The 72089-nt window shown below is 41.3% G+C and overlaps 3 protein-coding genes across 10 annotated transcripts; 1 reads left to right on the forward strand and 2 right to left on the reverse strand.

Annotated features, from left to right (window-relative positions):
* Positions 1-25047: 25047 nt before the first annotated feature.
* Positions 25048-35674, reverse strand: LOC136944085 (uncharacterized). 7 transcript variants are annotated; one of them, XR_010876740.1, is made up of 19 exons: positions 35319-35674; positions 31243-31344; positions 30428-30633; positions 30134-30224; positions 29932-30040; positions 29766-29855; positions 29271-29664; positions 28990-29085; positions 28758-28841; positions 28112-28290; positions 27875-27968; positions 27417-27761; positions 27198-27315; positions 27031-27122; positions 26816-26933; positions 26554-26655; positions 25897-26473; positions 25472-25614; positions 25048-25339 (listed from the first exon to the last, which is right to left on the reverse strand). XR_010876740.1 is itself a non-coding variant. In XM_067237668.1 (16 exons), the coding sequence occupies exons 7-16, from the start codon at positions 29301-29303 to the stop codon at positions 26316-26318; spliced, it is 1323 nt and encodes a 440-aa protein (XP_067093769.1). In that variant the 5' UTR covers positions 29304-29664; positions 29766-29855; positions 29932-30040; positions 30134-30224; positions 30428-30633; positions 31243-31344; positions 35319-35674; the 3' UTR covers positions 25638-26315. The 7 variants fall into 7 exon arrangements, 1 of the variants encoding a protein (XP_067093769.1); XR_010876736.1 differs by lacking the exon at positions 28990-29085 and having other exon boundaries at positions 35365-35674; XR_010876737.1 differs by lacking the exon at positions 28990-29085 and having other exon boundaries at positions 30428-30447.
* Positions 35675-36456: 782 nt separating this feature from the next.
* On the forward strand, positions 36457-38643 carry kiaa1143 (KIAA1143 ortholog). Of its 2 annotated transcripts, none has more exons than XM_067237671.1 (3): positions 36457-36660; positions 37338-37479; positions 37843-38643. In XM_067237671.1, exons 1-3 carry the CDS (start codon positions 36553-36555, stop codon positions 38034-38036), a joined length of 444 nt encoding a protein of 147 aa, XP_067093772.1. In that variant the 5' UTR covers positions 36457-36552; the 3' UTR covers positions 38037-38643. The 2 variants fall into 2 exon arrangements, with proteins under 2 accessions (XP_067093772.1, XP_067093773.1); XM_067237672.1 differs by having other exon boundaries at positions 36477-36703.
* Positions 38644-58452: 19809 nt separating this feature from the next.
* Positions 58453-59889, reverse strand: LOC136944359 (general transcription factor II-I repeat domain-containing protein 2B-like). Its single transcript, XM_067238106.1, has 2 exons — positions 59085-59889; positions 58453-58880 (listed from the first exon to the last, which is right to left on the reverse strand). The coding sequence occupies exons 1-2, from the start codon at positions 59887-59889 to the stop codon at positions 58453-58455; spliced, it is 1233 nt and encodes a 410-aa protein (XP_067094207.1).
* Positions 59890-72089: the final 12200 nt, after the last annotated feature.

Here is a 72089-nt window from a genome sequence, read left to right on the forward strand (position 1 = left end):
CCTATATAATCCCTTGGATAGTAATATTTCTATCCCTGTAATCTCGACCAATGTCAGCAGTCAACTAAGCATGGTTAGTGTCTGTATTAAATTGATGAATTACTGTGCAGGAAAAACAGCACTCTGAAGCTACAGATGTAGAGCAGGTTGGTGATGAATCAGCATCAGGGGTTCAGGTGAGAAGTTGAATTTGTCCATTTTGGTAAAGATTGCATTAAATTGCTGTTTTTAAGGGATGTTTAGACAATGTTACCCATGAATGTTATCATTCACACTTATACTTGTAGGTAGTAAAAAGGTGCTATAAATTGGGATGCCCAATTTATAGCACCATTTATAGGGGGGGGGGGGGGGGGGGGGGCGTTCAGTGTCCATACCAAAGCTGAGACCAAACCTACGCCTATGTTTTGGAGTTTAGTTACACTAAGTGTAATCCCATTAAAACCCCAAATTATATGTGTTGTCAAGATTTCAAAACAGTTTGAGAAAGTGAGATTGTGTAAAAAAAAACACAGGGAACACCATAAAACTAGGTCATACAATACCCCCAAAAGGTCAGGCACTACAGTTAGGTCACTGAATAAAAACACAGGGACCACAACAAAACAGCTGTACATGCAAAACGTATATCAAGAATACATTGATAAAGAAGTACTTTGTTCAAACTGTCAAGGATAGGGGCATTTCTGAGTGCCTCTAGCAAGGCATTCCACAGCCGTGGAGCACTACAGCAGAAGGCTTTGTCACCCTGACAGTATAGGTCCAAGAGTATGAGAATATTGTTGACTACAGTATCAGCTGACCTGAGTTCATTACTAACTCTCACTCTGTGTCCAGCCCTGAAGCCAGTTTGAAATGGCTTGAATGGCAATTTGTGTAAGGACAGGTAGTCTTGAAGCTGGGAGGAAACGACACATTCAAATACTTTAGCCAAGAAAGCAGAAGTTAGAAATAGGCCTGTAGTCAGTCAGTTAGATTGATTACTATACTAATCCACAGTGGGGAAATTAAGGGGCCTGTAGGGGGTTTAATATTGTCCAAACAACCAAAACAAATTCCCCTAAAGTTTAAAGGAAGAGGGAAAACTGAACAGTGTATTAACGTTCACCAAATAATGCCAATACCAATATAATTACAGTTATTTGACTCTATGGGTTAAATCAGAGCAAGAATGGTCAAAGTAAGGTTAAAATTAAGTAGATATTTAATAACATTGCAAATGAATGAAATCAATTACAAGGCGTTTGCCTTGTAATTGATTGGCCGAATCCCAGAATATTGGGATTCGGCCTTAGTCTTGCTTAATGCAGACAACGGCTTTTGGTTCCAAGTAGACCAACCATCTTGTCTTTGCCATCTCACATTGTAATCCACTTCAATTTCTTAGGAGTGTAGTCAGTCTCTTCATCCAGGCTATGGTTCCTTTGAACGCGTAGAAAGCCATCAATTATTGGTCCTTCCTGTCTTTTTGCTGGATTCGAGCTTGGCAACCATTGAGAACCAGTAACCCTGATAAGGTGAGTGAGATGCCCACCCACCAAAGTGCTGTATGGGTTTCTCCAAAGAGAAGTTTACCTTGGAAAGTCTGAATAAAACACATACACAGTGTAAGTTTTGTTCAAGTGGCCGTCCTCTGCATTTAGTACACTGTGTGTTACTTACAGAAGAAATGAAGTTGGAGGCAGTAGTAGCAACAGTGGCCCTGGCTGAGGAAAAGGAGTGTTTAAGGGCCTTGGAGAAGAAGGTCCACATCACTGTGTTGCATATGAACAGAAAACCTCCACACAGCAGGTGTAGTGGGATATGAAGCTGGAACACAGAGCTGCATTGTTATTCACTCATGGTCATAAGTACATTTAGCAGACACTCTTATCCAGAGCGACTTACAGTAAGTACAGGGACATTCTCCCTGTGGCAAGTAGGGTGAAGTGCCTTGCCCAAGAACACAATGTCATTTTGCATGGCCAGGAATCGAACCAACAACCTTCTGATTAATAGCCCGACTCTCTAACCGCTCAGCCATCTGACCCCCAAGATATAAGAGTATAAGATACTTGAGGTAAAACATACAGATGTTTTACACATAATTCTCTCACACCCAGTTTCGTTTTTTGGTTTTGGATTCTCAATTGAAAAATCAAAACAAGAATCGTTTTTAGTTCTTTCAATTGAATAAGGAATGAATGATACCCTGATTCGGGTACCGGGCCGTGTACTTCACAGACAATGAATTTTCCTTTTAAAATGAGAAAAAAAAACGACCTGTTGGAAATAGGAGAAAAAAATTTAAACAAAAAAACTTTCTTTGATACGCGTGTAAATGGAAATCGGACATTAAAATACGGGTTTGGAAATCCTTCAAAATTTTGTGAAGATTTTTTGCCCACAGCAGTCACTTTTTGGGGAGAGTTTGTGGCGTAATCCCATTTGTCAGGAGGGAAAGGTATGGAGGTAGATCTCCGGGCAAGATGGTGCTTTGAGGAGTAACTCTACATTCGGTCCCTCAAAAATCTTTTTTGAAGTCATGTGTTACCTGGCACCAGCCAAACTACAAACTATGAAAATAATTGAGGACTGGAAAAAAGCAGCGTCCAGAAGATATCGCTACTAATAACAAAATGACTAAATGTAAATGTAAATACTAGAAGTTGTTAACAAACTAGCTTACAGGCTTGATATCCCCCCCAAAAAGAATTCAGACCTCTCCCAGAAATTGGGAGAGGTCTGCACCCTGATTGCCGTGATGAGAGAAGAGGTAACCGTTAGAATTGTATTCTATTTATCACTTTATGGCACGTTTTCTTTAAATTCAATGATCCAATAAATTTTAGAAAAATTACCACATGGAGAGGCCAATTCCTCTGGTATTATGTACACCACAAATAAAAAGTACACTCATATTAGATTTCTCATTTTTTAAGGCTCAAAATTGCGGACATTTTGCATATGCTCCCAAAATGTTATCTGTATGAACTCAAAATATATTTGGGAGTGTAGCAGACTACTCAATGGACAGGTTCAAGTGGACACTGCACCTTTAAGGACGGTGAGGTCTGGGCTACGTTGTGGATAGCTCACTACGTTTTCTGCAAAATGTTTTGTCTTTTTTTACACCCGTGGGCCAACTCTGGCAGACTCGCTCCCTTCTCGTTTTTCAACATGGGGGGGGGGGGGGGGGGGGGGAAATGTCACATTTGCAGGTCGCACATTTGCAAGTAGTTGTAAAAAGTACTTGCATGGCCTCACAAAATGGTTGCAGTCTAGAGCCTTGGCTTAGAGGTCCTTTTCAATGGAAAGCATACACAGAGCATAGACAGAAATGGTTTACAAGGCTGCTGTGCAAGCTTTTATTTGTTTGTTCCTCCCCTTTGTTGGGCGAATTATGTTTTCCCACCCTCCCATGTTATGGAAATAATCTAATATTATAGCACTATAGTGTACTATAGTGTTAGGACCCTAAAGCAGAGGGACATTTTGTGAACACTATAAAATTGCAAGTTATTGTGCCGCCAATATCATCCAAGACAAGTGTGTGTACATTGACATCTTTCTTATGTTTCATACAGCTAGAACAGCCTGGGGTCAAAATGATCCTGAAGAACACCGATGCAACAAAATGTGTAGAGGACACTAAAAACATATCATGTAAATTGTGTTTACACAGTTGTCCACAAAAAATATTAATTATAATCATGTATTCAGTGGCCCAAGGATAACAAGACGGCTAGGGAAAACCAGAGACTGGGACCATTTGCCTGAGGGTTAATTATGGTTCAACTCTGATTGCACTGAAAGATTGTATTAATGATAAGAAGGGCCATGGGACATCTGTTCACTGAGTTTATAATGGGAAAGGATGTGACTGATGTTCATACTGATTATTTACATTTTGTCATTTAGCAGATGCTCTTATCCAGAGCGACTTACAGTAAGTACAGGGACATTCCCCCGAGGAAAGTTGGGTGAAGTGCCTTGCCCAGGGATACAACGTTATTTTGCACGGCCGGGAATCGAACTGGCAACCTTCTGATTGGTAGCCCAATTCCCTAACCGCTCAGCCATCTGCCCCCTCTAGATTATTGCCTAGAATGACCAGAGGTTAAGAGCCTAGGCCTAAGACTGTATAGTTTTTTATTTGAGAGTTTTGGCTAGCTAACCTTGCTGAAAAAGTGCTAGTCCAGGGGCCAGTTACACAAAACACCTTAAGTTAAGATTTTCCTTAAAGTCAGAGTTAAGGTTTCCTTAAAATATAATCAGTTGCAAAAAACACCCTTAAGTCTTGTCCTTAAGGTTTCCTTAAATGTTCCCTTAAGTATTTCAGGTTTTGTCCTTATCTTGGTCTCATACTTAAGGAATCCCTTAAAGTTTGTTAAACCATTGCACGAAAGACATTAGCAACCAAAGTAAGGAAGAAACTTAAGGTACCTCTGACTTAATCTTAACCGCAACATACATGGCCGAGTTTATGGAGATAAATGAACCTATCCCACACTGTTAGGCTTCTGTGCTGCAGTCGAAACATGAAGGCTATTTTACGTGTCGGCCACCGCTGTAATTAGCTAGACTAGCGGTAAATTCAGAGTGACTGTTGATATCATTTGTATCTACACAGTTAGAACAACACTGCTTAAACGGTTTGAAGAAGTAGAAGAAGTTAGAAGAAGTAGAAGAAGTAGAGCTAACTTAAAGGTCCCATGACATGCTGTTTGATGCTTTTATATAGGCGTTAGTGGTCCACTAATACTGTATCTGAAGTCTTTTTCCCGAAATTACAGCCACTACGAGCAGTCCCACAATGAGCTTTCCTCAGGACGTGCCGTTTCTGTGTCTGTAGCTTTAAATGCTAATGAGGAGAGACCATGCGCTAATGTTTACGGTGGATGTATCGCAATGGCTCGTAGCCCCGTTGCTGTAAGATGCCTCGAATTTGCCCATTCTCATCTGATATTATTAGAAAATGCAAGTGGCAGCTCGAATCTAAGATGGATTCGAGAGACCGCAGATAGAGTGCGGCTAGTTTGGTTAAACGTTTTAGATCAACACTTGTATTATTGTTTTTGTTGATTTTATGTAAAGCACTTTGAGCTGCAATTCTTGTATGAAAAGTGCTATATAAATAAAGTCTTTCTTACTGATCATCCTGGTTTGCAGAGATGCACACTCAGTCATTTCAATGAGGGGAAAGGCGAATATCACGCACACAATAACACCAACAGCAGAATGGTTATCAAAATAACAAAGCAATGTACAACTCACGTTACAGTGTGTGTATTCACACACATACTTGATGCTATCTACCTTTACACTAGCGACAGTAATTGAGATGTTAGCTGCAGAGCTAATGTTACAGCCACATTCTAAGGGTAGCAAGCTAGGTAGCCATTTAATTTTTAGGGATGGACTGAATCCAGATTTTTGGGGTTCGGCCGAATACCGAATCCACTGGTTAAGATTCGTCGGAATCCGAATACCGAATCCTACTCCCATCCTCAGTCCATTAACACAGTAAACACATTAAAGGAGTAAACAACGTCCACAGCATTGTTTTTTTTTTTAATGTAAAAATCCAAAATATTAGCCTTTTAGATTTCTTGAATTTCTTTTGGATGTTTCACACGTAAATGTTTTAACAGCGGAGATGTGTATTGTTTCGGATCCTTGCCACCACGAAACAAATCGGCATTGCAAACTGAACATGTAGCTCGACTTGAATTGCCTTCTTTTGACTGAAAGTACTGCCAAACAACACGTTTTCTGCTCACAAGTTCCATTTTCACTTTCTCTCAGTCTACTGCATTGAACGGTCCACCTACGTAAACACCTTCGAGTAATCTACGGTGGCGTCTTATGTCGACCAGCGTAGGGCGCGTAGTTCTCGGTTCGGGTTCGGTGGAAAAAAATTCAAAGGTTCGGCCGAAACCAAATCCTGTATTCGGTGCATCCCTATTAATTTCAGACGGTCAGCAAGGCCAACTTTGTATTAGCCCAAGTTGAGGAAACAGTCGTGGCTGAAATGTTTGGCGCAGACATACAAAACTTTGGGAAGTTGTGTCAGCACATTTCCTAGGGGAACTCATATTAATGTTAAATAACTTCCTAAAGTGACATTTTCATGTCATGGAACCTACGTTACTGTGTAGCAACTAGACCTACACGTAAAGTTGATCTCAACAGTTTTATTGGACAGATTTCCTATCGCTCAACACATTTATTTTAAAATTTTTATTTACCTCACGCATCTGGGACAGCCAAAGGGCCGGGTGTGGCCTGCGGGCCGTAAAATTCCCAGGTCTGTTCTAGACCATGGGGGGCCAAGCTGGGGCCAGTTGTACTGTTAGAAAGGCCAGTTACATTAAACATTATGGCGTGGTATATATGGCACGCGAAATAGAAGTGTTAGCCAGTGCGTATATACACAAAATCCCTATATTGCATGCAGTTTATACGCTAAATCTATATTAGATCTATTAGTCTATATTACTCGCAGAACTCTTATCATTTAACGTCATCATCCAAACCCAGATTTTACGAAGTTCACTAATCGATATTGACGTGTGTGGTAAATATTGAGATGATAGTTGTCTCGAGTTATACAGAGTTAAAACAGAATACATTTATAAAAAATGATAATAATTTATCCCCATAATTGCCCACTCAGGATATCTGCCAGCCCGCCCTTCCATAGCTGGCAAGAACCAGGCCTGTATACAGCCTATATATGTATTTTGCCTGTGTGTGTTATATTTTTTCTTATTTTTATTTACAAGAATGCTGCTTGGTGTTGGTGGCAAATAATAATTGCTGTTTGTTATTTGGACGCATCTGCAACGCGACTTTCGGAGCTGATCGCATCCACAATGGTGCAGTTTCAGATGCGTCCCAGACACGGTCACGTCCAAGCCGTAGGTAAATACAAAATAAAAGTCTGAAAATTGGGGGCCTGTTCCATAAAGCAAGTTTTTTTAACCAAATAAACAGGAAAGTAACTGACATGCCTGGCTTCAATTTGCTTTTTGGAACATGCACCCTGTTACTTCAAAGTAAAAACACAGTGTGCATTCAAACACTGTGTGCATTAAAGCACCGTGTGCAGACTCCTGATCGTAATTCACTTCACTACATTGGTGAAAGGAGGCCAGAAGTCAAAGGACTTTACATTATGGATGACAAGACAAGACACAACAAATAGCCCACACAAATTGGTATCTTGCAAACTCGCCAATACAGCAGCCTCGCAGCTTCTCTTCTGAAATGTTGTGAAGACAACTAATCTGGTCATGCCGCAGCCGTAACACGTCCGGTGTAAATTGAGGTCTGGTTGAACTTGCCGCAGACACGTCTGGTTCGAATAGGGGGTTACGCACTGGCTGCAAAGCGCCACGATCAGGAGCGCCGCGGCCATGACCGATCGTTTTGGCAGTTGGTAACATTTTTGGCCTTGCAACTTTTGACATAAATCTGAAGGCTGGGTAGGCAATGTTGTTGAGAAGCACTTTTGGTCCTATTTGCCAAAATAAACTTCCCATCTTGATAGCAACCAATACATATAAAGGTTTGACGGTAATATGAAATCAATCAGACATATGTGGGCGTCACAAGACTGTAACTAACGCTTAATACACTTAATAATCATTAAGCCGGGCCCTGATATGATTGGACGAGCTACCTGTCTGTCTACCTACCTACCTGCGTGCACTCATACCCCCTTTCCACCAAAGTGAACAGGGAGCTAGTTCGGAGCGGGTGCTAGAGCCGTTTTGGAGCTGGTTCAATTTGCGAGCCTTCTAAGAACCGGTTTGCTTTTCCACGGGCTAGAGAGCCACTACAGAGCCACGTCATTACGTCACTGTATACGTCTCATCTTTCCCAGCAACGCTAGCGCGGCAGCACCAAACACAATGTTGGAGACTTGCTGGTGTTTTGGAGACTCTGACGTGAAAGCACGGATCGTTTTGCACTACTGTCCTCAACGAGCAGCGGGTGCGATCTTGAGCTCCTCCGCGTCTCAAAGCATAGGCGGTCAGTCTCACAATAGCCTTGAGCAGCAGTCCCAGCTGCAGACAGCAGCAGACCCACACACTCTGCATCCAGACTGCAAATTAATCACGCATGCGCTAAGCCACTGTTGTTCCTGCCCTGGCTTACAGAGCAAAATAAATACTGTACAGAAATATATATAAACATGGGCGGCGCTAGGGAGGGGCTAGCAGGTGCTTCAGCACCCCCAAGAAAGACAAAAGCACCCCGATAGCACCCCCTAAAATATTGCTAATTTAGTAATAGTATTCAGGCCCGGAGTGGCCATCGGGAGAATTCCTGGTCTGCCCGCTCTGCCGCTCATAAATTGTGCCAGCAGATCGCCTGCTTTGTCTTTGTTTTTTCACACACCAAATAAAACGATTTAAGTTTGATACTGTGTGACTGATAAGTAAGCTAATAGGCTACACTAGGTTTTAATCTAAATAAACGCATGATCAGACCGTGCATTAAAAAGTGCAGTTTTCAGTTGTCGCGCATGCTCTCTTTCTCAAACACAGGTGCGTGTACCAAGACAACCCTAAACCATCATTTACTGTTGTGGAGGGAGTTTGCAAGATTAAGATGTCAAAATAATAAAATGGATGTGGAAAAAGATGCCAGGAGGAACTGAAAAAGACAGGTAAAAAAAGAAAGGTCTGTCACTTCAGAAATCTAGGTTCCTGCAAGGGTGGGAAAAATGTTTTCTCAAAAGCCCCAAATCTTTCAGGTAAAAATGTGGGTTGTAATTTCGAGAAAATATAACAATGAGTCCAACGTAATGTTTATATTACATAAAGCTCATAAACCTATTTTGCACTTAAATATATGCAAAATATCTCGCTTGCGTGCTCGCATTGATGTGAAGTTCCAATTTCAGATCACATCAAAACCTTGACTAGGTCCTAAATTTGGGTTAAGCCCCGAATGTTTAACGTATGCCTCGGCCCCTGGTGGGGATGGGCTGGTTTTGGCCATTACACTCGCGGGCTGAAAATGGGTCCCACTCTGGCCCTGATAGTATTTATATAATATATATAATATATATATAATTGCGCAGCTCCCCCTGTCAATGATCTAGCACCCCCTCAGCACCTGCATGAAAAATTTTCTGGCGCCGCCACTGTATATAAATATAGCTGCAAGCAGCAATGGGGTGGCCAAGCAGGTCAGATGACCCAGAAGAAACTTTTGACATCCTCAGAAGAGGGTTCCGTGTTTGGTGTGAATCCATCAAAGATTTGCTGAGATAGGACACAATTTTCTGTTTGGCGGCTCTGCTGCCGATTTCGATTGGCTGTACCGGACAAAAGGTTTCGAAAATCTAAAATCATTTTGATAGTTTGTGTGAGGATTGCATTGACTATATACAGCTTGACTACAGGTAGCTAGCGACTGCGGTGTACCTGGCTTCCTTTGCAGTGGCTTATAGTCTTACTAAACAGAGATTCAGAGACATGACAAGCTCGTCGGCTTTGGCTGGATTTGAACCTCTGACGTTGCCAGGACACCAACTTATCTTAGTGAGCTATTCTCAATGCTGGAAATCACAGAGTTCAGTTACTGGGTAAAAATATAAGCAGTTTTTCCTGTGGCACGCAGTTGTCAGATTTGTCCCAAGTTTAAACAGCTGTAATTCAGTCCTATTTTGACATGTCAATGGGATTGTGGTCTGAAGATTATCTGTGCCAAATTTGGGGAATATTTGATATTCACCAAAAACGTTTTATTCATTCATTCAAAATGGCGGTCGCATCAATTCAACTGGTATCACAATTTAACATGTGTCAGACACATTACATTTACATTACATTTAGTCATTTAGCAGACGCTCTTATCCAGAGCGACTTACAGTAAGTACAGGGACATTCCCCCGAGGCAAGTAGGGTGAAGTGCCTTGCCCAAGGACACAACATCAGTTGGCATGACCAGGAATCGAACTGGCAACCTTCGGATTACTAGCCCGATTCCCTCACCGCTCAGCCACCTGACTCCGTGATCACCCCCTAGCGGTTAGATGACACAACCTTTTATGGACCTCTTTGGAACAGGGTCCCAAGCACCTGTTTTGGCGGCTTCATCTCCGACTTTGATCAGCTTTACAGCTTTTTTTTTTTTTTTTTTTTTTTGTGTGAATCCATCAAAGATTTGCTGAGTTACGACCCAACTTCCTGTTTGCTGGCTTAACGGCACATTTTGATTGGCCGTACCGGGCAAACGGTTTTGAAAATCCCAAAAACATAAGATGGCTTTTGTGAGGCTTGGTCTGAAGATGATCTCTGCCAAATTTGGTGAATATTGGAAAACATTTGTAGGAGGAGTAAAGGAAAAACTTTTTTCAGTCATTAAAAATGGCGGCCGCATCAATTCGGCTGTTATCACAAGTTATCATGTGTCACTCACGGGATGTCCCAAGATATCATGAGACAAAGGAATCACTTAATAAAGGCAAACAAAAAAACATGTAATGGGCTTTGTGAGGCTTGGTCTGAAGATAATATATGTTGAATTTGTTGAAGATTGGACAACATTTGTTGGAGGAGTGGAGAAAACATGTTTTGGGTTAGCGTGTAAGTGGCTTCGCCGCTTCGCGGCTTGGCCACCAATAAAACTAGAGAGGGTACAATTTCTGGGGAAATTGTAGGGTGTGCTTGCATGCGTCGGTTGCAGGTGGGTCCGTCCTCTAAGTTTTTCCCTTCTAGTGATATTTTCAAGCATTTAGCCTACTCATATTGCATATTGCATATTTCATTAAGAACACCCTTTGAAACAGCTGCGAACCCCCTTGAAACAAGCTACTGTAACAACGTTGTCACTGGCAGTGTGGAATCGCGATTCAAACAGTACCGTCTGTTAACTGAAAATATGCCCCCCAAAACTTAAATAAGTTTGACATTAATGTAGGGGGAAATGGCTAATTCAAAATAAGTTTGCTAGAGGCAAGCTAGCTGCTGTTGCTCCACATTTCACTGATTGTTTGAAAGCACCGGAAATGAGAAAGTTTCTTTTGACATAAAGTTTAGCTGTGGCTTTGAAGACAGTACGACACACTGCCAGTGGGCGAGCATAGTCTGACTGAGGCTAATGTCAAAACAAGCCGCGGTGTCACTCAAATTCCAAGTTTTACACAAATCACAAAAATATGCTGACCCGTGGTATCTTCACAATCGCCAAATCTTTAAAACACTGCCCTCCTTCTGATTTTTGATGTAGAATTGACCCTGGTACGAAATTAAGAAAATACTCATCAGAGATCGACAACAGCTGACGCAATCGTCAACGGAGGCTGACGGGGCTCTCACGTAGCAAACCAAAGTTTTTACAGCAACCTACATTAAAATCTCACAACCTGGCTGTCTTCACAATAGTCATATCGTCATAACATTGCCCTCCTTCTGTTTTTTGGTGTAGAATTGACCGAACTATAAAATTACGAAAATACTAAACTACTATGACGCTTGCATGGCTGCCGCCTAGGCAGTCTCACGGGCGACGCGCACTCGCTCAAATTACAAAGACTTTCACGACCTAAATAAAAAATCAGAGATGGCAGTTCCACTCGAAATTGCTTTCTCAACAAAACCCAATGGTTGGTAATTTTGGTGGTTGGCATTTTTCACTCATAATCCAAGCTCCAATTTGCGTGCTAGAACGTCTCTATCACGTTTATCCATGCGTTGTTGCTAACGTGTGCTGACGTAGTGACGTAGGCTAGCATTGGTACCCTTCGTTGACAGAAGACACTTTTTGCCACAAAACCGTTGTAACCTCCTAAACTGTGCAACAGAGTGTAAATAAAAATACAAGCAACTCAATCGCTACCGAGACAAAACTTTTGACACCTAGGTTGTCTATGTACTCCAAATATTGACTGAGGCTTAGGGGGGCAAAAATAAATAATAATAAATATATATATGAGAGAACAAAGGTTGTGCTCTCGCCGAAGGCTTGAGCACACCCAACTAACAATAACAATAGGTTTCCTCCTTACGGAACAAACGATTGTAATAACGCTGTCAACGGCAGTATTTCAGATGGAATCGCAATTCAAACAGTACCATCTGCCAACTGAAAATATGCCCCCAAAAACGTAAATAAGCTTGACATCTATTTAGGGAGAATTGGCTAATTCAAAAGAGGTTTGCTACGAGCAAGCTAGTTGCGGTGGCTAGCCAAACTTCACTGAGTGAGGGGACTGTTTGAAAGCGCCGGAAATGAGAATGTTTCTTTTGACATAAAGTTTAGGCTGTGGCACTGAAGCCAGCGACGCACCACACAAGCTTGAGTTTAATACATTATTTAATGTTGCATTACTTACTGTACATGCAAGTCTTGATGTTGTTGACAGAAGGCACTTTTTGCCACAAAAACTTAAGTTCAGCCTAAACTGTGCAACGGAACGTAAATCCCAATAGAAGCAACGCAATCGAGACCAAGACGAACATTTTGACACCGCCGTTTTTCTATGTAGTCCAAATATTGACTGATCCTTAGGGGTGGGAAAACAATAATAACTAGAGTGGGTACAATTTCTGGCGAAATTGTAGGGTGTTCTTGCTTGCGTCGGTTACAACTGATATTTCTGTACATTTTATATAAAAATGCATAGGGCCTACTTATTATTTATAAAGATTACATAGATTTAAAAGCATATCTTTTGGCTGCTCATTTACAACTCAAAATACGAGTGAAGTGTAGAATGAAATATGATGTCTTCTCATTTCCCCTGCAAGAGGCAGCCTCATAGCTGAATCAAAACGAATACATTTGGCAGACCGGTGTAAAAATTGACCTAATCTCTATGACTTAAACGTCATTTTAAGTTTTTCCCTTCTCGTGATATTTTCAGGCATGTAGCCTACTCATTGCATTCATTCATTAATAAAGAACCCCCCTTTGAAGATTATTCTACGACGTTACCCGGCAGTAGAAGATGGAATCGCGATTCAAACAGTACCATCTGCTAACTGAAAATATGCCCCCCAAAACGTAAATAAGCTTGACATTTATTTAGTGGAAAATCGCTCATTCATAAAAAGCTCACTGGTAGCGATCATTGTCAGTAACAACGCAAAATGCGATATAGCCCTGTGTGGAGAAGCTGCCCCGGTAAATTGTACTACTACGGTACAGTACTAGACTACTGCTGTGTTCGTCTTGGTAGCGATTGCGTTGGTTGAATTGGATTTAACGTTCCGTTGTACGGTTTAAGCTGAAATTAATTATTTTCATGAACAGATTGACAACGTTTAGGCTGTGGCAATGAAGTTCAGGTTAGTAGTTAGATAGACTTTTGATTTAAGTAAGGGGAGTGCCGAACATGTTCTGTCGCCGTTTGACTTCCTAAACAGCTGTGTAGTGTAGATGTTTTTGTAGTGTGTCTCGCGTAAGCTACAGCGTTGCAGTGAGCTACACTGGTTTGAAACCACAGGTAATGGTAATTTCACCAACAAATCGTTTTCTAATGTCAGAATAAATCCTACAACGAAAATGTATATGTGAGGAATGTTTATTTTAACGATTGAAAACAGATAACGCTACATCATAGACCACTGTAGTATGTGTTGCCCGGGCAACACAGGCTAATGTCATGATGCTAATACTTCAGTGAAATAGTAGACTACTGTTTCCAAAAGTAGATGTACTTCCTTAATAATATCAGCTTATATTGTACATTACACATCACAATTGTGTGTCATATCACAAAGTAAAATGAGTAAATAGTTATCACCCTGGCCTCTTTTCTTGTGGCGTTTCTGCAGCTGCCTTGCAGTAAAGCTATAGTTAGCCTAGCTATCCCCCAAGTTAACAGATGCGAAACGAATGTTCTGCCAAAGGTAGTCACGTGTGTTTTCGTGACGTTAGTGACGCAGTGACGTTAGTAACGTCAGTGACTGTGGCTAGCAAATTAGCCACTGTTAGCTTCACTTTTTGCCACAAAAACTTAACTTAAGCCTAAACCATGCAACGGAACGTAAATTCCAATAGAAGCAACTCAATCGCTACCAAGACGAAACTTTTGACACCTACGTTGTCTATGTAGGCCAAATATTGACTGAGTTTTAGGGGGGCAAAAAAAAAAAAAAATAATATATATGTGAGAGAACAAAGGTTGTGCCCTTGCCGAAGGCAAAGCACACCCAATAAAATCTAAAGCCTATGTCCGCCTTGTCAAAATACCTTTAACATAGTATGGTTGCCAGAAAGATAAACTGATGGAAATGAAAATCAAAACCACATCTGCACAACAAAAGTAAAATGAACTTTCTTTTCAGATGGCAGGTTCTACCAAAAAGAGCTGCACCTCCTGCAAAGGCCACATCAGGGTGGCATGCTAAAAGTGTCCCATGTGTGGAGCAGTCCAGCCCATGAAAAGTAAATTGGAGTCACAGAAGAAACGCTATGATACCCAGTGGGCAGCAACGACTCTTAAGGGAAATAACATCCCCAAAGTCTTTAACTCTGCCAATTTAATGGTAGGATAACAAAAATCTTCAGTCCCTGTCTCTTCACCAAGAACAAAGTGAATGGCATGAGTGACTAATACATTTTGTCCTTTCATTGTTTCAGGTACACAAATTAGATAAGCTTGGGTTCGTCCCCTTGCTTTTCCTGGGACGCAAGTCCAAAATGTCCTGTGGCTGGTCTGAGGTGGTGTGTCCTCAGGAATTTATGGATATGAAAGGGACAGCCATCAAAACCATAAAGGACATTTTTGACAGTGCTTTGACAAGTAGGTGACAGACCCAGTGTTGATATATGTGTGCAGACATATTGTAGACAGATGTGTTGAGCATAGTCATGTAAACATATCGACATGTAGACAGATGTGTTAGGCATACTTCGGGTTGGCAATATAATAATTGTAATTTCCCCTCATAACTTTATCAGGTTCAGGATAAGATAGATTGTAGTGAGTCCCTAAAGCCATAACATTATGACCACCTGTCTAATATTGTGTATGACCCCCTTTTTCTCCTCCTTGTCAGAACAGCCCTGACCCTTCGACTCCACTAGACCTCTGAATATGTGCTACATTTACATTTATTCATTTAGCAGACGCTTTTATCCAAAGCGACTTCCAAGAGAGAGCTTTACAAAGTGCATAGGTCACTGATAATAACAACAAGATAGCCACAAAAACAATGCGGGTAGCCAAAACATGAAGCACATATTGTGAACAACCAAAAATAAGTGCCAAAGGGAATAACCATAAGAGCATGCTGTTAAACAAGTTACAATTAAGCAACATGAATCGCTATAAGTGCAAGTGTACCTGTTGAAAAGCAAGCACTAGCAAGCCACTAACCAACAAGAGCAACAAGTCTCTAAGCAAGAGTCATTGTGATTTTTGAGGAAACTAACATTGGGTCCAGCAAACTATTCCTAAGTACCGTTGTACTCCCGGAACAAGTGTGTGTGGTATCTGGCACCAAGACATTAGCAGCAGATCCTTTAAGTTCTGTAAGTTGCGAGGTGGGGCGTCCATGGATCGGACATGTTTGTCCAGAACATCCCACAGATGCTCGATTGTATTGAGATCTGTGTAATTTGAAGACATAAAACCTTTTGACAACAAAAAACTTTAACTTTCATGCCTAATAGGCTATATCCCACCCATTGACAGGTGTCATGATAGTGAGATAATCTGTGTTTTTCACTTCACCTGTCAGTGGTCATAATGTCATGGCTGATCAGTGTACACGTACTAGGATTTTGTTCTTAGGAAGTGGACACTTAAAACAACAATGTACATAACTCATAATTATCATATACTCATTTGCATTTATATGTATTTTTCTTCAGTTTTCTACAGAAACAATGATATTGCAGAAGCTGGGGACATCTGCCCCCCCACTCCTGCAGAAGCTGGGGACATCTGCCCCCCCACTCCTGCAGAAGCTGAGGAAATCAGCCCCCCCACTCCTGCAGAAGCTGGGGACATCTGCCCCCCCACTCCTGCAGAAGCTGAGGACATCAGCCCCCGCACTCCTGCAGAAGCTGGGGACATCTGCCCCCCCACTCCTGCAGAAGCTGAGGAAATCAGCCCCCCCACTCCTGCAGAAGCTGGGGACATCTGCCCCCCCACTCCTGCAGAAGCTGAGGACATCAGCCCCCGCACTCCTGCAGAAGCTGGGGACATCTGCCCCCCCACTCCTGCAGAAGCTGAGGACATCTGCCCCCCCACTCCTGCAGAAGCTGGGGACATCTGCCCCCCCACTCCTGCAGAAGCTGAGGACATCTTCCCCCTCACTCCTGCAGAAGCTGGGGACATCTGCCCCTCCACTACTGCAGAAGCTGAGGACATCTGCCCCCCCAGTCCTGCAGAAGCTGGGGACATCTGCCCCCCCACTCCTGTATGTGTAAGAGATGCTGCTCTCCAGAGAAATACAGAAAAAGATATATGAAACTGTACAAGATAGAATCAGAATCAGAAGGGGTTTTAATCGCCATGAAAGTTTGCACAGACAAGGAATTTACTTTGGCAGGCAAGGAATTTACCCATAGATACACATATTTCAAATATATTGGTCTCACTCACTTCAGTATAATATAATATCTACAGTTTGTACAGTGACCACGTTCATTGCATGAGACATGTATAAATGCTAGTCACTGCATAGTTTAGTTTAAGATTTGTCAAATCTGTCTATTTATGACACAACAGCTGATTGCGAAGCTTGCTGCTGATTAGGTGGACTAATTCCACTAGACACACCATTGTAATACAGGAAGTACTGTTGTTGTAATGGATGCTTTACGGATGGATGATTTTGGCTTTATACTTCCTCTTTAGGGGCCCACTGTTCCGGCTCATTCTAAAGATGCAATCCAGGGAAGGAAGAGAAGCCGGCTTATAAAAAGTGGTTCAACCATCCCCCCCAAAAAGAAAGTTGACCATGCACCATGCTTTTCAATAAGCAGACATGTTCTTGGTTATACTGATGTCTGTCTCCCAGAGATACCAGAAGGCATTATTTGAAGTAGATTTGTACTCTTATTGGAACCTAATAAGACACCACCTCCCACAGTGGACAGACTGACATTGTTTAGATTTCAGAGTTACTGTTAGACAAGAGGCCATGTTTAGGGATAGGGAGTAATTAAAGACACGTTACTCTATAATCATCACCAAAATGTACATTATTCAGCCTATTGTGTCATAATACTAAATACAACACCACCAAAGATAAGTCTTTATTTTATTTTGTTAACCTTTTGTTGCAGTTTGCCGTGTACATGCAAAGAATAAGGTGTTTCCAAGAAGTAGTAGGCAAGAGGAAAAATGAGGTAAAATGTTTTGGGATTTCTTAAATACTTAAAACATAAATGGATGTTCATACATTTACCAGATCAAAACCTTTCTTCCATGTGATTTGTTTATGTTAAATGCTTAGGACAGGGAAGAAGTCCTCGTGCGGTTGCAACCTTGTTATGGTTGGTAAGTAATTTCTGTAAAGTAATTAAACTGTCTAAATAGCTGTGTGTGTCTGTGTGTATCTGTATACTGTATTTTATCTGTACAGTGTGCCGGCATTTCTGAGTAGGGGGCATTAACCCCCTGCAGTAATTCACAGTTATTCAAATGTTTTTATATGTTTTACAGCGGCGAACAATGGGATGACACCTGGGAGCCTTCAGCCAATTTTCCAAAAGTGATTAATAAAGATAACATTTGCCTTTTTAATGTGCGTGCGTGGTTTGGTTTTGTGATGACAGCATTTCAGTAATTAGACAATCATGTTCATTAAAAGTATGTAAACAATGAAGTACAGCTGTAACCATTAAACAGTGTTTATAATTGATAGAACATGTATTTACATTAATGGAAGATGAAACATTTAGGAAGAAACAAAGGCAGTGATCAGCACATAAGGGCGGCCGGGGGCCCAGTCCAAGTTCTCACCAATGATGGACAGGAGAGTGATATGTTCTGAATGTTTTTAGTCCAGACTATCTTTTTGCCTGACATGCAATTGTTACAATGTGTCGCTGTCAATGCTGTCGTTTTGAAGGTTATGGGTCTGTCTGATATGACGAGGATCTCTGACCACACAGTCCATTCGTAACATAGTGGACGTCTTTCTGTGTCCCCAACCCAGTCTCCCATACTTCTGCGTATCTATGACACGGGTTTACACATCTATTTTGCGTGCCATATATACGCCAAATATATAGGCTGTAGCCTATATACAGGCCCGGTTCTTGCCAGCTCTGGAAGGGCAGACTGGCAGATATCTTGAATTATACAGATTTCTTTAGAAAAATTTGGATTTTTAAAATCCATTTAAAATATAAATTGCCGTAAATTACAATATAAAAACACAAATATTACAAAAAATACAAATGTACAAGATACCATTATTGTAATGCAGTGCAAAAAGCAGTGTGTTTTAAGCAAGAAGTCATTAGAGTCAGTGTGGTCCCTTGGCCTTGTTGAAGAGGCCAACAGCAGAAGGGAAGAAACTGTTTTTGTGGTGTGAGGTATTGGTCCTGATGGACCGCAGCCTTCTGCCGGAGGGGAGTGACTGAAACAGGGAGTGTCCAGGGTGGGAGGAGTCGGCCACAATCTTCCTTGCTCGCCTCAGGGTCCTCGAGGTGTGCAGGTCCTCGAGGGTAGGCAGATTGCAGCCAATCACCTTCTCAGCAGTGCGGATGATACGCTGCAGTCTGCTCTTGTCCTTGGCAGTGGCAGCAGCGTACCAGACGGTGATGGAGGAGGGGAGGATGGACTCAATGATGGCTGAGTAGAAGTGCACCATCATTGTCTTTGGCAGGTTGAACTTCTTCAGCTGCCGAAGGAAGTACATCCTCTGTTGTGCTTTCTTGATGAGGGAGCTGATGTTCAGTTCCCACTTGAGGTCCTATATAACCCTAGTTATTCACTGTACCAAGCCAGGACTATGTGCCATGAAAGGAACCCTAAGCCTAATTACCCTAATTAGGGTTACTAAATATAGGGCTTTAAGGTGACCACTGGCAAGGGTTCAAAGGTCAATATATCAGATAAGGGTTTACAGGAATGTGTCAAACTTACATAAATGAACCTGCAAGCTAAGACCTTTCAAAAAATTGGTCCAAAAAAAGTATTTTTAAAATCGAAATCTGCCATTGCAGTGAGGTATCTTTCCAAGTATAGATTCCAAGACCATTCATAATCTAAATAGACTACATCAGTGGTCAAAGTCAAATTATGTTTCGGTGGCATATAGTCCTGGTTTAGCACAAACAATATCAGGGTACAATCCACTTGTGCATTTGTTTATCCCCAAACTTTAAAGATGATTATTTGCTCTGCATAAGACATGGTCTAAACAGACCGTGCTAGGGTTAGGGGTTAGTTGTCCTTGGTGGTACATGTTCGTGGCTTGCCCTGATGAATATTTTGGACTAGTAAATACTTTCTTTCATATGGCCTTACCTCTAAGCCAGATATAGTCTCAACAGCGCCACCTTGAAATGTTCATTTTCCAAATCTAAAATGTGTCTTGTACTCCAATGTATGCTGCTATCGCTGAAAATTTGCATGTTGCTCCATTGAGACATTCCATGCAGAGTGTGACAAAAACATTCAACACTTGAATATAATATAAAATAAAAAGTATGAAAAAAAGACATGCCAAAGTTTACCTTTGTAGAGCTGATTATATATAATGCTTATTGATCTATAATATATGTACACTTTACATTTCAGATCAATCTGATATAAAATTGGAGATGATATTGGTGTAAAACACAAATTACTAAAAGAACTACAAACGTATTCCATTAAACACTAAATCGAGATGTTGAACGACGCCATATTTGTAGTTCAACTACATGTTTCAAAGTTTACATGTTTAGGGTTTGAAAACAGAACATCTTTTTTTTTTTTTTTTTTTCATTTATCAGACGCTCTTATCCAGAGCGACTTACAGTAAGTACAGGGACATTCCCCCCGAGGCAAGTAGGGTGAAATGCCTTGCCCAAAGACACAACGTCATTTTGCACAGCCGGGAATCGAACCGGTAACCTTCAGATTACGAGTCAGACTACCTAACCGCTCAGCCACCTGACTCCCATCATCCCACATCTTAACGATTTATCACATACAAAGTATGTATGAATAGATTATAACATAATGGAGGTGTTGAGGAGGTAATCAATATTAGCATTAAATGCCCTAGTTGGCAATGGAGTAGTATTCTAAATGAGATGATGCATCGAGGGATTAGCCTACCCATGAGACTTTAGGTATATTCGACTTCATGCAGCGCCGGCGGCACCGACAGCCGGCATGGCTGACTTGAAGCAGTGAATGTCATTGGCTGGTCCGCGCTGCCGGCGCTGCATGTAGTCGAACACACCTTTTGTGTAGGTTAGGCCTACTTATATCATGGTGTATGGCAAGATTAGTTGGTAGCTATATTTAGCCAATTTGGTTTGTCATCATGTGTAATTTCGCATAATTAAAGACATGTTATTAGAAACTATCCGATTACTTCGTTTTACGATTGTTTGGAATCTCGTTTGTTTTATTAGCTATCATTAGCTTTCAGCTAAATCAAGGTTCCGTTGCGTAGCGATAAGCTACACAAATATTAGGTGACATTTCGCTACGCTCATTCGTAACATAGTGTACGTCTTTCTGTGTCCCTCAATTTCGTACACAATGTTACGAAAAACCGAACCACAAGGTGGCGCTTCACCCGAAATGTCACCTAATATTTGTGTAGCTTATCGCTACGCCTATTCGTAATAGTGTACGTCTTTCTGTGTCCCTCTATTTCGTATACTATGTTACGAAAGATCGAACCACAAGGTGGCGCTTCACCCGAAATGTCACCTAATATTTGTGTAGCTTATAGCTACGCTCATTCGTAACATAGTGTACGTCTTTCTGTGTCCCTCAATTTCGTACACAATGTTACGAAAAACCGAACCACAAGGTGGCGCTTCACCCGAAATGTCACCTAATATTTGTGTAGCTTATCGCTACGCAACGGAACCTTGATTTAGCTGAAAGCTAATGATAGCTAATAAAACAAACGAGATTCCAAACAATCGTAAAACGAAGTAATCGGATAGTTTCTAATAACATGTCTTTAATTATGCGAAATTACACATGATGACAAACCAAATTGGCTAAATATAGCTACCAACTAATCTTGCCATACACCATGATATAAGTAGGCCTAACCTACACAAAAGGTGTGTTCGACTACATGCAGCGCCGGCGGCGCGGACCAGCCAATGACATTCACTGCTTCAAGTCAGCCATGCCGGCTGTCGGTGCCGCCGGCGCTGCATGAAGTCGAATATACCTAAAGTCTCATGGGTAGGCTAATCCCTCGATGCATCATCTCATTTAGAATACTACTCCATTGCCAACTAGGGCATTTAATGCTAATATTGATTACCTCCTCAACACCTCCATTATGTTATAATCTATTCATACATACTTTGTATGTGATAAATCGTTAAGATGTGGGATGATGGGAGTCAGGTGGCTGAGCGGTTAGGTAGTCTGACTCGTAATCTGAAGGTTACCGGTTCGATTCCCGGCTGTGCAAAATGACGTTGTGTCTTTGGGCAAGGCATTTCACCCTACTTGCCTCGGGGGGAATGTCCCTGTACTTACTGTAAGTCGCTCTGGATAAGAGCGTCTGATAAATGAAAAAAAAAAAAAAAAAAAGATGTTCTGTTTTCAAACCCTAAACATGTAAACTTTGAAACATGTAGTTGAACTACAAATATGGCGTCGTTCAACATCTCGATTTAGTGTTTAATGGAATACGTTTGTAGTTCTTTTAGTAATTTGTGTTTTACACCAATATCATCTCCAATTTTATATCAGATTGATCTGAAATGTAAAGTGTACATATATTATAGATCAATAAGCATTATATATAATCAGCTCTACAAAGGTAAACTTTGGCATGTCTTTTTTTCATACTTTTTATTTTATATTATATTCAAGTGTTGAATGTTTTTGTCACACTCTGCATGGAATGTCTCAATGGAGCAACATGCAAATTTTCAGCGATAGCAGCATACATTGGAGTACAAGACACATTTTAGATTTGGAAAATGAACATTTCAAGGTGGCGCTGTTGAGACTATATCTGGCTTAGAGGTAAGGCCATATGAAAGAAAGTATTTACTAGTCCAAAATATTCATCAGGGCAAGCCACGAACATGTACCACCAAGGACAACTAACCCCTAACCCTAGCACGGTCTGTTTAGACCATGTCTTATGCAGAGCAAATAATCATCTTTAAAGTTTGGGGATAAACAAATGCACAAGTGGATTGTACCCTGATATTGTTTGTGCTAAACCAGGACTATATGCCACCGAAACATAATTTGACTTTGACCACTGATGTAGTCTATTTAGATTATGAATGGTCTTGGAATCTATACTTGGAAAGATACCTCACTGCAATGGCAGATTTCGATTTTAAAAATACTTTTTTTGGACCAATTTTTTGAAAGGTCTTAGCTTGCAGGTTCATTTATGTAAGTTTGACACATTCCTGTAAACCCTTATCTGATATATTGACCTTTGAACCCTTGCCAGTGGTCACCTTAAAGCCCTATATTTAGTAACCCTAATTAGGGTAATTAGGCTTAGGGTTCCTTTCATGGCACATAGTCCTGGCTTGGTACAGTGAATAACTAGGGTTATATAGGACCTCAAGTGGGAACTGAACATCAGCTCCCTCATCAAGAAAGCACAACAGAGGATGTACTTCCTTCGGCAGCTGAAGAAGTTCAACCTGCCAAAGACAATGATGGTGCACTTCTACTCAGCCATCATTGAGTCCATCCTCCCCTCCTCCATCACCGTCTGGTACGCTGCTGCCACTGCCAAGGACAAGAGCAGACTGCAGCGTATCATCCGCACTGCTGAGAAGGTGATTGGCTGCAATCTGCCTACCCTCGAGGACCTGCACACCTCGAGGACCCTGAGGCGAGCAAGGAAGATTGTGGCCGACTCCTCCCACCCTGGACACTCCCTGTTTCAGTCACTCCCCTCCGGCAGAAGGCTGCGGTCCATCAGGACCAATACCTCACACCACAAAAACAGTTTCTTCCCTTCTGCTGTTGGCCTCTTCAACAAGGCCAAGGGACCACACTGACTCTAATGACTTCTTGCTTAAAACACACTGCTTTTTGCACTGCATTACAATAATGGTATCTTGTACATTTGTATTTTTTGTAATATTTGTGTTTTTATATTGTAATTTACGGCAATTTATATTTTATTTTATTGTATATTTAATTCTATTCTAATCCCACTTAGTACTGCTAGTTTATGTACCCTTATTATAGATAGTCCACATATTTAAATTTTAGGTATATGTTTATTGTATTCACCTTCCTGCCAAAGCAAATTCCTTGTCTGTGCAAACTTTCATGGCGAATAAATCCCATTCTGATTCTGATAAACTGTGTCTTTCAGTTTCATAATCCTAGCCCCTACAGGGGATCAACAGCGCCACCTAGAAAAGGTAATTTCCTAAAATTCAATTCAATTTGTTTTTTTAGCTGAGGCTAGGATCAGCCTGGGATTTTGTATTTCGACCAATATTGACCCTCTTCACATCATACTGGAACCATGTTTGAAGATGATGATGTAAAATAATGTTAAGTAAAGGTTACATATAAAGACATTTAAATGTTGACTTTTCGAGTACTGATACATTTTGTCTTTCATAAAAGACCAATGAATGTATATTTGTCATATTAAGTGATTTAAATGTAACTGAGGACAAAGATCTTCTCATAAAATAAGTTTTTAAATTGAAAGTAAAAAAATAACTACATTTCCCAGGATCCCGCCAATATGTTTTAACGCTAATATGTGCCATATTTGTAGTCCATGTAAGTTCACTATGGTTATCATTTTATTTAAGTGTAGCGCACATTATATAAAGACCTATTCAATTACTTTAAAAACTTGTGTACGTCTTACCACGTGTTCAACACTCTAAAAATGAGAATATATCATTTATAATTCATATAGCCTACCTTCATGCCATCACCTTTATAAAGGCATGGATTATTCTGAATGTGACGTCATCGCGCAGCACTCCCAGTACAGATTATTCATATTCAGCCACAAGGAATCCATCATTTAAAATTGTATGCAATGTGGTGTTAATAGGATAACAAATTTACATCCGCTTGTAATGGCCTAACTTTTAATCTAAGTCTTCTCTTCATAGGTAGTCTTCATAGGTGGAGTCAGATGGCTGAGTGGTTAGGGAATCGGGCTAGTAATCAGAAGGTTGCTAGTTCGATTCCCGGCTATGCCAACCAAATGCCAACCCCTACTTGCCTTGGGGGAATGTAAGTCGCTCTGGATAAGAGCATCTGCTAAATGTCAAAATGTAAATGTAGTCTACTCTTACCTCCACCAAGCAAAGGATCAGATGGTTGCTTGTAGGCTTACATAAGTGAGTCCAACCATGCAAGTCAATGTTTATAAAAATAATACCAAAGTTTATTGGACAATAAAACACAAAACCCATGGGACACAAGAAAGTGCAATATTAGAACACTTTGAATACAAATAGTAGATAATAGACTTGGAAGTACAACGAGGCTGGGAACGTAGCTACCAGGGCAAACCAGGGTATGACACCGCAAGTTATTGGGAAACTGGACCGCAGGTGTGGATCTTGTGCAGGTAGGATGGACTGGATCACTGGAGCCTGGAGATGCACACATACACAGACAAACAGAAAGACAGAAACAGAAAGACAGGCAAAGCCTGTGGAGGGCGTAATACAGGTAGACAGAAAGAAGTGTTAGTATGTAAACAAAATACGAGCCAAAATATGTATTGTACAAAGTGTTCATTAACTACTACTGAGTCTTACTGCCTGAAATAAGGGGAATAGAAACATGCAAATATATTGTAATGCCTTTTTGGGGTAGCAGATGTTATTAGATATCAGTGGTATCTTGTTGATAAAACAGGTACATAGACCTGAAGCAAGAAAAGTAAAATGTATTGATTTCCAGTCAAGAAATTGTTCTAGAAAAGCATTTATTTGTCTCACAATACCCAAATTCAAATGCATATCATTGATATTCTGTCGATGCCTAGGTGTTGACATCGTCGTCATCATCTGAGCTGGTGTCAGCTTAAACAGTCCTGGCCCTCTTCCAGGAGTTCTTCCAGGTCCAGGTCGGGTTCTGTAAGATCCAGGTGGAGGTGTTGGAGATACATCTGTCTCACTACAGCCTGGTGAGACTTCAACTCTGTAAGTTTCCTCTGGTGCAAACTTTGGAGTCCCTTCCTCCCTTTTGGTGACAGGTTCCAACAGTCACCTAAATAAATAAATAAGCTTATTTAAACATTTGCGTCCTCAACGGAAAACACCAGAGTAACCTAATTGAAACTGCTACTAAATCGCAACAATGTAAAATGAGTTAATGTGTACATGCACACTTTTTCGTTACCAGAGATTGACTGCTCCAAGCACGTCTCTTCAGGTATTCCCAGTGCTGCTTCATCTCTTTGACGAGGACCACTTCTTCCTCCTCCAGCCTCTGGATACCCATGACCTTCTCAAAGACCTTCTTTTTTGTGAGAATGTCAGTATCTGAAGCAAAAAGTTGTTTAACAAAAATAAGTACAAAAGACAGTTATGTGGTTAAGAACACAAAATAATAGGAATACATTAATACAATGATAATATTTTGTAAAACTAGATTTAGATATAGATATTTAGATAATATTTACTAGATATTTGATTTCATAAGTATTAAGTGTTATTTCCTAATTGCTTTTGCCTCTAAAGTATCGAAAGTGGCTATTACTACCCACAAACCTTTTTCGCCAATTTCTATTCATTTTATATAAAAGTAGTTAGGAAATAACTTACTGCTCAGGTGGAGTCAGGTGTCTGAGCGGTTAGGGAATCGGGCTAGTAATCTGAAGGTTGCCAGTTTGATTCCCTGCCGTGCCAAAGGACGTTGTGTCCTTGGGCAAGGCACTTCACCCTACTTGCCTCGGGGGAATGTCCCTGTACTTACTGTAAGTCGCTCTGGATAAGAGAGTCTGCTAAATGACTAAATGTTATGTAAATACCCTCAGGAAAATAAACAAAAAAAATGTTACACAGTGTTTAACGGTCAGCACAGTTCATCGCAAAAACATCATGAAATATATTACAATTTCAAGGAAACCTTAATTCAAGTAACCATAAGAAGCATGAGCGAAAAGTGCTGGACAACACAAAAAGCACTACTTTGATTTGCTCACTTTTATGACAATTATAGGCTACATACCAGATGTTGGAACCTACCAGGGGAATATGTATTCCGGCTGGAAGATTAACTCCACTGACTCCACTCTTTCGAGTGGCTGGACAAGTGTATTATGTTCCAGGACCAGGGCAGCCAGCTTCCCTTTCTCCTCTCTTATTTTGGCTCTCATCCTGTGGCGACCCTTGTTTGTGTCTGAAAAACATTAACATAGACATGTGTCCGAGATTGACATTATGGCCATGGCTGGTTTCTTGAACCGATCTCTAACAAACCATTCTGCCTGTACAGCCGATGTGTTCTCTGCCTGATGCTGGCAGACATTTCCTCCATCTTCTTCTGCAACTCCACAGGTGCATCACTGTCCTCCACTGGTGCTGGTTAAGAAAAGAGAACACCCAAGTACAAACATGAGTTGAGGACAGAAAATACTTTCATGCATTCTTGCTAAACCCAGATCGACAGTCATTCATATGACATTTGTATTCTATCAGCAGTAGTAAAATTATATAATGTTAATTTTGTGTACGGACATACCACTCTCAGCCCACTCCTGAACATCGGTCACCCACTGCAGGATTGTGGAGTTGTCGACTGACAGCTCTGTCTTTAAGGCCTCATAGCTGTCTTTTTGTTGTTGCAGACTTTGCTTGGTCTAAATAAGGAAAGAAAAACACAAATGCTGAATGAGATGGTTGATCTACATGATATATATATATATGCTTTATTGCATTGAGAACATTCCAGGGTACCTTCAGGAATCGTCTGCTGAGGTAGGAGCTCATGTGCTGGACCTTGGCTTGGTTCCATCCCATGCACAAGAGTGTGATCATGTCAGTGCGTGCTGCAAAGGAACATTGGTCAGTGCAAGGGCATGCTCTAGAATGCATGTTGATGTGAAAGAAGTCAATATGCTTACCAGCTTTTGACATATATTTTGTGGAAATGCCTATCCTGGAGAGGAAGGCGTTGGCCTGCTCCACTTCTTCTCCCAGGGTGCAGGCAGCATTCTCCTGGAACCCCCCACCCCATTTGATCTATTGGGCCAGAAGACATGCCATATAATATCCAGTACATGTACTGATTATGTTAACTGGAACCATAACAAAGGTAAGGAAGTAAAGGTTTGGTTCAGTACCTCACACTTCATTCCATGGGCCTTTGCATGGAGGACAGAAAGAAAGGGCTTCATGCCTAGAAGATGTTGTAGTTCTGGGCATACTCTGCAGACCTTCTGCAAGTAGGGCCAGTACTTGCACATAAGATCAGTGCAGAAGAAAGTTGCAGTGTTGCCCAATTCCTTCTGCAAGTAGAGGGCATATGCATATATTTCCCCCCTAAACATATTAAGGCCTCTAAGGATTGTGCCATGCCTGCAGACAGCAAGCTCAATGCCCTCTTCATCAAGCTTGCTGCTAGATTTTCTGGAAATCTCCTTAGCAGCAGCAAATTCAGCCCCACCACAGACACCCTTTCCGGGAACCTTCGGATAGACACACACAAAATCCCTGAAAATGTTCAATGAAGGTCTACACAATATTTAAAATTCAAACTTGTAATCAAATAATAACGACGTCACAAACAGAAATTACTTACATGCTTGGTGGCCTTGTGGACATGGTCTACAAACTCTGACACCTTGCTGTCCTCGCAAAGGAAAACACCTTCCAAGTGGCCATGACTGTCCTGACTACACAAAGGAATTAAATCGGTTAACAGATGGTACTATACAACACAATGTTTATTACATTGTATTATTTCTATTAACGTGGAAGTGGAAGATTACTGTCCGGATACTTTAGGAGTTACCAGTAAATAGTTTGCATTACATACCTCCCTGCCTTCTTGAAACGATAATGTTTGCGATTGCCATCCACTGCTACCGCAAGCATTTCGGGAGTGCATGGAGGGCAGACAAACGGCTGCTCCTGGCACATCTTGTCAACCTCATATCTGCAGATGGCCCATTCCATGAAGCTTTGGTGGAAAGTGTCTCCAGATATTTTACCACTCTGTTTCAATAAAAAACATATATATCAGTGAATAGTCTGATACTATGTAGGTTATTTCTTATCTTATTTGTCCAAACATATACAATGTGTATAGTTTACCAGGCAGTGATGAATATATCCACTATTAGTGCCACACACGGTACTCACTCTTCCAAAGCGGCTGTTTTTTTTTGTCTAGCATTGTGGTAAATGCCAGACGGGACAGTCCAGGGGGGTATTCCAGAAAGCAGGTTATGCAACATAACTGGGTAAGTTAACCCACCAGCTTATTCACAATGTGGCAGCAACATACTGGCAATGTTGCTACAACGCTGGGTGTCAGCTGGGGAGTTAACTTACCCGGGTATGTCACATAACCTGCTTTCTGGAATACCCCCCAGGTGCTGACATTTTTAACTCCAGGTATGACTGGAAAACGTCAACATGAAACAGACTATTGAAGTTGACCGTCCCTGGCCAGTACCCACTTTGCACAACGTCTTCCAGCGCAGGTGTCCAATGAGAGGCACAACATTCACAATGTGCTTCAGGGAGGACAAGATCATAGCGACCTAAAGTGGAAATAATGTCACAGGAGATAATTTAACAGCAATATATTTTTGTTTGTTGATATTCACTGCTACCTGCAAGAGCAGGCGTGTTCACATGTGAGATTAATAAAATGATTGTTCTTCTTAAATGAAAATGTGTAAAATTCACCATTCATGGTCACTAAAACAATGGACCTCCCCACACTAACAGTCATGGGGAGCTGGCAGGTTTGGCAGGCTGATACCTCTAAAGGAAGTAGTTGAGCTACAAAGATATTTATAAGACACAGCATGGGGATTGTGTATAATCTTGGGGATTGTATTAGTAATCTTGCGTCTAATGTCCTTATAGTCATTGCATAAGTGCCTCAAGCCATATCTAACATTTTACAGTATTGATGTTAGATTACATTAGACATTTAGAGGATGTTTCATGACCAAACACCTTACCTTGGTGGGTAAGGGAATATTGCCCGTCAGCATCCTGGCTGACAAATGAGGTGGGAGGCACAGGGTGGAGGTAGCCTGAGATCAGGGATCTCCGGTTGTGCAGAACATGTCTGGTGTGTTGCTCTTTGTCACAGGCCATGCACAGATACTGGTGAGGTAAGCACTCACTACACCTCATCACAGCCACTCCTTGCCTACACCACTGGCAGGTGGTGGGCAATACTGCCTCATCTGACAGCGTGCTGTTGATGAGATGCGGGCGGGACACTTTCCACCTCTCTGCAGAACAGGCATTTCGAATTCCCCAATCTTGTGCCTCTGTGTGTTTCCTCACACTCAGGGGCTGCGGGCTGACCATCAAGTAACATTTCTTTGACCGCTTGAAGAAGGGAATCTGTAGATGAAAGAAATTGGTAGTACAGAACATTAACTGAAGAGGTATTTTTGAGTTTGGCATTACCTGTTCAAAATAAAATAAAAACATTTGTTACTCACAAAGAACTGATTCCTGATGATCCCTGTCCTCAACAAGGTCCTGTGTGTTACTGACAGTGTCCTTGCGTTTCTTCGTTCCAGCCCTGGGTGCTGAGAGAACAATTATTCAGAAGAAATGCATCCTATAATGCTGCATTACTCCAGAACCTTTCAATATTCAACTTACCAGTTGAAGATCGACATTTGGTAGTTTGTGGGACTAATGCTCCCCGCACATCTCTCTTTCTCCAACTAATCCTGAACCTGTTTTTTGTGGTCCTCTTTTTGTTCTTAGCCTACAAAAAGATATATGTTATTAACTGGAATAATGACCAAGTTCAGGTACTAGTGTATTGTTCACACAGTTTTAGTTTCATCATCATTATTACCGGTTCAGGATTAAGGTCCTTGGCATAAGCTTGACCTTGTTTCAGAAGCTCCCTAAGATGAGCATCCTCAGCATCTTCCTTTGAAGCCATACTATGGAAAAGTAAATTACAGGCCAACATATTTCAATCTTAACTGATATCTTAGATAGTTGTAATATTTGTGTCAAAAAATAATTTACAAAAATGTAGGTCACTACACATATCAGGGGACTTCTATTGTACATGTATTACATATTGGTAGCATAAAGGACGGTCATATTATGGTACCTACTATTGTTTCAATGTTAAACTTACTTGACAGCAGAACTTTGGTTCTTAAAAGAACCGTTGGGGCAGGCCAGAAATGGCGGGCACACAGAAGGACAAAAGGACAAGGCAGACAGACAATAAATATACAGTACAGGAAGACAGACAGATGGACAACAGGCAATGAGACGAGAGGCAGACAAGTAGACAAATAGAATATGGAGGTCAATGTTAAAGAAAGATGACAGATGAATCTGAGGAGACACGTGTGTGTTGGGGGGGGGGGGGGGGGGGGGGGCAAAGACAGGGGAGGATATTGGGAAGGAGCAAAACGTACAATTAAAGAAGGGGAAGGTGCACACACACAGGGGAGACATAAATAGATATTATTAGTATTTTCATTTAAATTACAATCAGAATGGGATTTATTCGCCATGAAAGTTTGCACAGACAAGGAATTTGCTTTGGCAGGAAGGTGCATACAATAAACATATAGGAACCTAAAAATTAAATATGTGGACTATCTATACTAAGGGTACATAAACTAGCAGTACTAAGTGGAATTAGAATTAAATAAAATATACAATAAGATAAAATATAAGTAAATAACTGAATGCCTTCATGAATGCTCTGACCACGCTAGCGTACCGTTAATTAGCCATTTTACTAACGTTGCATGGCTAACATGCATTTATTACCATGCACTTTCACAAAATTAAGTTAGAACTCCACGTTGGAGCATCCCCATGGTTACCTTGAGTTTACTTGCTTAACTATTACATAATGATTACACATCTTCGGCCTGAAAGGGTGCATTTACAATAAATAAATAAAAATCTGAACATCTTTAGGTAGGTACTTACCGCCAACTTCTAAAGCAATGGACGTCACTTGTCAGCGCCGTAACCAAGGATGTCACATTTTGATTGACAGGCGATTGATGAAGGTCAAGGCGTAATTCCATACTGAAAATACAGATCCGTCCCGTTAAAATGCCACAAACGGGTGCTCGCAAAGCACTTCAGAATTTATCTTTAAAGCAGAGAGCAATATGTAAATATTGTACAGTAATATATATTTTATATTTGTATAATTGTTATTGTGGATATTTACGATAAGCTACACAAATTTTAGGTGACATTTCGGGTGAAGCGCCACCTTGTGGTTCGGTTTTTCGTAACATAGTATACGACACAGAAAGACGTACACTATGTTACGAATAGACTGTGAGGTCAGGTTGTTAGTGAAGGACTGACTACGACCAGAGATCCCGCTTGATGGCATCCGAAGCAGACCAGAATGTCAGAGCATTAGCAACATTAGCAACAACATTAGCAAACCAAAACTCTTTCTAGCATGTGTATTGACAGGGAGAGCCTAACCTGTCAGCTGTGTTGTCGATGCCTCGAGAGAAAAGTGGAAGTAACCAGAGCTTGCCGTCAAGCAGTATCTCAGGCTGTACAATGTGTATGACGTCAATTACATTTTAAAAGGCTTTTTAGAACAGAAAGGCGACTTTAAAAAATCTATCACCCAGCGGTGTGTATTTTTTTTGCCTCCCCTTTCGAATTCAGAACTCAAATTACTATACAAAAAATTATATCCTGACAAAAGTGGATTTTGAGGGGTATAGCTCCATAGACCTCCATTCATTCTGCACTCGACCGTTAGCGCCCTCATATGGAAATAGAGTGGAACAGCAACCAGTTCAGAACCCGGAAGTTTCCCGAGAGTGGCAGTTCTCTCTATATTAGACATTCTCTGGTACAGCCAATAGCTAATTTCCTTACTGAGGAGTTGGCAACACTGCGCGAGGTTGAGATGGGGGATTTATTGGCAATTCCGCAATACCCTGGCCTCGCAGCAGTATGTTAACACTGGCATTATCTGCGCAACAAAACTTTTGCTGTATAGGGCTTGTGTATTACATTTGTGTTAAATATAGGCTCAATAGCTCATAACATTTGTGTTTGTCATTTCACTCATTTGATAGGATTATGATCAAATGCAGCAACTAGTGTCCGCACTGCAATGCTAGCTAGGTTATCGAAAAGTCTGAGCAAATTTACGAATTAGCCGTTTCATCAATAAAATAAGCAAATTTTCAGGAACTACACTGCCAACTTCTCGTCACATTTTAATTCAGATGATGATTTACACGTACCGTTTAGCTGAAATATGAATTGTAAAAACTTGGATGAGCAATGTCGGTCAAATGATTCTGTTCATCTTGGTGGTCACGGTAACCCCGCCCCTGACGCAAGCGGTTCTTACATGGTACCCACACTAGCCCAGCTCCGATGTGGTGCTACTTGGGAACCACTTTCCCTGGTTTGGAGACGGTTCTCAGGCTGTCGAACGAGAAAGAACTGGTTCGAAATTAATTAAGCACCGGTGTTGTGCCATCCGATGCACGGCTCTGGAGAGGCACCCCCTCCGCGGAAACGTGCGCGAACCACTCGGAATCGGAGCATTCGGAACATTTAGTCATTTAGCAGCAGTCTTATCCAGAGCGACTTACAGTAAGTACAGGGACATTCTCCCGAGGCCAGTAGGGTGAAGTGCCTTGCCCAAGGACACAACGTCATTTTGCACAGCCGGGAATCGAACTAGCAACCTTCTGATTCCCATGTGAAATAGTAGGATTTTGGCAACACTGTTTTTGGTGGTTCCTCATGCCCTGTAAAGTGTTCCATAAAAAGATTTTGATACTAGTTGCAAAAATTTTAAAGTTAGAAGGGGAGTAGGATTTTGGCAACACTGTTTTTCATACCTGCTGAAATCCCCGTGACAATTTCGTGACAGTGACAGTTTTTGCCTTTCCTAATGTTTGATCAGTCATTATCAATACACAAATTCGTCTTAACGTTGATACAAAATTTCAGGTTGGCTGTGACAGCTGCCTCAGATGGTTCCATCACTGTTGTGCTCAAATCAAACTGAAGGTGATTCGTACAAATGAATACAAAGAAGGATGCTCGCTTTCACCAGACAGTGCCATAACAGCATGTCGCAACTACAACATAATTCACATATTACCCTCATTCCGATAATAGGACAGTGTAGCACAACATCTACATCAACATCGTTTTTCAAGTGCAGATCCACATTACGTCTATTTTCGTGAGACAATCATTCAGATTTTACGACATACAAATCGTATAGGCTCTCAAGTGCAGCGCAACATAACTTATATTTTAATGAAACGTGAATTAAATAGCCTACTGACAGTTTCCTCAAAGCCTAAGGCGAGGGAACCCATGCTTAACATTGTAAAAATCGCCTCGGTTCGCCAATCTACACATAGCAATACGTTTGGAAGGCAGTTCGCGTTCACGCGTAGGGGAGTGGAATTCTGCGGGGGAGTGAGAATGCTCCGAACCAGCACCCAAAACGAAAATATTGCAATGCATAACAATGACAGATATACTTTTAACACTGTCTCACCATTTTGGTTTCAAAGCAACACTTTTTTTCACCTTCATACTGCTGACATACTTTTGTCTGCTATGATATTGATAACTGTTATGCAATATACTCTTCATCACTATATTTGCTCATTTTTCTTCAAACCTTTTTTCTGTTTCTCAGTCTTTCATTCTTTAATACCTTTAACGCTTAAAAATGTATGAAAGTCAATAAGATACTCTTTTCATCACTGTTTTTTCTCCATTTCAACAGTAAGAAAATATTGCAATGCATAACAGTGACAGATATACTTTTAACACTTTCTCGCCATTTTGTTTTTAAAGCACATACCTCTTGTAAAAAGAAAAAAAAATGTTGTAAAACCTTCTTCACTATTCAAGCCATCAAAACAATCGTTTCAACTGCTTTCAGCAAACACACACATTTTCTTCAGGAAATGTACCTTTCTAGTTATGTATGGAAGCAAATCGTTACCAAAATTCATTTTAAGAATGTGGCTGCATTATTTGACTCATAAATGAAATTAGTAATCAATCATCCTATTTGCATTTTAATTTTCTTCTTCAAGAGTGCTCAATCTTTCACTTAATTAAAATGAAAAAGAAATAGACATTTGAGATTTAATTTTCAAAACATGCCCCAGCAAATAGATACCAAAATTCAATTTGAAATGTAAAATTTGAAAATTAAAATGCATTTCCAGAAATGCATTTCCATTTTAAGAACGTGGCTGCAAAATCGTGACCACAATTCAAATGCATTTCCAGAAATGCATTTTCATTTTCAAGAACGTGGCTGCAAAATCGTGACCACAATTCAAATTCAAATGCATTTCCAGAAATGCATTTTCATTTTAAGAACGTGGCTGTAAAATCGTGACCACAATTCAAATGCATTTGCAGAAATGCAAAATGAACGAAAAAGCATTCTGAGCGGCGCAGCAGAGTGACGTCAATAGCCGCTCTTCTTCAGCTCCCTGCTGACCGAGCTATCCATCTTGTTCGGTAGGGGGCGGTGTGCACATCTGCATTGCATTACATTGCAAATGTGCCGGGAAATTGATTGAATTGCCGGGTCTTTAGAGGACGCATCACAGACTGAGCAACTTGATGTCAAACAATGACTAAAACAGTGGCAGAGCTACTATTAATGTGTAAATCTGTGACGGCAGAGTATGCAGCCAAGCTCTCTATGACTTGTTCTACTCGGTCACGGGCATCAGACTCAGATATATTATTAGATTTTACCTGTTCAGCTAATTCTAACAGTGTTTGCACAATTAGAGGGAGCGCCATGAATTGAGGTAACGATTTGCTTCCATAGTTATGCTTACAAACGTTGACTTAAAAACCTATGCTTAAAAATGTTAACATGTAAAGTCACAAGTCTAAAGTTTTCAAATGTGCTTTCAAATGTGTGTACTAGCTTGCACATTTGTATTGCCAGTTTGCAAATCTGTTCTTTCCACATTATGGAGTTTCAAATTGTTTCAGAGTTCTGACAATCTCACCCCAATATTCTTCTCAGTCAGTTGGACGAAGTAGTAATGATCTCACCCGTTCACAGAGAGTTGTGACATTCTGATTAGGCCAATGTTTACCACCAGCCCAATTTTTCAATTCTGTTTCACATATCTCTCTGAGGTAGTCTGCCCCAAGGGATAGCTTTGCTGATGAGGAGGCAAAGGCACCAAGGAAGCCAGCCAGTAATGCGTAGAATGTTCCTGAGGTCATGTTTAGAGATGTAGAGAAACTAGTATTCTAATCAGTGCTTGTCTGACCTCTGCTCTCTCATAACCCAAAGCCTACAGCCCGATTACAGCATGAATTCTCCACATGAATTACATCAATTATTCCAGTCGTTCTACGTCCCATGCAAGTATGTATTCGTTATGACGAAGGTACCCTACAGCGGGCAGTTAATGATGACGAACTCAGTGCTTGTAAGCAATGGCGACAGTCTTTTCCGGTTTTGCAAAGTTACCTTCAAAATAAAAGCGTGGCCTAAAATGTGCCAGAATCTGAAATTGGGTGGCAAGCCACATCAAACTTTTGATAAAATAAGTTATTATAAGTTTTGTGATTACAATTTGTAGAATTTTATTATAAAAAAAGACATTTCAGACTGGTTATTTAAACTAGCGATATGTAAAATAAGACACTTAGCATGTCCAAAGTGGGGATGGGTGGGGGGAGACGACCTTCTTTATCATCTACACAGGTGTGGGAGACCCATTTTGGGTGCACATGTGTACTATTCTCAGTGTCACTGTCCTGAAGGTCCAGACACCAATTTTTCCAATATCCACCCAGTATCAATGTATGCTGTAGTAAAACCCCTCCTATAAATAAGCTTTCCAATAGTATTAGATATTCTGATTCACCTTCCTGAAATCCTGTTAGCCCAATATTAATGGGGCACACAAGCTAGTTTTTAACACTATATTTGAAAAGTTACTGCTCTGAAATATAATTGATCTTAAACAGTGTTTTATTCTGTTGATTATTGTAAATATATATTGTGTATTTAGTAAAAGATTTGGAACGAAAGTTTACATTTCACTTTCCAATCATATAAAAAAGATTTTGTCTCGTGACCTTTATTTAGAAAATTTATTTTTCAATCTACCGGAAAAGAGTTTCCTAATTGACGTTGTTTTAGTCTCTCATCGAGGTGACATGAACAGGCAAGACAATAAAGTATATTGTACATAGGTGTGGTCCGTATATTTAATAAAGCTAACGATGAACAAGAAAAGCAACGTTACATGGGTTAAGCCAGCTGAGCCAACCTTTTTGAAGAAGTTCAAGGATGATGTTGGTTTCCAGGAAGGACCCACAATTGACGCCAAGGTATTGGCACCCGAGCAAACCACATTGTTCCTCGAAATTGCAGGTATTAATTTGCTCAGATTATAGGTTTTAGACTGACTGTTGGAAAACATGTGACATTAATCCAAAGCATTTGGGAATGGCTGCGATATTAAATTAAAAAATCATGGAATTAAAAACAAAAAACGACATAGGCTACATTTTGGTTTCAAATTCAAATGATCACGACTGAGACTATCTCTACCGACGCAGGGTTTTGTGTTGCGCTGTTAGCCCAACACAACTTAAAGACTGTTATAAATGTAAGAGCTGCATATTGGTATTTACCATTGCATGATCGATAACTAACGATAGCAAAAAGCTGCATCGCAGTACCCTCCAAGATAAGTGTGTTGGCTAGTTCTGCAGTAGTTTTCTATTAATGTAAGGAAACGATGTGCTTACATTTGTGTATTTGTATTGACTGAACTGTGTTTCTGTGAAATGCATAAGAGTGCCTTTGTGCAAACGGAGCAATCAAGCTACCGCATAGTAGCTAGGTCTCTTGGATTTTTTTTGCATACTATAGTATTGTATTGACATACTATTTATTGTGACACATTCCCTTGCAGTGATTAGTTCATGTTGATCCATTGTAATCTATATGTTTCCATATAGTCAAAACATTATATTGCTAATAGTCTACTCTTTCTCATCAGCGCCAAGAGATGCCAGTACTGGATGATGACAGTGGGAGTGATCATGAGGATGAATTGCCACAAGTCGTGGTCTTAAACACGGGAGATCTCAGTGCTGACGAAGTAAAAAATATAAAGAATGGCACTGCAAGTGTCACAAAACGTAAGATAAATGGATCAGGATTTACAGTTATCATCTGTCATCAAGGCCTTCATGTAAAAGCTATTTTAATATAATCCTCAAGATATATTGCTGTGTAGTTGAGTATTGATGAAACAGTATGATATTACATTAACATTACATTTAGTCATTTAGCAGACGCTCTTATCCAGAGCGACTTACAGTAAGTACGGGGACATTCCCCCGAGGCAAGTAGGGTGAAGTGCCTTGCCCAAGGACACAATGTCATTTGGCACGGCCGGGAATCAAACTGGCAACCTTCAGATTACTAGCCCGATTCCCTAACCGTTTAGCCACCTGACTCCCATATAAACAGTAACATTTGATTCGTCCACCTTTCCACAGAGGAGGAGCCTGCAGCAGAGGGGAAGATAATGTTTAAGAAGCCAACAAACAACTTCTCTGAAAAGTTCCAGGGCATCACTGCAAGCTCTAACAAGAAGAGAAAGAGTAGACAGGATAAGAAGGGGAAGTCAGGAAAGAAAGTAAAGAACAACAGTCTTTTGTCTTTTGGGGGAGACGATGAGGAAGAGGACTAGATGGTATCGATCAATGGAAGATTTCAGACGAGAGACTTCTCATTGAGAATAGAACTGATAGTCCTTTCTGTTGGCCTCTATGTACACATCACTAGTCAGTTCTCTTTGCTAGGCATTTAGAGTCTGGTTTGTAATAACTGAAATACAACTCTAGAACTACAAATGTTATGAAGATAAGCCAGATAGCTGAGTTCTATATCAAAGAAATACAGGAAAACATTATAGGATATGTAAACAATAATCATTTTATAAGTTGCATTCAGTAAGGCACTACATGTATAGGTTTGAGCTGTGACAGCAGCATTTTGAATTAAATAAGGCATTATTGAATTGCCACGTTTAATTATTTAATGCGTTTTTGTTGAATAGATTTTGTGACTTTCCTAAGATAAATAATGTGACAAACAAATGTTATACCTGTTTAAATCAATCATCAAATAACTTACCAGCCTTTGTGTTGTACTTTTAATATTATAATGGTTCGATGTGTTACAAACAATTTGAGGAAAAGAATGTCACTGGGTCATACAGACATCAAATTGCAATGTTAGCCATTTCAACACCAATGATAGGCTAATGACTGTTCATGAACATTAAAAGTTTTCTGGCTCTGTGTCACAACATGATTGTAATACAATGAAAACAAACAATGTAAAAGATGAGGCCCAGGGTTGTTGCCTACAGAGTACACTTAATATTATTACATCTAGACTACAGACTATTTTCAAGGAAAGTTTCTTAAAATATGGACAGATTTATTAATCTGAAGTCATTAGGCAAATTTATCTGACATTAAATGTGCAATGTAATACTACTGTAATAAGGTATGATAATAATAATACTGAAATATTATTAACTTTCATGAAAGGTAAAAAACGAAATTTTCTAAACAAATAGGAAAAGCACATCGGGGACAGTGCCTCTGGACTGGCAGACCGGGGTGGTGGTTCCCCTCTTTAAAAAGGGGGACTAAAGGGTGTGCTCCAACTTTAGGGGGATCACACTCCTCAGCCTCCCTGGGAAAGTCTATTCAGGGGTGCTGGAGAGGAGGGTCCGTCGGATTGTCAAACCTCGGATTCAGGAGGAGGAATGTGGTTTTCGTCCTGGCCGTGGAACTGTGGACCAGCTCTATACCCTCGGCAGGGTTCTGGAGGGTGCATGGGAGTTCGCCCAACCAGTCTACACGTGTTTTGTGGATTTGGAAAAGGCGTTCGACCGTGTCCCTCGGGGGCTCATGTGGGGGGTGCTCCGGGAGTACGGGGTACCGGACTCCCTGATCGGGGCTGTTCGGTCCCTGTACGACTGGTGCCAGAGTTTGGTCCGCATTGCCGGTAGTAAGTCGAACTTGTTCCCGGTGAGGGTTGGACTCCGCCAGGGCTGCCCTTTGTCACCGATTCTGTTCATAACTTATATGGACAGAATTTCTAGGCGCAGCCAGGGCGTTGAGGGGGTCCGGTTTGGTGACCTCAGGATCGGGTCGCTGCTTTTTGCGGATGATGTGGTCATGTTGGCTTCATCGGGCTGTGACCTCCAGCTCTCACTGGAGCGGTTCGCAACCGAATGCGAAGCGGCTGGGATGGGAATCAGCACCTCCAAATCTGAGGCCATGGTTATCGACCGGAAAAAGGTGGAGTGCAATCTCCGGGTCGGGGAGGAGATCTTGTCCCAAGTGGAGGAGTTCAAGTATCTCGGGGTCTTGTTCACGAGTGAGGGAAGGATGGAGCGTGAGATCGACAGGCGGATCGGTGCGGCGTCTGCAGTGATGCGGGCTCTGCATCGGTCCGTCGTGGTGAAGGAGCTGAGTCGAAAGGCGAAGCTCTTTATTTACCAGTCGATCTACGTTCCTACCCTCACCTATGGTCACGAACTGTGGGTAGTGACCGAAAGAACGAGATCGCGAATACAACCGGCCGAAATGAGTTTTCTCTGCAGGGTGTCCGGGCTCTCCCTTAGAGATAAGGAGAGAAGCTCGGTCATCCGGGAGTGGCTCAGAGTAGAACCGCTGCTACTCCGCGTCGAGAGGGGCCAGTTGAGGTGGCTCGGGCATCTGATAAGGATGCCTCCTGGACGCCTCCCTGGTGAGGTGTTCTGGGCACGTCCCACTGGGAAGAGGCCCCAGGGAAGACCCAGGACACGCTGGAGGGACTATGTCTCTCGGCTGGCCTGGGAACGCCTTGGGGTCCCCCAGGAAGAGCTGGTGGAAGTGGCCGGGGAGAGGAAAGTCTGGGCCTCCCTGCTTAGGTTGCTGCCCCCGCGACCCGACCCCCGGACAAGCGGAAGATGATGGATGGATGGAATAGGAAAAGCTATGACTTTCTTCACAGGTCTTGAAAAGGTTACTGGCCAATACTGGTATAGCAATTGAACAAACAATAGAAATATGACACCATCACCTTAACAACAAATAATCAGTAATAATAATGTGCCATCAAACTATAATGCCAGTTATCTCTGTATGTGTCTGCGTCTGTGTTAAAGAAAGTCTCGGTTAAAGAAATCCGATATTCTGGCTATCTTCAGCAGACTCGTATCTACAAAAGGCAGTCCTCCCTGACGTGGTTGGTGTAGAATGGAGTGAAATACAACATTGATTGGCTAGAGCTTTTTTGTCACGTGGTTCCGGTAGCTCCCTGTAGTCCCATACACAAAATAAATATATTTGAAATAGATTTTCAGAATAGATTTGAAATATGTTTTTGGAATATATGCAAATATTCGAAATTGGACCAATAAATATATTTTAGTTAAATATATCTAAATATATATATTTTTTTGAAAATATATTTTAATTAAATATGTGAATTTATATGTCAATATATTTACTAACAACATATGTTCATATATGTTTTAAAAAGTTAACATTTATTTAAACAGGAGTCAGGTGAGTCAGGTGGCTGAGCGGATAGAGCATCGGGCTAGTAATCTGAAGGTTGCCAGTTCGATTCCTGGCCGGTGCACATGACGTTGTGTCCTTGGGCAAGGCACTTCACCCTACTTGCCTCGGGGGGACTGTCCCTGTACTTACTGTAAGTCGCTCTGGATAAGAGCGTCTGCTAAATGACTAAATGTAATGTAAACACAATTTATTTATTTATTTTTAATTTATTTTAGCTATTAGCTATTTTTGAGTTGGCAGCTGTCCCCAGTTGTCCCTTGGTGGCCTGTGGAAATTTCTTCAACACTGCGTCTGGGGGTAGAAGGATAAACACTTTGTTTAGGTTTAGCTATTAGATGTGATCAGTGTTTCAGCATAGTTAGCAACTGCATTTGTTTCAGAATATCTAATAAACTGGCAACTGAGTGTGTAACTGTGTTAACATCACATTTCACATTGTAACATTATCACCACCTGACTGAATGTTAAGTAAATCAATTGCCATCTCACCAAAAATAACATTGATGGTGTTGGAGTCCAGTGCTTCCCGCTGCAGATCAGTCTCATCCCTTCTGGATTTTCCACCTAAGACAAAGTATAAACAGTACAGAATATTTATGGGATTTAATTAGGGTTGTTTTTGGTGTAGTTATTTGTTTGTCTGTCTGTGTGCAGGATTACGTAACAACTACAGGCCAATTTTCAAGGACCTCAATACTGCACTTAAACAGCATATGGCCTTGGTGAAGGTCTAAGCCCAACCCCTCCCCCACCCTTCTTCTTTTTAGATAAATACATTTTATTTTATTAATGCAGCCTATATGAAGCCTATATGAACAAAGGAAACAATACCTTTGAGGTTACTTTGAAGGAGGACATCCACTGGAAACACCCCGAGCAGCAGAGTCCGGACCATAGCTGTTGCAGTTGATGCATGGACTGCTGCCTTCCAGGCATTTTTGTTGCATAGTACATGCGTGTTCTTCCCAATTTCAACCTAAGTGGAAATAAACACTAACTCAGTCAAAATTAATAAATCGACCATGTCTGTTGAATAGGGACAGTATTAAAGTTACATTTAAATGTTCCAATCATCATTTCCGTTAAGTGCACTGATTTGATGTTCGATATGAGACGACACTATTATGTTGAAATCAGGGATGGAAATAAAAAATGTTGTCCACCGGCCACTGTGGCTGGTGGATTTCAAAATTTCCAGCCACTCAATGTTTTTACCAGCCACTTTCTTGTTTTTAACCGACAATGTGTAACTGCATGTGAAAATTAATACTACAAGAGTAGTTTATTTAATCTCAGGTCTCAATGAAACACTGACACTTTCTCTTTCTCTCTTATACATACACAAACCACGAACTGATATACATGTAATTAAATGAGTAGGGCAGATTAAACAACAAACTAACATTCCTCCACCCATCCTCCCCACTCCCAGTACAATTTACTCCTGACTCCTTACTCATCAGAATCAGATTCTGAAGTTTCAGAGGTGCTTTCCTGAGCGTAGTAGCTTCGCTCTGAAGGGGCTTATTTTCCCGATAATGACAACGGCGTTCTGTACATTATCTCGCTTATTACACAGCTACTTGCCAAAAAAATAACTGAACACAGTGTGTCTTTTTACAATTTATATGTTACTATTCGTATTGTTGATCTGCAGAGAAATAGTTCGCCAAAGACGAACTTCATAGACGTTGAACATTCTTTAGGCTTGATATCAGCTGACGTCGCTAAGCAACGGAGTACGCTGGGGTTGAGTGCTACGAAAGACGTGAATCCGAGGCAAAAAGGCCACTTCTCTTGACAGCGGTCAGTTATAAATATCAACGGTCCGTTATCGAAAAATAATTGACCGCAGAACGTTGGGAAGCCCCATTCAAGTGAATGGGGCATTCTACAGCATTAAGAACAGCCGTGTAATAATTGTATTTACCCGCCACGGTGGCCGGTAGGTGAAGCGAGTTTACCCGCCACAACACAAAATCACCCGCATTTGGCTGGTGCTAATTTCCATCCCTGGTTGAAATGTACACACCTTACAAGCAAGCACACAGTGCACTGCATAAAAGTGTACTGACAGAAGTACGCCATCTGAGACAGTGATTTTTTGCTGCATTATTATTATGGGCATACTGTTTTGTGTATGTACACTCACCGGCCACTTTATACTAGCAAAAATGAATGCAGTGTAATACACCAGTCCAGCAATATATCCCTTTCATTGACTGAAATGGGGTGGTCAAAGTAAAATAAACGTGTTAATCCAACAGCACCACAAACTGGAGCATCCAAAATTACAGCACAGTTGAATCAACATCTTTTTAAACTAGTTTTTAACAAATACTGAATATTCTAACATTCCTGAAGCTAAGGTTTATGCAGGAGTGGTGTACTACAATTAGTTTTCGCTAGGTGTACATAAAGTGCCCAATGAGTGAATTTGTGAAATTCTACAAGCTACAACTTACTTGCGCTGGCTCAGAAGGCTGGCTCTGTTCAGGTATCTGAAAAGTGATTATAAATTAGGTATATATTAATTTCCTCTGTGGGCATAGAAGAAATGCAGGACTATCCCTTAATTTCAGTATCAACATTAAAATACTAAGGCATCAAGGAGTTGTGGTTAACAATAGCTTAAGAATTTACTTGCGATGTATGGACATCAATTAATCCAAAATGAATCGTAAAAGAACCATTAAATAACATGAATCTAAAAACACGTTGCTGACTTGACTGCCTTGTCTGACTCAGGTATGTCCTGTGCCTGCAAAAATCTGCATAAATGTTAATCTTTTGGGGATTGAAAAGTAGTCCAGATTAGTTTCAAAAGAATAATCCATCAAAAACAAAGAAATTGACCACCTACCATAGCTGCCACTGAGATGCCTGCTGCTGTGTTTTCTTGTTGCCCAGGTGTCTAAATTGAAAATGTAACTATTAAACTACACACTAACACACAATGTTTTTATTTTATGTAGGAAATAACACACAGAATGCATTTTTTGTTAATCCAAAACACTTTGTCTGACTCAGGTATGTATCTGTGCCTGCAAAAATCTGCATAAATGTTAATCTATTGGGTATAGAAAAGTAGTACACTGATTATGAAATCAGTGGAAAGATTAGTTTCAAAAGAATAATCTATCAAAATCAAGTTTGACCACCTACCATAGCTGCCACTGAGATGCCTGCTGCTGTGTTTCCCTGTTGCCCATGTGTCTAAATTGAAAATGTAACTATTAAACTACACACTAACACACAAAGAGATAAGATGCAATTACGTATGATCCCGTGAGGGAAATTTGGACTCTGCATTTATCCCAATCTGTGAATTAGTGAAACACACTCAGCACACAGAGAACACACTAATCCCGAAGTAGTGAGCTGCTACAGTGGCGTTCGGGGAGCAGTGAGGAGTTAGGTGCCTTGCTCAAGGGCACTTCAGCCATGGATGTGGCCATGGGAGAACAGTGCTCTACCACTTCCCCTGCCCACATTTTCCTTCTGGTCAGGGATCGAACCGGCAACCCTTCGGTTACAAGCCCGAAGCCCTAACCAGTAGGCCACAGCTGCCCCTTTACTGACTTTATTGGCCTAAAATTACAATTTTATGTATGAAATAACACACAGAATGCAGTTTAAAAACTGGACATAATTTTACATGTTGAGCTAAATTACAAACAAATTAATTTACTCACTTCATTTGGGGTCCTCTGGGTCCAGGAGGTCAGCATTTCAGACATGTGAGGGATGGCTGGGAGGGAAAAACAAACACTTTCAGAAAAAAAAAAAATCTAGATCCACACATATTCCAGAGACCATCCATTATTTGTGTTTTTGTAAAAAAAAAAAAATCATAATTTTGACACTTACTATCAATAACCATGTCTTTTAATTTGTCATTCTCTTTTCGAAGTCTTTCATTCTCCTGCCTTAATTCCTGATTTGACCTCTGCAGTTGGTCGAACTTTCTGGTCTCCCATAATTTTGCATCCATGGAAGATTGTACCTAAAACACAATAAAATAGATATTGTCATTAACACAACAGTACAATTGACACAGCTTGCTAGCATACTAACTGGTGTTAGTCTATCTATGTGTTAAGCATCTTGATGATATGGCTTAGTAGTTCTCAAAGTGTGGGGCGGAAGTGTGCCACGAACAGGAGGACATTTGTCTTTTTTTCTATCTTTATTCATGCCTTTATTTTTTGACAAAGAATCAGAATCAGAAAGGGATTTATTCGCCATGAAAGTTTGCACAGACAAGGAATTTGCTTTGGCAGGAAGGTGCATACAATAAACATATACCTAAAATTTAAATATGTGGACTAACTATACTAAGGGTACATAAACTAGCAGTACTAAGTGGGATTAGAATAGAATTAAATATACAATAAAATATAAGTTGCCGTAAATTACAATATAAAAATACAAAAATACAAATATTACAAAAAATACAAATGTACAAGATACCATGTTGTGCAAAAGCAGAGTGTTTTAAGCAAGAAGTCATTTGAGTCAGTGTGGTCCCTTGGCCTTGTTGAAGAGGCCAACAGCGGAAGGGAAGAAACTGTTTTTGTGGCGTGAGGTATTGGTCCTGATAGACCGCAGCCTTCTGCCGGAGGGGAGTGACTGAAACAGGGAGTGTCCAGGGTGGGAGGAGAAGAAGATCATACATTGAAAACAAAACAGCCACACATAAAAATAGGCGTCATAACTTGGCCTAAATATAAATTTAAATTACCTCTGATAAATTGATAACTTCTGATATAGCTGATGTCATGTTGTAAAAAAGTTTTTCTTATATTTGTGGGGTGGTCCTTCCCAGATCAGACCAGAGAACTACAGTGTATAGCCATTTCTTCAAAATAACTCCACCCCAACTAACTGTAACCACCCTTGTGCTCAAGTGTACTGCATTACATGCAAGATGATGATTACATGTAATTACCTTTTTCTGTGGCGCATCCTCATCTTCTTCTGAGGCATATCGGGAGTTCGGTTTCGCGGCCCTCTTGGGTGCCAACTTTTGTGGCTCAACAACCTCCCAGATCATTCGTTCCAAAGTAGCATGGCGTTCTTCCATATAAAGGTAATCACCACCATTTAACAATTGTAATGACAAAGATTTTATAGCTCATCAAGATTCTATCTCTGGCTGTCTTGGTGTTAGTCTATCTGTTAGTAAAGAATGTATAATACATTACAACACATATTCTAGAACTGTAATCACCAGCTGCATATCAGGCACGGCACTAACTATGATCCCAGTTATTAATGTGTGGCATTTTAATCACTGAATGCATCACGGACACTGTGCACGAGTGAATATAACAACAGGATTTATGAAGGAGGCATGTCTTAAAGTTATGTATTGTGCTTATTAAAGTTATGCATTGTGCTTATTAAAGTTATGAACTTAGAAGTGTGCTCAGGCTTAAACATTGGGTCTCACACTGAGTGTGGGAAGCAGGCTGTTCTTTGTGTCTCTATCTTTTCATTTTCAGAAACAACCTTGAATCTGGGTGGACATGGCACCCGAGCAGGTGGGACGCGGAGGCAAGAACAACTCCCTGATGTGCGAGAGAACAAGCTCAACCCTCTTTTCATCTTTCTGTTTTAATTGCACTGTATATTATATGCTGGGGAGGGAAAGATAGCCAGTTGGACTTCGTGAACCAGCCCAAACTCTGTTGCGGGTAGGGAAATGTAGACAACCCCAGAGCTCTGTACTTGTTGATTTACAACTGCTGCATTAAAGCTGATATTATGGGACCTCTGCGACTCCAGACCACTCTTTCTAGAACACAGATTTGTGTCATTGAATACTATCATTACATATTGGAATAGACACATAGATTATGAATCCTTCAACTGGTGACCCCGACGCTGAAAAGAGGGAGTCCAGAGGGTTCCGGCCCGACCGACGGATCGGGGGAGAGACCCATACACCGGTGCGAGGAGACAGACGTAATCGTCAGAGGCCTCAACATAAAAAAAAGGTAAGCAGACACCTGTTAATTCAAAGTACTGCTATTCGGAACTGAGAAACAAATTTAGACGATTACTATGTTTCATCGTACCTAGTCAAACCAACAGTGGTGGGAAATCAACCGTTTTTGTGTTTTGTCCTTGTCCAAGGGGAGGTTAGAGTCCTCTCCAGGGGTTAGAGTCCCTAAACTCGTTGTCTTGTCCAAGGGGAGGTTAGAGTCCTCTCCAGGGGTTAGAGTCCCTAAATTCGTTGTCTTGTCCAAGGGGAGGTTAGAGTCCTCTCCAGGGGTTAGAGTCCCTAAATTCGTTGTCTTGTCCAAGGGGAGGTTAGAGTCCTCTCCAGGGGTTTGAGTCCCTAAATTCGTTGTCTTGTCCAAGGGGAGGTTAGAGTCCTCTCCAGGGGTTAGAGTCCCTAAATTCGTTGTCTTGTCCAAGGGGAGGTTAGAGTCCTCTCCAGGGGTTAGAGTCCCTAAATTCGTTGTCTTGTCCAAGGGGAGGTTAGAGTCCTCTCCAGGGGTTAGAGTCCCTAAATTCGTTGTCTTGTCCAAGGGGAGGTTAGAGTCCTCTCCAGGGGTTTGAGTCCCTAAATTCGTTGTCTTGTCCAAGGGGAAGTTAGAGTCCTCTCCAGGGGTTAGAGTCCCTAAATTCGTTGTCTTGTCCAAGGGGAGGTTAGAGTCCTCTCCAGTGGTTAGAGTCCCTAAATTCGCTGTCCTTGTCCAAGGGGAGGTTAGAGTCCTCTCCAGGGGTTAGAGTCCCTAAATTCGTTGTCCTTGTCCAAGGGGAGGTTAGAGTCCTCTCCAGGGGTTAGAGTCCCTAAATTCGTTGTCCTTGTCCAAGGGGAGGTTAGAGTCCTCTCCAGGGGTTAGAGTCCCTAAATTCGTTGTCTTGTCCAAGGGGAGGTTAGAGTCCTCTCCAGGGGTTAGAGTCCCTAAATTCGTTGTCTTGTCCAAGGGGAGGTTAGAGTCCTCTCCAGGGGTTAGAGTCCCTAAACTCGTTGTCCTTGTCCAAGGGGAGGTTAGAGTCCTCTCCAGGGGTTAGAATCCCTAAACTCGTTGTCTTGTCCAAGGGGAGGTTAGAGTCCTCTCCAGGGGTTAGAGTCCCTAAATTCGTTGTCTTGTCCAAGGGGAGGTTAGAGTCCTCTCCAGGGGTTAGAGTCCCTAAACTCGTTGTCCTTGTCCAAGGGGAGGTTAGAGTCCTCTCCAGGGGTTAGAGTCCCTAAACTCGTTGTCTTGTCCAAGGGGAGGTTAGAGTCCTCTCCAGGGGTTAGAGTCCCTAAATTCGTTGTCTTGTCCAAGGGGAGGTTAGAGTCCTCTCCAGGGGTTAGAGTCCCTAAACTCGTTGTCCTTGTCCAAGGGGAGGTTAGAGTCCTCTCCAGGGGTTAGAGTCCCTAAACTCGTTGTCTTGTCCAAGGGGAGGTTAGAGTCCTCTCCAGGGGTTAGAGTCCCTAAATTCGTTGTCTTGTCCAAGGGGAGGTTAGAGTCCTCTCCAGGGGTTAGAGTCCCTAAATTCGTTGTCCTTGTCCAAGAGGAGGTTAGAGTCCTCTCCAGGGGTTAGAGTCCCTAAACTCGTTGTCCTTGTCCAAGAGGAGGTTAGAGTCCTCTCCAGGGGTTAGAGTCCCTAAATTCGTTGTCCTTGTCCAAGGGGAGGTTAGAGTCCTCTCCAGGGGTTACGGTCCCTAAATTCGTTGTCTTGTCCAAGGGGAGGTTAGAGTCCTCTCCAGGGGTTAGAGTCCCTAAATTCGTTGTCCTTGTCCAAGGGGAGGTTAGAGTCCTCTCCAGGGGTTAGAGTCCCTAAATTCGTTGTCTTGTCCAAGGGGAGGTTAGAGTCCTCTCCTGGGGTTAGAGTCCCTAAATTCATTGTCTTGTCCAAGGGGAGGTTAGAGTCCTCTCCAGGGGTTGGAGTCCCTAAATTCGTTGTCCTTGTCCAAGGGGAGGTTAGAGTCCTCTCCAGGGGTTAGAGTCCCTAAACTTGTTGTCCTTGTCCAAGGGGAGGTTAGAGTCCTCTCCAGGGGTTAGAGTCCCTAAACTCGTTGTCTTTGTCCAGAGGGAGGTTAGAGTCCTCTCCAAGGGTTAGAATCCCTGAACACTGTCTATTTGTGTGGAGTCAGATTGAGTTTAATAAAAATAGAGAGGAGTGTGGTGTGTTTTTTCCTTTGACCAAGAAGTTACATTTACATTTAGTCATTTAGCAGACGCTCTTATCCAGAGCGACTTACAGTTAAAGAAATCCCGAGGAGAGTTGGAGAAAGGTGGGGGCTAAAAGAGTCAGTTACGTTGAGATCTTACAAAGGTTATCCCAGAGGGTATACCCCTGGTTTATAAATAGGTTCTAATACAATTGGAAGAGTTATACTAGAGCAAAATTAAGTGAATAGACGGTAAACGCTAAACAGCTGTGTTGGTCAAAGAATGGTTTGAGGAAATGTATGTGAAAAATTATGAGGAAGCAATTGGAAAGTTACTTAAAGGATTGGTTTAGAGAGGATCATGGAAGGTTATGAAATAAAACAAGAACGTTTTGTGGATGTGAAGAGATGATTGAACTATGAATATACTTTGAAGGTATATGGGATAACATTTTAAGTCAAAATAGTAAAATCTAGGGTTTTTAAGAGTTTTGATAAAGGTATTAGATATAATTTGGTTAAAAATGAGAAAGAGAAAATAACTAAATGTACTTTTATTTGGAGTTTAATTGTAATTTGGTTTTAAGTTTTATTTGAGAGTTTTATCAGAGCCTGGCATACTGTTTGGGATAAACAGTTAGGCTGTGATAATGTTGTATTAATAAATGGTATTAGTGCATGAACAGGGTTATTATAATCTGGTCTACAATCTACCCAGACGCTCCCATGTTACCCCGCTCCTCATCTCTCTCCACTGGCTACCTATCATGGCCCGTATCAGATTCAAGACCCTGGTATTGACCTTCCGAGCAGTGAACGGGACTGCACCCGTCTACATCAAGTCTCTCCTGCAGCCTTACACCCCCACCCGCCACCTACGGTCTTCTTCAGACAACCGCCTGGTGGTCCCACCGCTCAAGACCGCCCGGTCCCAACACAAGCTCTTCTCCTGTCTGGCCCCCCAGTGGTGGAATCAACTCCCCACCTCCATCAGAGACACTGACTGTCTCTCCACCTTCAAGAAAAGGCTCAAGACGCACTTGTTCCGGGAGTACAACGGTACTTAGGAACGGTTCGCTTGACCCGATGTTAGTTTCCTCAAGGATCACAATGACTCTTGCTTAGAGACTTGTTGCTCTTGTGGTTAGTGGTAACTGATTAAAATTTTTGGTTCTCGCTGTGATATATTGTTTTATTACTGTTGCTTGTTTTTTCCCACAGGTACACTTGCACTTATAGCTGTTCATGTTGTTTGGTTGTGACTTGTTTAACTACATGCTCTTATGGTTCTTCCCTTTGGCACTTACTTTGGTTGTTCACAATGTGTGCTTCATGTTTTGGCTACTCGCGATGTTTTTTGGCTATCTTGTTGTTATGATCAGTGACCTATGCACTTTGTAAAGCTCTCTCTTGGAAGTCGCTTTGGATAAAAGCGTCTGCTAAATGAATAAATGTAAATGTAAATGTAAATGTAAATGTAAATTATAACATTCAGTTCTGAAAATAATTTGGGAAGACTCATCAAGTCTGATAAATTGTGGTTATGATGGTTTGAGCTAATTGGCTCGTTTTGAACTGCAGCAAAACGAGTTATGAAGTTCTACCTATCTGACCTTTATAGAAAATATAGTTGGGAAAAATGTTTGGTTAATAGCTACATTAAAAACATTATTTGGTCTATATTTCATTTAAGAAGCATACAGATTCTGGTTTGGCATAATGAAAATTGCTTTTATCATATCTTTGATAAAAAGAGGTGTGATGTGGTAAAATAGAGAATCTAAAACAATATTGGTCTTAAACTTAACTGTTTTAAAAGACAGAAAAGGTTTTTTGAAGTGAAAGAAATTAGACTAACAGTTGATTTTCTAAAGAAGGGAACAAAGAAACAGATTGTCATTTCTAGGCATGACTAATAGGAGTTGACTATCAAATGATGATGTATGGTCTTATTAGATGCTGTTACATGTGTTTGCTCAACAATAAGAAAACTGAAGGGTCAATACTGCCTGGTAATTATAGATACAGTATGTTTACTATGTGAATTGAAGTCTTTCCCAGTCCTATACCAGATGCATAACACCATTTGAATTGATTTATTGGAGATCATATGTAATACCACAACTTAAACCTTTCACATAGCATGATGAAGAGGCGAATCAAATGGTAAACCAATTTTATAAAAAATGCTAACTAGAAAAGAGATGTCTTCTGCTAAATTCTGTTCCAGGTGAAGCAGTAAACCAAAGAGTGGAGGAGTCAAACGAGGAGATTGGGTATTGATTAAAGTTATCAATGAAAGGAGGGATCTTATGAAAACTTTAAAATATCCTGTCTAATTTCTGGTTTTTCTATTTGTTTCGAATTTATTTTATTACAATTCTAAAAGCTTGGCTGAAGTTGTATGTATGTGGTGAAGGGGGCCTGTGAGCATGTCCAGGTCTGCCGTGGAGACATGGATGTCGAATGTCCACTCTGTGGAGTGACGGTGGGTTTTCCCCTGTATCATCATTAGGGTTTTCCCACTGTGTCCAGTGTGTCCACACCACTTGGCCATAACGCTGCATAGTCTCATCATTATTGTTGATTTGTATGTCAACATTGTGTAATCGGTAATGGTAATTTCTCACTGGATGATCTACCCCTTCCCCTTGAAGACCCTGTCCCACCTGCCCCAATACATCATCAGATGTTCGGGAAAGCCTGTTGTACATTTATGGACAGGACCATTCAAGGTCATCAAGAGAACCTTGCACGCCCTAAGGGTGCTGGGGAAAGGAAGTACGTGGTACCACTGGAGCATGTGTTGTGCTGCTCCAGAATCCAGTCGTACATTGCAGGAGTTGGTGGAGAAGGGCCAGTGAACCTTTTGCTATTGCTACGAATGTGAGAGTCCGGAAAAGAGGGTTACGACTAGGTCAAGAGTGATACTGCTTGACCACACTAGAATAGTACTGGACTAAGAAGGTTTCCGCTATTTTACTTAAGAGTGTGCTATATCAATATCAACATGACTGTTGCTGGATCCCATGTATCAGGTCCCTGTGTAACAGGATCCTTGTCTCGGCTGTGGAGAACCCAAAGACGGGGTTCCAAATGCCGTTGCTGGGGCTGGCTGACCAGGACGAGGAGGCAGTGGTTGGTCCGGGCTATGTTGATTGATCTCTGGTGTTTTCAGAGATCAAAAGAGGGATTAAAGAATGTATAATACATTACAACAGAGCTAATAGTGTCTTACTGAGTGTACTTCGTGACTGCCATCTGACTGTAAGTAACCAGAGTTTGTTTCATTCATTTGTGTTTTGCTAATTATTTGCCTCTTTGACAGAGGGTAAGGGTATAGCAGCTAAATTGGTCAATAGGTAGCTAGCTAGAGATCGAGTTTCAGGGTACTTGCCGCCGAGTGAGACCCTGGCTTTGTTTACATAATTAGGGCCATTGTCAGCTGCGCCTTTAGCATATTTAGGCGAGTAGCACTGCAGAGGCAGCCTCGTCTGGCAGCCTCGGTGCACGAAGACTCGGTCGAACAAAGACAGGGAGTCTACCTGCGGGAGTCCACCGAGAATGGCCGACGTGGTGGATCACCTCTTCAGATAAGTATCACCCTATTTGTATTCTAATCCACCTACAACATATTCATAGCTAGCATGTGTTTCTTCAGCATTCCCGTTCATTACACTACCCGTAGACGTAGATATATCACAAAGTATATACGGTCAACTTCTAACCTTCGCTACCTATCCAGATCTTCTCCACCTGCCCTCTCTCTTTCTATAGGGCTCTGGAACTGCCAGTCCGCTGTGAACAAGGCAGACTTCATCCCAGCGTTTGCATCTCATGCTTCTCTTCATGCCCTTGCGCTGACAGAGACATGGATCCGCCCTGAGAACACTGCAACTCCAGCTGCTCTCTCCGTCAACCACTCCTTCACTCACTCACCCCGCTCAACCGGGCGAGGTGGTGGGACAGGGTTGCTTCTTTCCCCACATATTAAATACACATCCACACCACTCCCTGTTACTGCCAAATCATTTGAACACCATTATGCGATGCTAACTGATCCTATCAAAGCATGCTTAATTGTTCTTTATCGCCCACCAGGCCCGCTAGCCGACTTTGTGGAGGAGCTGGACATGCTCCTCAGCGTCCTCCCGGATGATGGAACCCCCCTGATAGTCCTTGGGGACTTCAACATCCACCTCCAAGGAACTCAGGCCGTCGACTTCTTGTCTCTCCTGACCTCCTTCGACCTGACGCTGCTGAGCACACCGGCGACCCACAAGGCAGGCAAACAGCTAGACCTCATCCTGACACGTAACTGTATCACTGACTTAACCTCTGTAACCCCACTGCATATTTCTGATCACTACTTTATCCAATTCTCTATCTCTCTCCCTCCAACTCCTTCTACCTCCCCTCCCCTTGTAACTTTCCGGCGCAACCTCCGCTCCCTATCCCCCTCCCATTTCTCCTCTATTGTAACATCCTCCCTCCCCCCATTGACGAGTTCTCGTCCCACCCCACTAACACTGCCACCGACACCTTGTTAACCACTTTAACTGCATCACTTGACTCTCTCTGTCCCCTGTCAACCAGGCCTGCACGATCTTCTCCCTCCTGCCCGTGGCTTACGGATGTTATTCGTGAAGAACGGTCCACCCTTCGGGCAGCCGAGAGGAGATGGCGCAAGTCCAAAGGCGGTCTGGACCTTGATAAGTATCACTCCCTCCTCAAATCCTTCTCTTCTCACATAACTGGTGCTAAAACCCTCTACTTTCTGAACAAAATTAACTCTGCTTCAAACCCCCACAAACTTTTCTCTACCTTCTCCACCCTTCTTAACCCACCTCCCCCACCCCCTCCCTCCACCCTGACAGCAGACGACTTCTCCTCCTTCTTTGAGAAAAAAGTCGCCGACATTAGCAGTCGGTTCCCTAAACCCACCTTTCCTACCCTCTCACCCTCCATGACTGACCCAACTAAATGTCTAAACTCTTTTTCTCCCCTGTCTGAGGCAGAGATCTCTGACCTCATTCTCTCTCATCGCCCCACCTCCTGTCCCCTTGATCCTATACCCTCCCCTCTCTTTCAAACCATCTCCCCCTCCATCATAACTTTTCTTCTCCATGTCCTAAACTCCTCTCTCACCTCTGGCACCTTCCCCTCTGCCTTCAAACAGGCTAGAGTTACCCCTCTACTCAAAAAACCCTCCCTTAACCCTGCCGTTCTCCCGAACTACAGACCGGTATCACTGTTACCCTTCCTTTCAAAAACAATTGAACGTGCTGTATCTAACCAACTGTCTAACTTTCTCTCTCAGAACAACCTGCTTGACCCCAACCAATCGGGCTTCAAGACTGGCCACTCCACAGAGACTGCCCTCCTTTCAGTCACCACTGCCCTCCAGTCTGCCAGAGCGGCTTCCAGGTCATCCGTTATTTTCTGCTGGACCTTTCTGCAGCGTTTGATACGGTTAACCACCAGATCCTGCTCGCCAGACTTTCTGAGATGGGCATCACTGGCACTGCACTCCAGTGGATCTCATCCTACCTGTCGGGAAGATCCTACCAGGTTTCCTGGGGAGGCAAACTGTCGGGCCCTCGCCAGCTCTCCACTGGTGTCCCACAGGGCTCCGTCCTTGGACCCCTCCTCTTCTCTCTGTACACCACCTCACTTGGACCAATCATCACCTCCCATGGCTTCTCCTACCACTGCTACGCTGACGACACGCAGCTGTACCTGTCGTTCCCCCCGACCGATCCGGGGATCTCAGCTAGGATTGAGGCCTGCCTCACAGACATCTCCGCCTGGATGACCGAGCACCACCTCCAGCTGAACCTCGCCAAAACAGAACTTCTCATCATCCCGGCTAAACCCTCCATCTCCCACGATCTCTCAATCACCCTGGGATCTGCGACGGTGACCCCTTCATCCTCTGCCAGGAACCTTGGGGTTACCATGGACGACGAGCTCTCCCTCACGGCCCACATTGCTGCGGTCTCCCGGTCGTGTAGATTCACCCTCTACAACATCCGGAAGATCAGGAGATACCTGTCTGAGCACTCCACCCAGCTGCTAGTCCAAGCACTCGTCCTCTCCAAGTTGGACTATTGCAACTCTCTGCTCGCTGGTCTCCCAGCATGTGCAACCCGCCCTCTTCAGAGGATTCAGAACGCGGCGGCCCGCCTGGTCTACAATCTACCCAGATGCTCCCATGTTACCCCGCTCCTCATCTCTCTCCACTGGCTACCTATCATGGCCCGTATCAGATTCAAGACCCTGGTATTGACCTTCCGAGCAGTGAACGGGACTGCACCCGTCTACATCAAGTCTCTCCTGCAGCCTTACACCCCCACCCGCCACCTACGGTCTTCTTCAGACAACCGCCTGGTGGTCCCACCGCTCAAGACCGCCCGGTCCCAACACAAGCTCTTCTCCTGTCTGGCCCCCCAGTGGTGGAATCAACTCCCCACCTCCATCAGAGACACTGACTGTCTCTCCACCTTCAAGAAAAGGCTCAAGACGCACTTGTTCCGGGAGTACAACGGTACTTAGGAACGGTTCGCTTGACCCGATGTTAGTTTCCTCAAGGATCACAATGACTCTTGCTTAGAGACTTGTTGCTCTTGTGGTTAGTGGTAACTGATTTAAATTTTTGGTTCTCGCTGTGATATATTGTTTTATTACTGTTGCTTGCTTTTTTCCACAGGTACACTTGCACTTATAGCTGTTCATGTTGTTTGGTTGTGACTTGTTTAACTACATGCTCTTATGGTTCTTCCCTTTGGCACTTACTTTGGTTGTTCACAATGTGTGCTTCATGTTTTGGCTACTCGCGATGTTTTTTGGCTATCTTGTTGTTATGATCAGTGACCTATGCACTTTGTAAAGCTCTCTCTTGGAAGTCGCTTTGGATAAAAGCGTCTGCTAAATGAATAAATGTAAATGTAACACATATTCTAGAACTGTAATCACCAGCTGCATATCAGGCACGGCACTAACTATGATCCCAGTTATTAATGTGTGGCATTTTAATCACTGAATGCATCACGGGCACTGTGCACGAGTGAATATAACAACAGGATTTATGAAAGAGGCATGTCTTAAAGTTATGTATTGTGCTTATTAAAGTTATGCATTGTGCTTATTAAAGTTATGAACTTAGAAGTGTGCTCAGGCTTAAACATTGGGTCTCACACTGAGTGTGGGAAGCAGGCTGTTCTTTGTGTCTCTATCTTTTCATTTTCAGAAACAACCTTGAATCTGGGTGGAGATGGCACCCGAGCAGGTGGGACGCGGAGGCAAGAACAACTCCCTGATGCGCGAGAGAACAAGCTCAACCCTCTTTTCATCTTTCTGTTTTAATTGCACTGTATATTATATGCTGGGGAGGGAAAGATAGCCAGTTGGACTTCGTGAACCAGCCCAAACTCTGTTGCGGGTAGGGAAACGTAGACAACCCCAGAGCTCTGTACTTGTTGATTTACAACTGCTGCATTAAAGCTGATATTATGGGACCTCTGCGACTCCAGACCACTCTTTCTAGAACACAGATTTGTGTCATTGAATACTATCATTACATATTGGAATAGACACATAGATTATGAATCCTTCATTAGCTAACTGTTAGATTTTTGCTAACTGTGATGTAGCTAACGTTAGCTACATCACAGTTAGCAAAGATCTAGGTTAACAGTTAGCTGACGTTAACCTTGGCCTTTTAAAATAGGAGATAAAGTTAACAACACTAACGTTATTGGGGCAAATGCATATAATCTTCAATAACCTGAACATGTTATGATTTATTAACTAAAAAAACTCACCTGCAATTTTTTTCACAATTGCCTGATAGACTGGCCATCCACCTTTTGGAGCAGTTTTGCCCTCCCGCCACTCAACAGCAAATACTTCTTTTTGAGATATCAGTCCATCCATCCATTTATCCAAATCGAATCCCCTGATGTTGGTTACAGCGATGATGCTGTGTTTCCCCTTATCCGTGTAATAATGGGAATAATAATGTTTGCCTGGGTTGAGTGGACTGAAGAGTCCACTCAACCCAGGCAAACATTATTATTTAATGTTAACTTACCGGTATGCGCAAAAACTAACCTAGAAACGACCGTTATGTGTGAGTTGACAGTTGAAGCAAGGATCTAAGATCTTCAGTTTGAATTTGGAAATCGTTACATATGATTGGCCCACAGTCAATCTTGCGCCGACCCATACTGTAAAATAAAAAACCGTTGGTTGGATGAGTTCCAGAAGAAATGAAGCGCCAGGGAGTGCCAAATCACAGTGGTATCCTGTATAAAAAATATTTACTGGACCCCGAAGTAAATATTCCGAGAAGAACTCTGTGGACATGGAGGTAAGATACTTAACGTGCCAAGTTTGACCTGTTTTTAACTAGCTTTACTCAACTTTCTGACGTAGTTACATAGCTATAGCTAACTTAACACAGCTAGCGTTAAACCTCCAAGTTAGCTTATCTTGCTCGTGGAAGGAAATAGCTCAATGAATGTGTGTGCAGCACACATGAAAAAAGTGAATGTGTATGTCGATTTCGTGGTAAACTAGCGTTAAGTAATTTGTAAACTGCTCACAGTTTTGTGGTTGAATGAGGGCACTGACTGCAAAACTTCATTGGCACGAATCTGAGGGCAGGCAACCGTGCACGCGCGGTACAAATCTGCGGTCACAGAAACCAAATACAGTTAACATGACTCTTTGTTTTTTTTCTATCATAAAAGCACCAATTTCGGCCTCTAAAACAAATATGTTTTTCATAGGTTTTTCATACTGTAGTGTCTCGCCTAGCCAGTAAAAATGTATGTTCCTAAACAGTCTTTGCTATGCGAATAACTGTCAGTATTTAGCTAGGTCAGGGGTCGGCAACCTTTACCACTCAAAGAGCCATTTGGACCCGTTTCCCACAGTAAAGAAAACACTGGGAGCCACAAAACTCTTTTGACATTTAAAATGAAATAACACTGCATATAACTTTTGTTTTTGCCTTTATGCTATGTATAAACAAACTATAATGTGTTGCATTTATGAAATCAATGAACGACTGCAGACAAAACAAAATTAAATTTCTGCATGCAACAAAACATTTTGAGCTCCGAAAAAAAGACGTTGACGTTGGGTTGAAGGTTACTTTCAAGTAAAATACTCAATGTCTATTTGAGTCCTTCTTGTATTTTTGAGAAAAAAAACGCTGAACTTAAATTATCCACCGTCAGCAAACCAAAAATGCCGTCCTCTCTCTGTGTGCCGTCATCCTTTTACTGGCGCGTGCAGTCAGCTGTCAACCTGAAAAATAAAAGGACTATTTCACTGAACAATGAAAAAATATGAATATGTGCAAAATAATAGGCAATAAAAATATTTATCATACTTGGTTAATGTGATTTCTGCTCCTGAACCTCAACGCACAGCGTCTGCACATCAGGGCTGTATGCCGTCACCTTCATCTTCACACAGGATCGTAAACTGTCATCTGTGAGGCGTGCGCGATGTTTGCTTTTAATAAAGTTCATGTTGGAGAACACCTGCTCACATACATATGTGGATCCAAAGATCGACAGGACTCCAAGTGCATACTTTTTCATGTTCACATAAACGTCGGGGATAGCATTCCAAGTTTCGAACACAAGTTGGTCCGTTTTGGGGAGGTTTTCAATATCACGCCATTTGTGATTCTGAGCAAGAACGGCCTTCTGACGGGCAACATCTTCAAGGTCTGCTGTCAAGCGTTTAAACTTGGACACCCATATTTCTTTGTCGGCTATGTCGGCCAGTTCCATCTCAAGATCAGGTTGACTCACACCTGCCAATGCAGTCGTATTCAGCAGGGATGAATCCAGGCTTAGGGGAGTGATAGGGAAGGATAATGTGTTTTTTTCCTCTCTGAACTCACAGAATCGTTTCCCAAACGATGTTTGCATTGCGATGATTGCAGAATGTAAATACTCAAAATTTATCATGTGAGCTTCTTTGAACTCTCTCAAATTGGGGAAGTGTAACAGTGTACCTTTCTGTAAATCTCTGGCAAGCACTGTCAACTTGCGCTCGAATGCCAAAACCTCCTCCAGCATGTGCAGGGCTGTGCGTCCTTTCCCCTGAAGAGCTGTGTTCAGCGTGTTCAGGTACGCTGTCATGTCTACCATGAAGTGTAGCTTTTCCAGCCACTCTGGCTGTTCCAGCTCAGAAAATTTGAGCCCTTTGCTGCCCAGGAAAGTTTTCACTTCTTCCAGACACGCGGCAAAGCGTTTCAGCACCTCCCCTCTGGACAGCCACCGGACTTTGTTGTGCAGCTGGAGATCAGAATATGTGCTTTCCAGTTTGTCCAATAACGAACGGAACTGACGGTGATTTAAACCTTTTGCCATTATTTTATTGACAATCTGAATGACAACATTCATTACTTCTGTGCATTCCGGAGGAAATGTTTGAGCACACAGTGCCTCTTGGTGCAGGATGCAGTGAAAAGTCAGCAGCTTTCTGTCCAGCGACTTCTGCAGTAAAGCCACAAAGCCCTTCTGCGCTCCTGTCATACTTGGTGCTCCATCAGTAGCCACTGACACCAGGTGGGTGGTGTTTATTCCTTTGGCTCTTAAACAATTCAAGACAGCCTCACAGATGTCCTCCCCCCGTGTTTGGCCTTTTAGTGGTATCAACTCAATAATTTCTTCCTGTGGCCCAGCAGAGTTTACATACCGGCAGAACAGCACTATTTGTTCAATATCACCTTTGTCTTTAGATTCATCACAGGCAATTGAGTAGGCCACAGCTGAATTGATGTCTTTAATTTGCTGTCTGGTGATGTCTTCTGCCATTTTTATGGTTCGGTCTTTGACAGTCTTTGCAGAGAGGGGCATATCCTTGATTTTCTGCACAATTTCACTCTTGTTTTTAAAGTCCGTGAATAGATGTTCTGAAATCTTAATGAAAGATTATTTTATATATTCTCCATCTGTGAACGGCTTCCCGTGCCTGACTATTTCCTGAGCGGCTACAAAACTTGCATATGTACTTGAATTTGCAGACTTCATCCACTTCTTGAAGTGATTTTTACTCAGATCAACCTTCCGCATCAGTTCCGAAACTGCTTTTTTTCTCTCATCTCCATCCGGATATTTTTTAGCAAAGGCTGCGTGTTTATTCTGGAAATGTCTTGCGACATTTGACTTTTTGTTGTTTCCTAGTTTCTCATTACATATTAAGCATACTGGTAAACCAGTCTCGTCAGCAGTGAAAGCAAATGAATCTGTCCACGTACCATTGAACGTTCTGTTTTCTTCAGACACTTTTCTCTTCTTAGAATTCTCCATAGTTGTCCTACCTGGGATTCAAAAAGTGCAAGAAATCGCGCGCTGGCGGGTGTCGCACATTGGCGGTTGTGACGCATAGTAACAGCGTAACAGCGACATAACATTTTTTTACACGTTTTATGTAGATGTTACAAGATCACCATAATCGTTAAATTTAGAATTACATTTTAAAAACGAACAAACTAAAATACATTTTAATTAAATACTCATTAATTATTTTCAAAAGCCACAGGGAGCCGCATCAGAGGGATGAAAGAGCCGCATGCGGCTCCAGAGCCGCGGGTTGCCGACCCCTGAGCTAGGTAGTAAGGGGTCCCATTATCGTCCACCTAGCTCTCGACGCTCGTTAGAAATGTTACCAAAATTTCGTTATAATACAAATTAAAAACGTTATGTCACAGCATTGTACTTAAATATATAGATACACACCTATATTATAACATTCCGGTTTTGAAATCCAATCAGGATATGCCTAGAAATGTTACTTTCCTAAATTTTAGCAGTTAGCCAGGGAGTCCCATTATCGTCCAACTAACCACTTTCAATGGAGAAATGTCAGTTTGACGCTGCAGAAGGCAGATGCTACACATACGGTTTGAGAGCGTATTTACATACTCAAATCTCAAAGTAAGAAGCTGTAATTTGGTGTGCAGCAATATAAGATGTGTACATATGGATGAGTTACTTTCTATCGTTGCTGCTGCATATCTTCTTTAAGAAATTAACGGAAGAAACAGTTGTGGACGATAATGGGGCCCCGAACGTTGGAGATTTAGAGTGGACTATAATGGGGCCCCTTACACTACCTATATATTTTTTTTATTATTATTATCTGCCATAATAATAATTTTTCACTCGCTTTGCAGAAACACAGCTGAAGAACAAGAACCAGACCAAGGCAGTACCAGCCAACAGGAATTCACAGTACCTCAAAAGGGGAGTTAAAAAATGAATTGAAAATGTAACAGACAGGATGGCTTTCATATCAATAATATTCATACTAGTTTACAACACAACTGTCGCTCTCCACAACCCCTCACTTGCTGAATATGGCTCCCTGCTTTTACCCCTCCTCTTCCCCAAGATAAAGATTTGAACAGTAAAGAGAAAATCTGAAGTGTTTATCCATGCACAAGGACACTACTTTGAAGGGGATGGGTGTTTTTATTTTATTTTTTGTGATTGTATAATTTTCTGAAATGTTATATCTATGCTTTTGGATAGGCACATGATGATTCCATTGCAGCAGTTACTTCTGGAACAGCGTTTGGATCAGCAAATTTATCGGAATCTGATCATGAATCAGAACCTCAAATGGTGAGTTAAAAAACGAATTTAAAATGTAACAGACAGGATGGCTTTCATATCAATAATACTCATACTAGGCCTGCACGATAAATCGTTATAAAATCGCGATCTCTATTCACCCTATTCACGATTCAATTTTTTAAATGACTTAGATTTCAATTTTGTTTAATAAAATCGGCCTTTTGAATATTGTGAAAAGGTTTTAATCACCAAAATTCCAGATACTCTGGTTCTATGGGTGCCAAAACAAATATTTTTGGTACTGCCAATTTGTTTTGTTTTGTCATGGTTCATGATTGTGTGCAATAAACATTACACTTCATGAGAAAAAAATAATTGCAGAGAATCGTGATATCAATTCTAAGCTAAAAAATTGTGATTCACATTTTTCCTAGAATTGTGGAGGCCTAATTCATACTAGTTTACAACACAACTGTTGCTCTTCACAACCCCTCACTTTCTGAATATGGCTCCCTGCTTTTACCCCTCCTCTTCCCCAAGATAAAGATTGACAAAGTGGAGAAAATCGAAAGTGTTTATCCATACACAAGGACACTACTTTGAAGGGGATGGACGGCCTTTTTCATTTTTGTGATTCTATAATTTGTCAAATTTTCTGAAATGTTATATCTATGCTTTTGGATAGGCACATGACGATTCCATTGGAGCAGTTACTTCTAGAACAGCGATTGGATCAGCAAATTTATTGGAATCTGATCATGAATCAGATCCAGGTCCAGTCCAGCCTGATGTAGAGGGATATCAGCAGAACAGATCTTCACAACAAACAAAGGAGCAAGTAGGCCTACTGCTTCTAGCCTTAAAATTAAAACATGGTCTTACTGACAAGGCTACAGAAGATATTGGTCAATTGGTAAATTTCATTAGTCATGATCCTATAATTCCATCTAATTATTTGTTTCACAAGACCTTTGGGGATGTTAGAAACCATATGCAAGTTCATTATGTCTGTAAAAACTGTGTGTGTATCATGGAGGAGCAGGCAGATGACTCTTTACAGTGCAGATCTTGCAAAGAAACCTCAACGGTGACCAATCAGATGTCCAGAGGAAACTGTTTCCTTTATCTGCCCTTATAGGAGCAACTAAAAACTTTGTTTTTGCAGAAAGATGTCATTAAACATGTCAGCCATGAATTTGAAAAGGAAATGGATCCAAATGTTATTAGTGACATATGTGATGGTGCTTTATATCAGCAACTGTCAGACTCACCCGAATCACCTTTACGTTCACCTAATATATCACTAACATGCAGTTGTGATGGTGTGCCCATTTTTAAGTCTTCCTCATTTAGCATTTGGCCTCTCTTGTGCTTCATTAATGAACTGCCAGTGTTTGACAGACAGAAGCATGTAATGCTATGTGGGCTATGGTTTGGCAATAGTAAACCAAACATGAATGTGTACCTTCAACCCTTTGTTGAAGAGATTTTACATCTACAAACTCAGGGGTTCACTTGGCAAACATATTTCACTACTAACACCACAAGAGTTTATCCTCTGGTACTTGTATGTGATTCAGTAGCAAGGCCGGTAATCCAGAACTTCAAACAATTCAACGGTGAATATGGATGTTCATTTTGCCTGCAGAGAGGTGATATGGTTGAAAAAGGCAGGGGTTATACACGTGTATACCCATTTGAATCCTGTGAGTTATGAACCCAGGCTCAAACTGAAGAGCACATTGAATGTGCTCTAGAATCTGGCATGCCTGTTAAAGGTGTGAAAGGACCAAGCATTTTACTACGTGTCCCACATTTTAATATAATCGAGTCCTGTGTCCCAGATTACATGCACAGTGTCTCTTTAGGTATTGCAAGGACAATGGCCAAGCTGTGGTTAAATAGTGAGAATCATCAAACAACATGGTACATTGGCAGATCAATTCACATGTTAGATGAGAGGCTTCTAGGCATCAGACCTCCATGCAATGTTTCAAGGATACCTCGTTCCTTAAAGGACAGAAAGTTCTGGAAAGCGCACGAATGGTTGATGTGGTTGCTATACTATAGCATCCCGGTGTTGAAAGGAATTCTGCCTGAAAAGTATCTCCTTCATTGGTCTAAGCTTGTCCATGGTGTAGCTATCTTACTGGCTGAGAGAATCAGCTTAGTTGAAATTCAGCAAGCTGAGGAGCTACTACTGCAATATGTGGTAGAGATGCAAGACCTTTATGGGCTTGAGAACATGACTTTCAATACACACCTTTGCCTTCATTTAACAAGGAGTGTTAGAAATTGGGGTCCGCTTTGGGCTCATTCTGCATTTGTATTCGAAGCATACAACAATGATCTCATGAACATGATCAGAAGTACACAAGGTGTTGCTCTTCAAATCATTAAAACATTTTGGATGCAAAAAGCCTTACCAGCACTGAGAGAAAAGACCATGGGCAATGCCAGTGTTGAATGCAAAGACTTGTTTGATCAATTTTCACTGCCAAAGAAGTTTAAAAATGTGTGCCGTGGTAATGGTGTGACTGCTCTTGGCAGACCAAAAAGGAAAGAAATTGATAATGATGATTGCTTGGCAATGCACAGTGTCTTTCATACATTCGATAGGATCTCTGTGAGATATTACAGGAGAATAGTGGTGAATAATGAAGTCATTAATTCGGAGTCTTGCACTAGGACAATTAGACGCAACTCGTACACTGTTGTACTTAACGATGACAGTTTGTTTTCGGTGAAAACTTTCCTCATGTTACATACTGGGACTGACAACACTTGTTATGCAATAGGGCAGTACTTCAACAAAACATTTCTTCAGTAGTTGACCTAATCCTTCCTACTTTATACCTGTGATGAGGTGTCTTGGGCATCTCACAGCTATTCCTGCATCATCAATTAAAGGTAAATGTGTTTTCCTTTCTACACCCCATTTACCAGTGAATTACATATTAAGATTTGTGAATAGTGTGGATATGATGTTTTAATGGATTTTGTGTGAGATTACAGCTGTGTTTAACTGTCATATTGTATATAAATATACAAAGAATGTATATAAATGTAAACTAAATGAATATATTGTATATGAAATACTATTATTTGAGTTATTTTTTTACAGAATTTAATAGTTATTTAGCAGTGAGTGTATGCAGTGTTAGACACTGAGTTCTATCTATTGTTTAAGTGTACTTCATTGTTGGTCATAAGTCACTGTTATACTTGCATCATAAATATTGTGCATATTTTCAATATTTAAATGACTTCAAGAAAGATGTAAATAAAACACAACAAAAAATCATTTTACATTGCACTCATTTAAATGTAAGTACAGTATGTATTATAGCTGTGTCATAATACAGTAGTGATATATGGTAGCCTACTGTTGTTTATAGTGGAAAATGTAGAGGAATTACTTTGACCAAAATACATTTTCGACCCTTCAAGCTAAACATTTTATGACCATATATTTTGTCTGTCATATTTTACATTACATGTTATAAATGTGAATACATTTCACACTTAAAGTCATATATTTTTGTTATATTTCAGAATATATTTCAAATTGATCAATATAAGTGAACAACAATGCAAATACATTTACATGTATTTGGAATATATGCCACATATATTTTTGACACTTTAAAATATATTTCAATATATTCTTTTTCTGTATGGGGTTAAACAAAACCCCCACTGCTGTCTCAACCTGTTTGAATGGTTTTCGGCGGGACAGACAGCAGCACCATCTCGATTCACGGACATTTTCGGTATATTAACACATAATGTCAATTGGTTACTGGTGTGTTGTATCATGTATGTCTGATACTTTATAACATGTATGTATTACATGAACTTATACATAACGCAATATTGTGAAGCAGAGCTAGAAATGGCTATGCTAGCTACCATACTGTTCAAACTGTACTTTACCATACTGTACATACCAAACAGTAGCCTAATGAGGACTATATTGTTCCACTTAACGTTTAACCTTAGACGGTTGAAGTAAATGGGTCTTGTTAAACGTTTTTTTATTCATCAGCCCACTTACAATTTAGCCTACCACATTAACAACACTTATATTTGTAGTACTTGATGCAAGTTGAATATAACCATTATCACCAGCAACTGCTCAATTTAACCCTTGTGTTATCTTCGGGTCATTCTGACCCATAAGTCATTGTGACCCACCGTCGTATTGCGACAAATTTACCGCATAAAAAAACTAAGTGAAGCATTTTCTTTTAACCGTTGGGCTCTCAGACCCCCCACATTGCAAAGGTTAAAAGAAAATAATTAGTATTTGTTTTTGTATTGGGTAAAATTGGGCAAACACAACGATGGTTCGTTATGAACCTTTGGGTCATGTGACCCGAAGGCAGCACAAGGGTTAAGACAAGAAAGGAGTTTGGTAAATAGAACAGAATAAACAAGGCAACCAACTGCATTCAATAAAACATTTTATTGTACAATATGTCCTGTGTTCTTCCACTCCTTTTGTTTGTAGTGATCCGGTGATCTTCTGGCTATGATACATGTACAGCTAGCTAGAGTAAAAGTGTTGCTTACGTAGACCTACAGTCTAGCTCCAACTGCATTTAGAATCTAACAAGCTTACGATAAACTTTAACTAAAGCTGGCTATATAAAATACTACTAATAACAATTGATATGTGGTGGTCGAAATATGAAAAAATGCAGGATTTTCGTGAATTTACCAGCTAACTTGCTTCGGACCACTTAATTTGCAATTCATTGTTGCTAGCTCTACTAACTAGGCTAATAAGAGCTATATATAGAAGACTTACTTTGTATGCCAACGAACACCAATAATTTGAACTAATTTGACAGACTATAAGCCAACTGACTTCTGGTTATGATACACGTGCTCTCTAGCTAGCTTCAGTAAAAGTGTTGCTTATGTTAGATACTAGCTAGATGTACAGTCTAGCTCTAACTGCATTTTGAATCAAACAAGCTATAATCTTACGATAAACTTTATCTAAAGCTAGCTATATGAAATACTACTAATAACAATTGATATGTGGTGGTAAAAATATGAAAAAATGAAGGATTTTCATCAATTTACCAGCTAATTTGCTTCGGAGACACTGAAAATGAATGGGGTTGAACGGTGGAAAATGCAATGTTTGGAACTACAGGTCGCATGTGACACGCTTTACTTCCGCATTCCTCGATAACAATGGGAGTCTATGGAAGTGTCGCAACTCTCTTTTTCTATGGCTCTGGTTTAGTCCTACTTTTGCACCAATGTTGCCTTGTCTGTTTCTCACCTGCCTGTATCCTCTGTTCATTCCTGCCAGTCAGTCTATGTCTTGATTGTGGTTGTTGTCTGGTGTAAATAGTCTGTGTCTTGCTTTGTGTTCTTGTGCTTTTACATTTTTTATCCTCTCTGATTCCCTATGTACAAATGCCCTGCTTGTTTTTCTTCTGTATGTTGTACTGCTGTGGTTGTGTGCCGTTATGCTTTGAACCAGATTTTATTCCATAGCCCCCTTCCCCTCTCCCTCAAAAAGCTTTTTCTTTTTGCCAGGCCATCTTTGAAAATAAGAATTTGTTCTTAAATGATTTTTTTTTTAAATAATTCAGGACCGCAGTTTCAGGACCGCAGTTCTAGGACCCTCGTTTTATCTGACAGCGCCACCTAGCTAATTGGATGACGAAAGGCAGTGTCACTAGATCGCAACAAGATATTTGAATGGTTTGCGAGAGGCAAGAAACAAGGAAATCTCTGGCATATGTGATGATGATTGATATGACAATTATATAGAAATGTATAATATTTGAAAATATGTTCTAATAAGAGCCTATAGAAAGGTATTATATTTGAAAATATGTTAGAATAATAAACATTGGATAATTAAAGAAATTAAAATCACATAAAATGAGAAACAAATGTACATATTTCATAGGTGTCAAGATCCAGTATAATTTGATAAAATGAAGTAAGCTAATTAAGGAAGATAAGATAGCCTAAAGAAAAGGTGGAAAATATATCAATGTGGACAGGTGTGATGCCTGGAGTGGCTTTAAAACGTTTTCTGGGACTACAGAGAACCAATGTACACCCTGCAACATGAGCTTTAAGGATTGGGGCACATTTGCAGATACTCTGAACTTGTTCTAGAGTTGCTTTGATGGGCTTAACTTCACCAAAGTGAAGTCAACAAAGCATTATGTCCTGATAACATCAGTAATAACAAGCTCCTGGAGACTGGCCCTGTCTTCTGTGAACTGTTCAACTGGTCCTTGGAGGAACACACAGTTCCAGCTCTGTGGAAGACCTCTGCCATCTGCCTTGTTCCAAAGAAGAGCAGACCCAGACTTCCCAATGACTTCCGACCTGTAGCTCTTACATCAGTGGTGATGAAGAGTTTTGAATGTCTGTACTTTTGCAACTACAAGAGACAGTCCAGAACCTGGCAGATCAACTCCAGTTTGCCTACATGAAGAGTAGAAGTCTAGATGATGCTGCCCTTACATTTCTGCATCATGTACACTCCCATCTGGAAAAACTAAAAAAACATGCTAGGCTTGTGTTTGTGGAATATCTCTATTGCCTTTGACAGAATGTAACCACATCTGACTAATGACTACCGCCCTGTAGCACTCACACCCATCGTTATGAAGTGCTTTGAGCGGCTGGTCCTGGAACACCTAAAAGACTCTCTACCATCCACATTGGACTCACACCAGTTTGCCTACCGCAGCAATAGGAGCACAGAGGATGCCGTTTCCATGGCACTGCACTCTGTGCTCACTCACCTGGAAAATAAGAACTCTTATGCACACATGCTGTTTGTTTATTTCAGCTCAGCATTCAACACTGTCATCCCAACCAAGTTAATAGCCAAACTTGGAGACCTGGGCATCAACACCTCAATGTGTAACTGGATTTTGGCCTTCCTAACTGACAGACCCCAGAATGTTCGATCAGGACTCACCTGCTCCACATCCATCACGTGTCTCCAGTTACAAGTTCCTGGGGATCCACATCTCGGCAGACATGTCATGGGTGACCAACACCTCCAGCCTGGTCAAGAAGGCTCACCAGCGCCTCTTCTTCCTGAGGACACTGAGGAAGAATCATCTCTCCTCGGCGATCCTGGTGAACTTCTATCGCTGCGTGATAAAAAGCATCCTGACCAACTGTGTCGCAGTATGGTATGGGAGCTGCTCTGTTGCGGAGCGCAAGGCACTGCAGCGGGTGGTGAAAACTGCCCAGCGCATTACAGGGACTCCACTACCTGCCATCGAGCACATCCAGAGGAAACACTGTCTGTATTGAGCTTGCAGCATCCTCAAGGACTCCTCTCACCCAGCCCACAGACTGTTTTCTCTACTGCCCTCCGGCAGGCGTTTCAGGTGCCTCCGGACCAGGACCAGCAGACTAAAGAACATTTTTTTCCCCAGAGCTGTCTCTTTACTGAACTCGAACCCCCGTTGATCCACTCCCCTCATATACTGCTAACTCTCCTACCTCACATCTGCCTTCACTTTGTTATTTGCACTACTGGAATGTCAATTTGCACTACTGACTGTTTATTACAGTAACAACTGTTTACTTATGCATCTTGCACTACAATACCTTAACTGGATTATGTTCATTTGCACTGCCGACTGTTATTTACAGCACCAACTGTTTACGTTTGCATTTTGCACCGTAATTCTAACTGTAATATGCAATCACTTTCCACTGCATTTTTACACTTTACACCGATAGCTTCTGTCCATATTTTATTGCACTACACTGTATATCCTGCACTTGCTGCTATTGCACTTCTGGTTAGACCTAAACTGCATTTTGTTGCCTTGTACCTGTACTTGTGTAATGACAATAAAGTTGAATCTGATCTGATCTGACATCTGTTGGGAATACAACTACTAAACATGAGTAAATCCTTGATTCATACTGCAGATAATTTAATTCCACACACACACACACACACACACACTCACTCACACACACACAGGGTTCTGTCTTCTCCACAGTCAAAATACTTATTTATGTACAATGTACGTATTCTGTGATTCATTTCATTATTTGATTCTATGCTCTATCAGAATCAGAATTCGGTTTATTCGCCATGTATGCTATACAAACACGGAATTTACTGTGGCAGGGAGGTGCAAACACTAAACATATACGAATCTTAAATTAAGTAAAGGTACAGAAGTTTAACTATTCCTAATAACTAAACAATCTCAGAATAAAACAATTTAAATATAAAATAAAAAAATATATAAGAATAAGAATAAGCAGCATAAGTGGTCAACAGTGCAATAGTGCAATCAGATACTGGGTTAAATAATGAATGAATGTCAATGGGAGTCCTTGGCCTTGTTGAAGAGGCCAGTAGCAGATGGAAAGAAACTGTTCTTATGGCGTGAGGTTTTGGTCCTGATGCACCGCAGCCTTCTGCCGGAGGGGAGTAGCTGGATTAGGGAGTGGCCAGGGTGGGAGGGGTCGGCCACAATCTTCCTCGCTCGCCTCAGGGTCCTCGAGGTGTGCAGGTCCTCGAGGGTAGGCAGATTGCAAGCCTGAAAGCCTGCCAGATGCAATGCGGTGTCCGGGATCAAATCACACAGCCATGTCTCCGTGAAGCACAAAACCGAAGATGAAAGAAAGTCTCTGTTTTTCACCATCAGTAGCTGAAGTTCGTCCATTTTATTGCACAGTCAACGTACATTGGAGAGGAAAAAACTTGGAAGCACTGTTCGGATTCCACGTCTGCGTAGCCGAACTAGCGCTCCCGCTCGCTTTCCCCTTCTTCGGCTTTTCACTGCATGGGCAAAGCCTAGCGCGGCACTGGCTAGAAGTACTTCTCTTGTTAGAGAACCCCGGAAATCTGGGCAGAACACTGAATTAACAGACAAAACAAGACAAAACAGAGCGCACCTAGCAACCGAGGCAGCTGTCATCGGCGCCATCTTGGATTTATTTATTATACATAAATAAAGTTATCTGAGTAAATATAAGTTAAACTCCAATCTGTTATACTTTATTTCATGTCATCACAAACGTTTTCTTTGTGTGATGTGGGATGGATGGGGCTGCGGAGGATCCACCACTTCCTTCTCTTCTGCTGCTGGTGATGAACCTCTATGGTGAATGGATGGGCTGCATGAGGATGCTTCCTTTGGTGTGGATGGGAATGCTAGGATGTACTGTTTTGTATTGGACATGAAACAAAACATTGACCAAAATCTTTCGTATACCTGTAAATACTGCACATGCCTGTGTGCATACTACATTTTGTATGTGTCTGAGACCACAAAGTTCTGGAAAAGTTAAGTTATATTCTATTTGCTATGGCTTTTGCAGTCACTCAACCTCAACCACAAATGTGTAATGTTAGAGAGGCAAGACACAAGGACGACTCTCAGAGCAGATTCAAGATATACATTGTATATTTTACAATCCCCCCTCCATATCGACCTCCATCACCCCTTCATATCCTCCATACAACTTCATCCTTCAATGAGAGACAGAAGCAAGAAAAACAAATATAAAAAAACATTATGGATATTTGACTTGTCCTGACCCTTCAATATTCAAACCCCAGATTGTGAAGTCAGTAACAGCACTACTTACTAGAATGGTCTCCCTTCTGTGCGCAATTGTTTCGATATCCCCCTATCAAACTCCACTTCACTGAAATAGTAGACAGACAATATTATTTCTAGGTAAGCATAAATATTAGTTACACTAACAAAGAAGTGTACATTAATTAGCATTACTGAAGTGGTTGATAATACAGGTATTAATATTAGATGATAAAGTTGTATGGCATTGTGCAGAAAATGTACATTCTCTACTTACCTCTGATGATAAACTGGTCCAGAGAAGAACACCTTTTCTGCATCCTGCAGGGACATACAGTTAGGTCCATAAGTATTTGGACATTGACACCATTTTCATCATTTTGGCTCTGTATACCACCACAATGGACTTGAAATGAAACAATCAAGATGTGCTTTAAGTGCAGACTTTCAGCTTTAATTTCAGGGTATTTACATCAAAATCAGGTGAACGGTGTAGGAATTACAATAAATTTTATATGTGGCCCCCCCCTTTTTAAGGGACCAAAAGTAATTGGACAATTGGCTGCTCAGCTGTTCCATGGCCAGGTGTATGTTATTCCCTCATAAAGGGAGTTCGTTATTTCATTGACAAGGAGCAGATAAAAGGTCTAGAGTTCATTTCAAGTATGGTATTTGTGTTTGGAATCTGTTGCTGTCAACTCTCAATATGAAGTCCAAAGAGCTGTCACCATCAGTGAAGCAAGCCATCGTTAGGCTGAAAAATCAAAACAAACCTATCAGAGAGATAGCAAAAACATTAGGTGTGGCCAAATCAACTGTTTGGTACATTCTTAAAAAGAAAGAACGCAATGGTGAGCTCAGCTA

Source organism: Osmerus mordax, chromosome 6 (genome assembly GCF_038355195.1).
Source record: "Osmerus mordax isolate fOsmMor3 chromosome 6, fOsmMor3.pri, whole genome shotgun sequence".
Lineage (NCBI taxonomy): Eukaryota > Metazoa > Chordata > Actinopteri > Osmeriformes > Osmeridae > Osmerus > Osmerus mordax.

Coding starts and splice junctions, on each gene's coding strand:
- LOC136944085 (XM_067237668.1), bottom strand. CDS start 29,303: ATGCTGACGGGCAATATTCCCTTACCCACCAAG. Junction 28,842..29,270: donor ATATTCCCTTACCCACCAAG/GTAAGGTGTTTG, acceptor TTTCCACTTTAG/GTCGCTATGATCTTGTCCTC. Junction 26,934..27,030: donor TCAGCAGACGATTCCTGAAG/GTACCCTGGAAT, acceptor TTCCTTATTTAG/ACCAAGCAAAGTCTGCAACA.
- kiaa1143 (XM_067237671.1), top strand. CDS start 36,553: ATGAACAAGAAAAGCAACGTTACATGGGTTAAGCCAGCTGAGCCAACC. Junction 36,661..37,337: donor GACCCACAATTGACGCCAAG/GTATTGGCACCC, acceptor CTTTCTCATCAG/CGCCAAGAGATGCCAGTACT. Junction 37,480..37,842: donor CACTGCAAGTGTCACAAAAC/GTAAGATAAATG, acceptor ACCTTTCCACAG/AGGAGGAGCCTGCAGCAGAG.
- LOC136944359 (XM_067238106.1), bottom strand. CDS start 59,889: ATGGCAGAAGACATCACCAGACAGCAAATTAAAGACATCAATTCAGCT. Junction 58,881..59,084: donor TGCCAGAGATTTACAGAAAG/GTACACTGTTAC, acceptor CTGCATTGGCAG/GTGTGAGTCAACCTGATCTT.